The sequence below is a fragment of the Somniosus microcephalus genome, chromosome 8 (genome assembly GCF_052327205.1).
Source record: "Somniosus microcephalus isolate GS21.2 chromosome 8, FLI_Smic_1.0, whole genome shotgun sequence".
Taxonomy (NCBI): Eukaryota; Metazoa; Chordata; class Chondrichthyes; order Squaliformes; family Somniosidae; genus Somniosus; species Somniosus microcephalus.
Genome location: NC_140994.1, coordinates 259,977,974 through 260,050,062, shown reverse-complemented (window position 1 = coordinate 260,050,062; position 72,089 = coordinate 259,977,974). Strand labels below are relative to the sequence as shown.

Sequence of the window (72,089 nt, the reverse complement as noted above, 5' to 3'; positions counted from 1 at the left end):
GTGAGCCATAGAATCATGAGGCGTTCGTTTATTCCACAAGGGGAGACTCTGAGATGTTCAACTAGCTCATTTTTTATGGTGAAGCCTACCCCACAGAGTCTGCGTTCTTCTTCAGGTTTGCCTTTCAAGAAGAATGCATAACCACCACCTTGCTCCTTGAGCTGGCCTTCCCCTGCCTGTCGGCTCTTGCTTAGGGCGGCGATGTCTATTTCGAAACGTCTGAGCTCCTGGACAACGATAGCAGTACAGCATTATGGTCTGTCGCTGTTGGTGTTGTCCATGAGGGTCCTGACTTTCCAGGACCTGAACTTCATTTTAAAGGGCGGAAGATGCATGTGCATGAGTTCTTTTAACATGGGGTGGCCGTTGCACACCAGCTACCACACGGGCTTGACAGAGCAAGTTCCTGGTCCAATGGCAAGGGGTTTCAAAACGATTGGAGACCCGGCTCTGCTAAATTGGCCTCAACCCCTATTCTGCTAAGAATAAAGGTAAGAATTCACACAACACCAGGTTATAGTCCAACAGCTTTATTTGAAATCACAAGCTTTCGGAGTGCTGCTCCTTCATCAGGTGAAGTGGAGAGACGCATACAGGCACAGCTTATATAGTCAGAAAATGCTGCCAGATGATTGCAGGTAATCTTTCTAACTGCCCTTTATCACACCTCAGCAATCAAATGTGTGAATGGTGTCCAAAAAGGACAGTCTGGAAAACATTACATCAAAGAACAATGAGTTGGGGTCACAAGGGGTCAAATGTTGCAGATGCTGGGGTCTGTATGAAAAACAAAAAACAAACAAAAACTATTTTTGTTGCTGGAAATCACAGCAGGTACGGCCGCATCTGTGTAGAGAGAACAAACCAAGGACAACTCAAGTCTGGATGACTCTACGTCAGGTGGGGTTACATGTAGCATGACATGAACCCAAGAACCCGGTAGAGGCCGTCCTCATGAGTGCGGAACTTGGCTATCAGTTTCTGCTCGATGATTTTGCGTTGTCGTGTGTCTCGAAGGCCGCCTTGGAGAATGCTTACCTGAAGATCGGAGGCTGAATGTCATTGACTGCTGAAGTGTTCCCCGACTGGGAGGGAGCACTCCTGCCTGGCGATTGTTGTGCCGTGAACGATGGTCTCTTTGAGGTTAGGCGGCTGTTTGAAGGCGAGTAGTGGAGGTGTGGGGATGGCCTCAGCGAGGTGTTTGTCATCATCGATGACATGTTGAAGGCTGCGAAGAACATGGCGTAGTTTCTCTGCTCCGGGGAAGTACTGGATGATGAAAGGTACTCGGTTGGTTGTGTCCCGTGTTTGTCTTCTGAGGAGGTCTATGCGATTTTTCGCTGTGGCCCATCGGAACTGCCGATCGACGAGTCGAGTGTCATATCCCATTCTTACGAGGGTGTCTTTCAGTGTCTGTAGGTGTCCATCGCATTCCTCCTCGTCTGAGCAGATCCTGTGTATTCGCAGTGCTTCTCCATAGGGGATGGATTCTTTAACGTGGTTAGGGTGGAAGCTGGAGAAGTGGAGCATCGTGAGGTTGTCCGTGAGCTTGCGGTAGAGTGAAGTGCTGAGTCAGGATGCTGTGTGACTTGTGGGGGGGGGGGAACTTGGAGGTGGTGATGTTCCCATGCGCCTGCTGTCCTTGTCCTTCTAGGTGGAAGAGGTCGTGGATTTGGGAGGTGCCGCTGAAGATGCCTTGGCGTGTTGCTGCAGTGCATCTTGTAGATGGTACACACTGCAGCCACGGTATGCCGGTGGTGGAGTGAGTGAAAGTTTAAGGTGGTGGATGGGGTGTCAATCAAGTGAGCTGCTTTGTCCTGGATGCTGTCGAGCTTCTTGAGTGTTGTTGGAGCTGCACTCATCCAGGCAAGTGGAGAGTATTCCATCACTCTCCTTACTTGTGCCTTGTAGATGGTGGAAAGGCTTTGGGGAGTCAGGAGGTGAGACACTCGCCACAGAATACCTAGCCTCTGACCTGCTCTTGTTGCCACTGTATTTATGTGGCTCATCCAGTTAAGTTTCTGGTTAATGGTGACCCCCAGGATGTTGATAGTGAGGGATTCGGCGATGGTAATGCTATTGAATGTCAAGGGGAGGTGGTTAGACTCTCGCTTGTTGGACATAGTCATTGCTTGGCACTTCTGTGGCGCTAATGTTACCTGCCAATTATCAGCCCAAGCCTGAACATCGTCCAGGTCTTGTTGCGTGTGGGCATGGACTGCTTCATTACCTGTGGAGTTGCGAATGGTGCTGAACACTGTGCAGTCATCAGTGAACATTCCCATTTCTGACCTTATGTTGGAGGGACGGTCATTGACGAAGCAGCTGAAGATGGTTGGGCCTAGGACACTGCCCTGAGGAACACCTGCTGCGATATCCTGGGGCTGTGTTGATTGGCCTTCAACCCCCACAACCATTGTTGGGAAGATGCCAGTGTTGGCCCTGTACTGGAGCAGCTTTGCTAGAGGTGTGGCTAGTTCTGGAGCACATGTCTTAATATGACAGCCGGGATGTTGTCGGGGCCCAGAGTCTTTGCTGTATCCAATGTGCTCAGCTTTATCTTGATATCACGTAGAATGAATCGAATTTGCTAAATACTGGCTACTGTGATGGTGGAGACCTCAGGAGAAGGCTGAGATGGATCATCCATTCGGCACATCTGACTGAAGATGTTTGCAAATAATGGCCCAGAAATTAGGGTCGGGGGCTTGCCGCTGGTGCAAGCCCCCGATGTGCACTTACCTAGCGCGCCGGCCGTTGTGCTCTCAGCGCGCGTGGAATTCCGTTCTCTTGAGGAGCACTCCCGGGCTGCGTCTGACATCACGCCACTGAAGAGTGCAGCCAGCGCGAAGCGTCCAGCGCTGGGACATGCCCTGTGAGGTCGCATTAGCATAGGACACACCCCCAATCTTTCTGACAAGCTCCAAAGCCTTTTGTACATGCAGAAGCAGCATGGTAAGTAGGTTCTTTGTATTTTTATGAATCTTTTGGTAACTTTTATAAACTTTTAAATACTTTTACAGGAATTGGAAGAATTTTAAATAGTTTTAAAGAGATTTGAAGCAATTTAAAGAGTTTTAAAAGCCCTGAAAGCATTTTTTTCATTCATTTCATTTAATTAGCAAAGTGAAATGGCTGGAATGAGCACAATTAACGTCATTAAAAGAACTCAGAATTTCACTGACGATGACCTCAGCAATCTCCTGAAGGAGGTGGAGGCGAAGCGCCTGCACATCATTGGAAATGAGAAGTGTGTTGAGTCTGCGGCCGCAGAGGGCATTGGGGAAGGGGTTGCTGATGCAGTGGGAGCAGCAAGTGAGGTGGTGGAGGAGCAGGAGCAACTTGTGCTATGTCAGCTAGTGCAAGAGGAGTGTATGGACCCTGCGTTGCTGCACAGTACCTCACCAGCTCCTGACCCCTCTGGCTTTGTGCAAGGCACTGATGACTGTAGCCCCACAGACAGACACCAGCTTGATACTGCAGCGCAGGTGGAAGGAGCAGAAAGACATTTACTAGAACAGCACTTACAAGCTGAGGTGCAACAGATTGAAGGTTTCAGTCAATTGATGAGTTCTCTTACTGAGAATGATGTTGACTCGAGAGCCTCTATCAAGCAGTGAATCGATAATCTTGGCATTACAATTAATCAGATAGCATTGCAGTTGGTGGCGCTTAATGAGAATATCGTTGCACTATTTAATTCGCATGAACCACATTCTGCTGCCATTACTTTGACTCCTGCAGAAGCGCCCTTACCTGCTCACAGTGCAGAAACAGTGTGGGCCCAGGAGCCAGCTGTTCCGCCAGTCATGATGCAAGCAAACGTTGACTTGCAGCAGCAGCAACCCTGTCATGAGGCAATTGCTGAAGGGCAAGAGACGGCACACAGGGGCCTTTCAAGTGGCAGCAGAGGGCTCCAGTCACGGGGAGGGAAAAGGCGCAGGAAACGTTAGAACATAAGAACATAAGAAATAGGAGCAGGAGTAGGCCAATCGGCCCCTCGAGCCTGCTCCGCCATTCAATAAGATCATGGCTGATCTGATCCTAACCGCCAATCCACTATCACAGAACCATCTCTTGAATCTAACAGAATTAGACACACGAAATAGGAGCAGGATCAGGCTACATGGCCCCTGGGCCCGCTCCGCTACCCACAGGGCCATGACCGATCCGAACCTAGACTCATGTCCAAATTCCTGCCCGCTCCCCGTAACCCTTAATTCCCTTTACTTCTAGGAAACTGTCTATTTCTGTTTTAAATTTATGTAATGATGTAGCTTTTACAGCTTTTTGGGGCAGCATATTCCATGGACCTACCACCCTCTGAGTGAAGTAGTTCCTCCTCATCTCAGTTTTGAAAGAGCAGCCCCTTATTCTAAGACTATGCCCCCTAGTTCTAGTTTCACCCATCATCGGGAACATCTTCCCCGCATCCACCCGATCCAACCCCGTCAGAATCTTATATGTTTCAATAAGATCGCCTCTCATTCTTCTGAACTCCAATGAGTCGAGTCCCAATCTACTCAACCTCTCCTCATATGTCCATCCCCTCATCCCCGGGATTAACCGAGTGAACCTTCTTTGTGCTGACTCGAGAGCAAGTATGTCCTTTCTTAAGTATGGACACCAAAACTGTACGCAGTGTTCCAGGTGCGGTCTCACCAATACCTTGTACAACTGAAGCAATACCTCCCTATTTTTATATTCTATCCCCCTAGCAATGAAAGCCAACATTCCATTGGTCTTCTTAACCACTTGCTGCACCTGCATACTAACCTTTTGAGTTTCGTGCACCAGGACCCCCAGATCCCGTTGTACTTCAGTACTTTCCAGTTTCTTGCCATTAAGATAATAACTTGCTCTACGATTTTTCCTGCCAAAGTGCATAACCTCACACTTTCCAGTATTGTATTCCATTAGGGTGCCACCTTTTGCGCAATGCACCTCCTTGGAACATCAGTCACAGATGCGAGGGGGCAAATCGTTCAATTGTTTAATTTTTCATTTAATTTACATGTTAAATGTTGTCTTTGCTTTTTTCATTGAAATGTATATTTGTGACTGAAAGTATATGTAACCTTTTCGTTTAAAAATTACAGCCTGTAGTCACTTTGAAAAAAAATTCAACTTTTATTTTAGCAAAAATATTTTTACTACAACTGTTTGAAAATTTGAAAGTAGCTAGTTTCCATCTTGAATGTCTTTATTGCATTAAGAAACCAAAAAAAGTTACTTTAACCTGTTTACAAAGATTTTCCAAACTATTTATGTTTGCGAATGCCTGTAAAGTTGAAAATAGGTAGTTAACATCTTGAATGTCTTAATTGCATTAAGAAACCAAAAAAAGTTACTTTAAACTGTTTACAAATTTTTTCCTGAACTATTCATGTTCGAAAAGTAGAAAATAGCTAGTTAACATTTAAAAGTTATAAACTATCTACATCAAAACTGAACCTGAAAACTCTTTGATGCTGCAATAAAAATTCACTGTTTCACTTTAAACTGTGTCTGCTCCTTTCTTTGCCTTGCGGGGGGAGGGGTAGGTACAAGGCGACACTACCTCGTGAAGGAGTTGGCTACTAGCAGTTCCCAAGCAGCCTTACATTCGACAGCACTTGCCTCCTCCCCATGAGGCCTGGCCACAGGCACATTGGCATCGCATTCATCCTCCATTTCTAAGAAATCACACAACACCAGGTTATAGTCCAACAGCTTTATTTGAAATCACAAGCTTTCGGAGCACTGCTCCATCGTCAGGTGAAGTGGAGAGATGCATAAAAACACAGCTTATATATTCAGAGAATAAAGTCAGATGTTTACAGGTAATCTTTCTAACTGCCATTTATCACACCTCGGCAGAGAGATAATCACAGCAATCAAAGGTGTAAATAGTGTCCAAACAGGTCAGTCAGGAAAACATTACATCAAAGAGCAATGAGGTGGGGTCACAAGGGGTCAAATGTTGCAGATGCTGGGGTCTGTATGAAAAACAAGAAAACAGACAAAAAACATTTTTTTTGCTGGAAATCACAGCAGGTCCGGCCGCATCTGTGTGGAGAGAACAAGCCAATGACAACTCGAGTCTGGATGACCCTACGTCAGGTGCGGTTACATGTAGCGTGACATGAACCCAAGATCCCGTTTCAGGCCATCCTCATGGGTGCGGAACTTGGCTATCAGTTTCTGCTCGATGATTTTGCATTGTCGTGTGACTCGAAGGCTGCCTTGGAGAATGCTTACCCGAAGATCAGAGGCTGAATGTCCTTGACTGCTGAAGTGTTCCCCAACTGGGAGGGAACACTCCTGCCCGGCGATTGTTGTGCAGTGTCCGTTCATCCATTGTCGCAGTGTCTGCATGGTCTTGCCGATGTACCATGCTCCGGGGCATTCTTTCCTGCAACGTATGAGGTAGACAATGTTGGCCGACTCACATGAGTATGTACCATGTACCTGGTGGGTGGTGTCCTCACGTGTGATGATGGTATCTGTGTTGATGATCTGGCATGTCTTGCAGAGGTTGCTGTGGCAGGGTTGTGTGGTGTCGTGGTCGCTGTTCTCCTGAAAGCTGGGTAATTTGCTGCTAACGATGGTCTGTTTGAGGTTAGGCAGCTGTTTGAAGGCGAGTAGTGGAGGTGTGGGGATGGCCTTAGCGAGGTGTTCGTCGTCATCGATGACATGTTGAAGGCTGCGAAGAACATGGTGTAGTTTCTCCGCTCCGGGGAAGTACTGGACGACGAAGGGTACTCTGTTGTTTGTGTCCCATGTTTGTCTTCTGAGGAGGTCTATGCGATTTTTCGTTGTGGCCCGTCGGAACTGTCGATCGATGAGTCGAGTGTCACATCCCATTCTTACGAGGGCATCTTTCAGCATCTGAGCAGACAAGGAGGAATGCGATGGAAACTACAGAAGCTGAAAGACGCCCTCATAAGAACGGGATATGACGCTCGACTCGCCGATCGACAGTTCTGACGTTCCACAGCAAAAGGTCGCATAGACCTCCTCAGAAGACAAACACGGGACCCCAGCAGCAGAGTACCCTTCATCGTCCAGTACTTCCCCGCACCGGAGAAACTACGCCATGTTCTTCGCAGCCTTGAACATGTCATTGATGACGAACACCTCACTAAGGCCATCCCCACGCCTCCACTGCTTGCCTTCAAACAGCCGCCTAACCTCAAACAGACCATCGTTCGCAGCAAATTACCCAGCTTTCAGGAGAACAGCACCACGACACCACACAACCCTGCCACAGCAACCTCTGCAAGACATGCCAGATCATCAACACAGATACCGTCATCACACATGAGGACACCACCCACCAGGCACATGGTACTTACTCATGTTGCTCGGCCAACGTTGTCTACCTCATACGTTGCAGGAAAGGATGCCCCGGAGCATGGTACATCGGCGAGACCATGCAGACACTGCGACAACGGATGAACGGACACCGCACAACAATCGCCAGGCAGGAGTGTTCCCTCCCAGTCGGGGAACACTTCAGCAGTCAAGGACATTCAGCCTCCGATCTTCTGGTAAGCATTCTCCAAGGCGGCCTTCGAGACACACGACAATGCAAAATCATCGAGCAGAAACTGATAGCTAAGTTCCACACCCATGAGGACGGCCTGAACTGGGATCTTGGGTTCATGTCAAGCTACATGTAACCGCACCTGACGTAGGGTCATCCAGACTCGAGTCGTCATTGGCTTGTTCTCTCCACACAGCTGCGGCTGGACCTGCTGTGATTTCCAGCAAAAAAAATGTTTTTTGTCTGTTTTTTTGTTTTTCATACAGACCCCAGCATCTGCAACATTTGACCCCTTGTGACCCCACCTCATTGCTCTTTGATGTAATGTTTTCCTGACTGACCTGTTCGGACACCATTTACACCTTTGATTGCTGTGATTATCTCTCTGCCGAGGTGTGATAAATGGCAGTTAGAAAGATTACCTGTAAACATCTGACATTATTCTCTGACTATATAAGCTGTGTTTTTATGCAACTCTCCACTTCACCTGACGAAGGAGCAGCGCTCCGAAAGCTTGTGATTTCAAATAAAGCTGTTGGACTATAACCTGGTGTTGTGTGATTTCTTACATTTGTCCACCCCAGTCCAACACCAGCATCTCCACACCATCCTCCATTTAAGCAGGGAGCTCTTCTGCAGTGTTAAGGGTCAGTCCTTCCTGCACGGCAAAGCTATGCAAAGCACAACAGGCCATCACAATCCTTGCCACTTTCTGGTGAGAATACTGCAAGGTCCCCCCTGACCTATCCAGGCACCGGAAGCATGATTTCAGAACTCCAATTGTCCTCTCCACCACTTGATGTGTGGACACGTGTGCCTGGTTGTATCTCTCCTGAGCCTCATTATTGGCCTTGCGGTAGGGAGTCATCAGCCATGGTCTTAGCGGGTAGCCCTTGTCGCCCAATATCCATGAGGATCCTTGAGGCAATTTGCTGAGGGCATCATATAAGTTAGAGTTACGGAGGACGAAGGAGTCATGATTACTTCGCTGGTGCGCTGCATTCACATTTAGGATCCTGAGGTGCGCATCACATACTATCATTACAGTCAATGAATGATACCCCTTCCTGTTGATGTATGTCACAGCTGCATCCAGTGGTGCCTTCAATGCAATATGGGTTCCGTCGACGGCCCAATCACTTTGGGGAATCCAGCAATGCAATGAAATGCAAGGGCCATCTCCTTTTGATGTCGAGTGGACAAGTCATACTTAATAAACACTGAAAGCCTACGGAAAATGGCATCTGTTACCTGGTGAATGCAGACCCTCGCAGCATCCTTGGAGATGTTGCTTATGTCACTGGTGCCTGCTTGAAATGACCCACTTGCAAAGAAGTTCACTGCTGTGGTTACCTTCATGTTCACTGACAAGGCAGTGCGGGTCTTCTAGCATGGTAGAAGGTCCTCCTGCAACATGTCACATAGTCGGCCGATTGCCTCTTTACTAAAGTGCAGCCTCTTCACACACAACTCCTCCGACAGCATCTCAAATGATCGCCTCTCCCTGTATACTCTCTGGGGTGGGTAGTAGTTCCTTCTGATCAGGAGACGGTTATGGTTCCTCACTGTTCTATGTTGTTCCCTGGCGTTTCGAATTCTTTGAAGCGAAATCACACAGAGCATGAGGGCAACATTTCTAGAGGGCATGTTTCTCGCTCACAGGCCTCCTCTTTACACAGACGTCCCTGTAAGGAAAAAATGGAAAGAGTTGTTAAAGTAATTTTAATAAAGTGAGTGGCTAGAAAATCACCTCCGGCTATGGCAGGAAACATGTGTTATCGGCTTGGGAACACGTCATACCCGCCTGATGAAGATCACAGCCTGAGATGATTTTCCAATAACTAACATTTTCTGAAAGTCATAATTACATACATGCATTCATACACACACTGAAAAGAATATATACACACATACATACACATACTTAAAGGAATATATACAGATATACATAAAAACATACTTACTTAAAAGAATATATATTACTGATGAAAATTTTCTTTCTTAAACATTTTGTAAATGTTTAATTATTCATTTTTAAAGTCATTTTCACATTTAATAAGAAAATCAAATTCAATTAGGCCTTGCACACAGCAAGAGTTGCTCCTTAAGCTACATTACTCAAAACCCGTTTTTAAAAAAAAAATTAAGTTGGAAACTTACCTCAGACTTTCTTAAAATAACTTTGCTCCCTTTCACAACCAAAAATGTGCCGTTCAGAAGCCCCACTGCTGAAAGAGTTCTTCCTCCTGAGCGTTAAGGAACGTCTGGGGTGCTTTACTCCTGCTTTTCAAATGTGTAAATGCTGGGGACTTACCCTCACTGCACCAATTCAGAAAAATGCCGAAGTTCAATGCGCACGCGCTGCCTCATATGTTGCACACACTCTACCTCTGAACCCCTGCTTTCAGGGGAACGGAAGTGCCGGTTTCCCGCGCATGCGCTGTGCATGCAGAAAACCAGCACTTCCATCAGGCCCACGCGTGAGTACCCCATGTGTACTCACCCGTGGAGACCCGAATTTCTGGGCCAATGGCTTTTGCACGTGTGTGCTGGACACCGCCATTATTGAGGATGGGCCTATTCATGGAGCCTCCTCCTCCCATTTGTTGTTTGATTGCCCACCACCATTCACGACTGGAGGTGGCAGGACTGCAGAACTTTGATCTGGTCCATTGATTGTGGGATCGCTTAGCTCTGTCTGTAGCATGCTGCTTCCTCTGTTTAGTATGCATGTTGTGGCTTCACAAATTGGCACCTCATTTTAATGTGTGCCTGGTATTGCTCCTGGAATGCTTTCTGACACTCCTCATTGAACCAGGGTTGGTCCCCTGGGTGAATGGTAATGGGACAGTGAGCTGGACCATGAGGTTACAGATTGTGTTTACAGCACCATTTACCTTTCCACTAACTTCAGTGCTGATCGAATTTCAGAACTCGGTCTATTATTATGTATAACCGCCCTACAGACATATATATATATTTTGCCAGCTTGGTGATAATTTCGCAACATGTACTATGGTCCTTGGAAGTAATCGAAATGCAGTTGGATCCAATATAATCTCCCTGGCTCTAAGGTTCGGATTCAGTTTCTCCAACAAGATGGATGAACGGACTATTACGAACTTCTCGTAAGTTTAAAATACACTGCAGAGTTTTCTTAAAATAATGGACAGAGTTCCAAAATTCTGCAGACAAAGCACCAGTAAAAATCGCAGAAATAATTTTTATATAAAATGGAATTTGAATTATTTGGTTAGCACCCCTGATGCTATCTTCTGGATGGCCTAAACGCCCCATTTGTTCAGAATATTATGTACAATCACTGTTTCCTAATATGTAATTTCATGTAAAAGAAATTGAAGGAAATGAACATGTTATGTAAAATCATGATTAAAATAACAGAACTATTCGTAAAAGCCAATATGAATTAAAATGATCCTCTCAGAACATGCATTGAAACTATTTTTTATGCAAATACGGTAACTAAGAAATATTGCTATATTTATTCAGACTTTGTACTGCGCTGCCCAACAGTAGAATAGTTGATCACCTGTGTTAGGATGATCCTCATCCTAATCTCTAGATTGCATCAGGTGTACCACAAGTAATACTGAGCATCAACAAATCGGACGATACGTGTACGGCTATCAGAATCAGAATAAGGATTTAATTCATCGGCGACTATTGATGTTATTGCGAGGAGCCTCAGGATTTCTGCTAGTACATTATACCGATTTTACAAATAATACGGCAAAACAGAAGTAGTATTTCACATGTGCTTTTGAGGTGATTTTAAATTGCGCACTCCTAAACATCCTATTGGTAATATGGCAAATGATTTCGAAACAGTCCAGCTTTAAGAACAATTGCTGCAGTTATTGGTTGAGGCTCTTCGTGTCGCTGTCTACCAATAAGCAGCTGAGACGCTGCCAGAGATCTACCCCTCCCCTTCAGGAAAACACAGACCAGAAGCGAAGAGACAGACGGTGCCTGCGTTTATGCTGTGCGGTCATGTTCAGCAAAGCTGCTCAGGTCGAGTCTTTGCATTCCTCGATTACACGTTAGTATATATGAATATATATTCGAATACTTTTGTGGCATAACGGACACGGTAATCTAATCGATAGGACGAATTTTTAAAATATTACAACAAAATCCAGCCGAGAACAATGGCGAATACAATCAGCAGCGGGGCGTCTTTTATTTTCCTGCTTTGTGTGTCGGACTTGGTTTCGGGACAAATTCGCTACTCGGTTCCCGAGGAGCTGGAGCACGGGGCTTTTGTTGGGAATATCGCTGAGGATTTGAGACTAAATATTTGGGAATTATCGGCTCGCAAGTTTCGGCTGGTATCTGGAGAAAAGAAGCAATACATGGAGGTAAATCTGGAAAATGGGATTTTATTTGTTAATGAAAGAATCGACAGAGAACAGCTTTGTAGACAAAGCTCTACCTGTTCCCTTTCTTTTGAAATAGAGCTCGATAATCCTTTGGAAATACATCGTATCGCAGTGGAGATACTAGATGTAAATGATAATTCGCCCAGCTTTCAGAAGACTGAATTTTCCCTGCAAATCAGTGAGTTAATTGCACCAGGGGCGCGCTTCCCTCTCGAGAGCGCGCACGATCGGGACGTGGGCACAAACACAATCAGCACTTACCAGATCAGCCCAAATGAGCACTTCGGTATTAAAGTGCAGACAAGATCTGATGGGAGTAAAATTGCGCAGCTGTTATTAGAGAAATCCTTGGACCGTGAACAAGAGCCAATGTTTACTCTTGTACTGACGGCCATTGACGGTGGGATTCCCCAGAGGTCTGGCACAGCTCGGATTATCATTACTGTAGTGGACGGGAATGATAACCCACCTGTATTCGCTCATGAAATCTATAGGGCGACTGCAGCAGAAAACGCCCCTAAAGATACCATGGTGGTGAAAATAAACGCTGCTGATTTGGATGAAGGTACGAACGCTGAACTAACATATTCTTTCACCAATCACGTTTCCCAAAATATTCGCGAGTTGTTCAAATTGGACCCGAAAACTGGAGAGATTAGTGTTCAAGGAGGACTGAATTTTGAGCAATCAAATATTTATGAACTTGATGTACAAGCTGTGGACAACGGTTCACCTGGTTTGACAGGACACACAAACGTTATCGTCGGTTTAACTGATGTGAATGATAATGCCCCTGAGGTAGAGGTGACGTCGGCATCCAGCACTGTCCCCGAAAATGCGCAGCCTGGAACTGTGATTGCAACAATCAGTGTAACCGACTTAGATTCGGGGGAAAATGGGGATGTTCAATGCCAAGTTCTCGTAGATGTTCCGTTTGGACTTCAAAAGTCTATGAGGAACAAATATAAGTTGGTTACTAATGATATTTTGGATCGTGAAACAAACGCATTCTACAACATCTCTATTTCGGCCTGGGACGGCGGGTCGCCCCCTCTTTCAACACGAAAAACCATCCTAGTTTCTGTTTCTGATATAAATGACAACGCACCGAGATTCACACAATCCTTATATAATGTGTATCTGATGGAGAACAACACGCCAGGTGCTTCTATATTTGCTGTGAGCGCTTTAGATTCTGACATGGACCAGAATGGTGACGTCGTCTATTCTATTCTAGATAATCAGATATATGAGGGACGTGGGTCTGGATATGTTACGATTAACTCCAAAAATGGGAACATCTACGCGCTGCGCTCCTTTGACTATGAGCAACAGAAACATTTCCGGATCAAAGTTCAATCTCAGGATGCTGGATCGCCCCCACTGAGCAGTACTGCCACCGTGAATGTTATTATTTTGGACCAAAATGACAATGCACCGGTTATTGTTTCACCTTTAATGTGGAACAGTTCAGCATCAGTGGAGATTGCTCCCCAGTCAGTTTATCCAGGATACTTGGTCACCAAGGTAATCGCGACTGATGCCGATTCCGGTCAGAACGCACGGCTTTCCTACCAGTTGTTGGAGGCCACTGATCCCAGTCTGTTTACTGTGGGGCTTCTCTCTGGAGAAATCAGAGTAACTCGACGTTTAATGGACCAAGACATCACCACAGAAAGACTGGTTCTCTGTGTCAAGGACAATGGACAGCCGAGCCTCTCCAGTACAGCCACAATATCCTTTTCAATCTTATCCAATTTTTCTGAACAGTCTTCTGTGCGAACTGACGAACCCAGACAGTCGGAATATTTTTTTCATCTCAGTCGTTACTTAATCATCATTTTAGGATCAACTACCTTTCTGTTTCTTGTAATCATCATTTTTCTCGTCATCCTGAAGTATAAACAAGGCAGAAATGTTGCTGAAGACTACAGCTCTACAGTTTGTTGTTACAGACGGAGGAATTCGAGTAATGTGTTTAATCAGAGACCTGCACCAAACCAACCTTTAAATTATACCGGAAGTGCTCAGAATGAAGGTTATCGTTATACTGTATGTTTATCTCCAGAATCATCCAAAAGTGATTTTCTTTTCCTAAAGCCCTGCCATCCTACCTTGCCTTTCAATGACTTGAGTGTCCTGGGCACTAACGGAAGGAAATAATTTAGAAGCCATTTTTATGGTTGGAATGGCAGATAATTCAGTTTGTTGAAGAGCAAATGGGAAAGTTTTATTTATTTGGCTCAATCCTCATATTGGTAGCTGAATGTTTGATAGGACAAATTGCTTAATGAGCCTACAAGTCAATGATGTGAATAAACCTGCCGCTATTCTGACAGTCTTGTGTAGTATACACTGTATTAATATAAGCGGGAAGTCTGGCTTTCACTTGTTTCAATCTCTATTTTGATGAAATGCACATCAATGTTTTCCACTGTGATTCATCCTTCCGTTGCTGTGGTGGTTTATTATCGTATGTGTATTAAATTGGTTGGTATCACAAGGCATTATTACAATGGCTGGGGACATTCACCGGTGACTGTAAAAATGGCGATTCGCAGATGTAAAGCCTTTCTTTCAGATGGCATGCCGAAATAGAATCTTTGGTTTTATCAGTGCATGCAGTAGGAACATTGAAGCTTTTCAATAAATACTTCCATCTGAAAATGTTTATACTTTCCAAAATAAATTATATAGCAATTAATTTAAATATTAAATAAGTGGATAATATCGCAGCTTTGCTCCAGACTTGATATGAAACGTTATTTTCTTGAATATGTAATCTATTCATTTTTTATTATGTTATGTATCTAGGCGCGCAAAATCTGACGCTAAGTAAGTGCATGTCTGCTGTTACTGCAGGTGCTGCAGTGATAGGATTATCCAAAGGGAAGACTATCACACATCCTTGTTACAGCCGGTATCACGCACTGTATCTGCAACTTCAGAGTGAAAATGATTGCCTCATGCTTCCTACAAATTGCTCAAAATGTTTTTCTAAATAAATATAAATCTGCAATTTTTCTCCACTGACTATAATTTCTAATGGTCTATATACAGATTTAGACCAAATAAATAAAATCACAAAAATAACACATTTTACAATCAGATGATTCAAGTTGCTAACTGAATTGTTTTTTTTTATTGGCCTGAATTTCGCTCTCGGCAGCGAAGGAATGACTTTCGCGGTTCAAGTCTCGGACATTTGTCCAGAGACATTTTGCGAGCTTGTCAGCGAGATTTCCACTAACCAGGTGAATGTTTCAGTGCTGCGGTCTCTACAGGGAATCTGTGGCATCTGTGAACCAGGCAAGCAACTGCGAGGCTCTTCAACCAATCAGATTGAAGTATCCTCACTGAGACACACAAACAGTCAATCCAAAATAAAGATCAGTAGACATAAATTACATTTAAATTACGTGCAGGAAGCGTAATAAGAGTTGGGAAATACAAATGGGATTAAGATAAAAGAGACAGAGAAAAAAGTAAAAAAATATAACGTTTAGTTTTTTAACATCTGTAACATTAATTTTCTTCTGCAACTTCAGAGTGAAAACGATAGCCTCATGCTTCCTACAAATTGCTCAAAAGGTTTTTATCAATATTTATCAATCTGCAATATTTCACTTACTCCTAAATGTATGTGCCCTAACCTTTTCAGCCATCTTTATTGCGGAACAATGGGTAAGTACCCTAAGGTGCCATTATCGAGTCACAGTGATGACTCCAACAGCGCACTCTGGAGGAGCAGAGTATCTCTGACAGCAACTTCTCTTTTTCTGCGTTTAACTGGGCATGTGTGGACGTCAGAAGTTGTTGCCAGAATTACCCTGTAATAACGGCAAGCTATGATAGCCTTGCCGTTATTGCTAGAGCAAAACGAGGTCATTACCTCACATTGCTGTTTGGGGGAATTTTTGTGTGCAAATTGGCTGCCATGTTTCATAACTTAGAACAGTGACTACACTTCAAAAGTGACTGCACTTCAAAGCACTTAATTGGCTGTAAAGCACTTTGGGACGTCCTGAGGTTGTGAAAGGTGCTATATAAATGCAAGTCTTTTTTTCCTTTCAGAATTTTTAATTCAAGGCCGTACCTCGGCTAAAAGCCTGGGTTTAGAACTGTTATTTTTGTATGTAGATGTGACTCTGTGTGCTGAACTTGGACTGTGCTGTCTGAGCATGTGTAGTGTGACTAATTTCTGAGGATGCATCAGTACCGCTCAGTCCTGTATACTGAGGGAATACCCTGGCAGTTTCCATACAAGCTTTTTCATTTTTAGATTGGACATTTAACAAAAAGGCGCTGTGTGTGTGCGTGCGACAGAGAGGGGGAGAGTTAGACACAGAAATACATGTCCAGGAAGCAATCATCAAACACCAAATTCATAATGTACAGAGGTCCCTTAGAATGATATAAAGCAATGCCGCAAGACTGGGGAATTACCAGCCCACGCCCAAGCATACACTGAAGTTGCCTCCTTTACTGCTGACAAACGTCAGGAAACTACCACTGAGCGAATATCACGTTTTACCAAAAGTTGTATTCATATGGCCACATACTCCAGCAGAGGCATTCAATAATGACTGCAAGTTGCACAGCCGCGCCTCTAGGAGAACTACATAAGCTCCAGAAGTTGTGGATCCAGAAACCTATGCCGAAAAAATGAATAATACACCCTGAGGTAAAGTTGATTTTCCCTGGGCAAAACAACTGGACGTCCACTAGCAAATTACAAGTATTTATCAAACAAGTAGTATTGTAATAGGCTCTTCTACAGACTCGCACTGGTCTCTCATCCACATTCGTCTTGCTACTTTGCAGACAGCTTGGAAAGAACACCAAATTAATAGCGTAAAGGCACCCTCAATCGCAAACATCTTTTAGAAACTTCTTGCCAACTACAAGTTCAAGAAAACACTTGGAAACAAAAATATACTTTTAAGTGTTTGAATCTCTCCGGTCAAGTTTCCACCCGCTTTAGAACCAAAACGACTCTAATCAACGTCACAAATGATTTTTGTTGTGATTGTGACCGTGGTGCCTTATCTCTGCTGGTCCGCCACCTCCTCACTAAAGCCTTTTACATGCTCGACCAGAATATGATATCCCAACAACTTTTCTGTGTTGTCATACTCAGTGTGACTTCCCTCGCTTGATTCCACTCTTACCTATCCTATGATATCACGAGCATCTGCAAAAGTGGCTTAACTTCCTGTCCCCGCTTTGCTACATCTTAATGATACCCCCTATATTCAAGTCTAAATCATTGATATATACCACAAAAATCAGGGGACCCAGTACTGAGCCCTGCGCAACCCCACTGGAAACAGCCTTCCAGTCACAAAAACACCAATCAACCATTACTCTCTGCTTCCTGCCTCCGAGCCAGTTTTGAATCCAATTTGACACTTTGCCCTGGATCCCATAGGCTTTTAACTTCGTGACCAGTCTGCCATGTGGAAGCTTATCAAAAGCCTTGCTGCAGTCCATATACACTACATCAAACGCACTACCCTCATCTGCCCTCCTTGTTACCTCCTCAAAAAATTCAATCAAGTTCGTCAGACATGACCTTCTCTTGACAAATCCGTGCTGACTATCCTTGATTAATCCGTGTCTTTCTAAATGAAAATTTATCCTGTCCTTCTGAATTCTTTCTAATAATTTCCCCACCACCGAGGTTAGGCTGACTGGCCTGTAATTAATTGATCTATCTTTTGCTCTCTTTTTAATCATGGGTACTAAATTGGCCATCCTCCAGTCCTCCGGCACCACACCTGAAGCCAGAGAGGATTGGAAAATGGTGGTTAGGGCTTCTGCTATTTCCATTTTGCTTTCCTTAACAGCCTGTAATAGCTATGATATCGTAGTCCCAAATATCTACCTGTACCCTCATCCCATCTGCCTTGTTCGCTATTCTCCTTGCATTGAAGTATATACCATTTCGTACAGGCAACCCTCCTTGTTGACAATATCTAGCCCTTGATTCCTCTGTCCTTCCAAATTACTTTCTACGTTTATGTTTTGCAATTCCAGTTTTTCTTCCCTCCCTTCTTAGTCTATTCTTAGGTTCACATCGCCCTGCCAAGCTAATTTGAACTCCCCCCAACAGCAGTAGCAACCCCCCCCACCGCCCCCGCGAGTACATTGGTCCCAGCTCTGTTGAGATGCAACCCGTCCGTCTTGTAAAGGTCCCACCTCCACCAGAAATGGTCCCAATGGCTCAAGGATCGAAAGCCCGCCATCCTGCACCATCCTTAAGCCACGCATTCATATGCTCTATCCTCCTATTTTTGGACTAACTAGCACATGGCACCGGGAGTAATCCGGAGATTACTACCTTTGATGTCCTATTTTTTAATCTGACTCGTAGCTCCCTAAACTCTGCCTGCAGGACCTCATCCCTCTTTCTACCTATGCCATTGGTACCGATATGGACCACGACACCTGGCTGCTCACCCTCTCCCCCCAGAATGCTCTGCAGCCGTTCAGTGACATCCTTGATCCTGGTACCAGGGAGGCAACATACCATCCTGGAGTCATGTCTGCGGCCATAGAAACGCCTGTCTGCTCCCTTCACTATTGAATCATCTACCGCTATTGCTCTTCCAGCATTTTTCCTTCCCCCCCTGTGCATCGAAGCCATCCGTGGTGCCGAGGACTTGGCTATACTGCGCTCCTCAGAGGGACCATTGCCCCCACCATTACTCAGAATAGAACACTGGTTGGAGAGCAAGATGCCCTCCGGTGCCTCCTGCACTGCCTGCCTGGTATTCTTCTGTCTGCTGGTCACCCACTTGCTCTCTGTCCGCTCTCTCTTAGGCTGTGGCGTGACCACCTCACTAAACATGCTATCCACATAGTTCTCAGCCCTGCGGATGCACCACATTGGCTCAAGTCACTGCTCAAGCTCCGTAAGCCATCGCTCGAGTCATTGGAGCTGCTGACACTCACTGCACACTTACTGTAGTCATCCATGCAACGCGAAGCATCCATGACTTTCCACATGCCACAGGATGTGCACTCCGCTAGACTGAGCTGCCCTGCCATTCCTGTCATCCCTTTATCTAACAGACTGTTTAAAAAACTAAGTACTAACCTTAATTTAAAGACAAAGAACTAACTTAATAGAATAAGCTTTAAATTAAAAAACAAAATTACCCACTTCTCACCAATCAGCTGCTTCCCTTGGGCTTACGTCACTTTTAATCTCTGCCGTCACTTTCGAATGTTGCCTGTTTCGGTCTGCTCTTGCTGCTGCTCCCAATAGCTCGGTATGGGCCTCGAGCCTCCTGCTTTATTTCCTCGCTCCTCCTTCACCTGCTCCCTCACAGGTTGGTCCGCTCTCACTGCTGCTCACAATAGCTTGGTCTGGGCCGTGAGCCTCACGCTTTATTTCCTCGCTTCTCCTTCGCCTGCTCCCTCATAGGTCGGTCAGCTCTCGCTGCTGCTCCCATAGCTCATCTAAAACTTTGCTGCCCATCACCTATTCCAAGTCCAGCTCACCATGAAGCCGTTCTAGGTGGTCTGCTTCGTCCCCTGGCCCACGATGCCACAAATTTCATATTCTGATCCTTATGTTCAAATTTCTTCATGGTCCTCTTATGGGCAATTTCTGCAACCTCCTTCGAGAAAACAAAAATATAAATGGAAAAGTCAGCACGGATTTCAAAAGGGAAAGTGTTGCTTGACCAACCTCATTGAAATTTTTGAAGAGGTAACTGAGAGTGTGGACAAAGGTAATCCAGTAGATGTAATTTATCTAGATTTTCTAAAGGCCTTCGTTAATGGAGAGAGTGAGAGTTCTGAGCTACTAAAGCAGCGGGAGCCCAGGAGAGAGCAAGAGTTCGGAGCTACTAAAGCAGCGGGAGCCCAGGAGAGAGCAAGAGTTCGGAGCTGTGGTGTATGTGCCTTTAAGAGCCACCTGTGTACTGTAATGCCGGTAATGGCCACTCGGGCTATATAAGCCTGTATAGTGTCTTGTACAGTTAGTTCACCTCCAGACTTTGTTCAGTAAACACCTGTGAAACCAACTCCTGCATTCCGTGTCTCCATTAACACATGGATACAACAGTGGTGACGAATTGGAAACGGACTTACCTGCAATTCGGCAGCACCTCAAGGAGATCGATTCCTCAGACGAAAGTCGAAGAAAAACAAGAAAGAAAAAAAAAACTGTGGTTTCACCAGCTAGTCGAGCTGGTGGCAGGTACTGCAATAATCCTTCCTGGGCGGTGGTCTGGGGCTCCATCGGCTGGCTCTGCAGTGGGGCCGAGCAGTGAAGGCGGAGGCAAACAGAGACAGAGGGTGGAGCACTCGGGAGATGGCCGGCGCTGCAAAGCAGGTCGGCGTTCGGACCAAGCAGAGGGAGGGCAAAGTCCCAGAGAGTCCGGCGGGAACGAGCCTCCACCTATTAAAAATACCTATGTAAATAAAAACCGCGGAGAACGGCGTTGTCAGCAGCGGCAGCGGCGGGAAAGCGCGGGAGGTGCCATTTTTTTCTGCGGGGAAGAAAGGAAAGCGCGGGAGGCGCCATTTTTTTTTCAGGATGCCTAAGACTGGCAATATTACTGCTTTCGATAGCGATATAGAGGATTGGACCACATATGTGGAAAGAGTGGACGTATATTGCACAGCAAATGAAATAGAGGATGATAAAAAGACATCAGTACTTCTAAATCTAATGGGCGCAAGGACATATGGGCTGTTACGAAACTTAATCACTCCAGCCAAACCGAAGGACAAGAATTTTAAGGAGATTGTTGATACCCTACAGGAGCACTTAAACCCAACACCGCTGCTGATAGCGGAACGATTCAAATTCTTCAGGAGGAATCAGCACAAGAATGAAAGTAACGCTGATTACCTCACCGAATTAAGGAAGCTGTCAAAGCACCGCCAATTCGGGGCAGGACTGGCAGATTCTCTTCGAGACAAATTCGTCTGCGGTCTCCTAAGTGAAGGAACACAGAAAAGGCTACTTTCTGAGAAAGATTTGACACTGGACAAGGCTTTCAGTGTGGCTGTATCATATGAAGCAGCCGCAAGAGGAGCTGCAGAGATACAGCAAAAGCCACAGGGCCTCGGCACCCATGAAATGACACAGGGGTTTGAGAGATGTTATCGCTGCGGCAGATCCACCCATGACCAGAGGGACTGCTGGTTCAAGGACAAAGCATGCAGGCAATGCGGAAAGATTGGACACATTGCACGTGTATGCCGATCTGGAAACAAAAAATCCACGGACAGGAAAAAAATCAATAAGGAAAAGTACAGAAAGGTACAAATGATGACGGACAGTAGCTCCGAAGACCAGAAAAGCGATAGCGACTCCGGAAACAAGAGACTAAGCTGTCTCAAATTACATAATGTAATTGCCAAAGAAGATTACCAGATCATTTGGGTTACCCTCATGATAGCGGGGTCCCCAGTTAAAATGGAGTTAGATACAAGATCAGCTCTGACCGTCATAAGTCGATGGGATTATGAGCGGCTATTTCTGCAAATACCTTTGAAAGACACATCCATTATCTTGAAAACATACATGGAGCAGAAAGTATACCCCAAAGGGAAAATAAGGGTGCCTGTTGTACACAACGGCAAGCAAATACAGAAGTTGTATTTATACGTTCTGCAAGATGGTGGTCCACCGCTGTTGGGACGTGAATGGATCAGGAAGATACGTTTAGACTGGCACTCCATTCAGGCACTGACAGTGACCAGTAAGAAAAAAAATGATGATGACGTCATACCTGAATGATTAAAAGACATCTTGGCCAACGCCAAGGAAATGTTTCAACAGGAACTAGGAACCTTGAAAGGCGTCACCGCCTCAATAAAAGTGGAAGATGTGGCAATTCCCAAGTTTTTTAAGGCAAGGCCGGTGCCATACGCAATTCATTCAGCAGTCAAGGCAGAGCTGGAGAATTTGGAAAAGGGAGGCGTATTATCCAAGATAGATTGGAGCGAATGGGCAACACCCATCGTCCCGGTCATGAAGAAAATGTTGAATAATGATAAATCTGAAGAACAGAGAAAAATTTGCATCTGTGGGGACTTCAAGGTGACTGTAAACCCGGTCCTTCACACGGTACAGTATCCTCTTCCGAGGATAGAAGATATTTTCGCCTCACTATCCGGAGGGAAACGTTTCACCAAAATTGACTTGGCACAGGCATATCTACAGATGGAGGTTGAAGAGGCCTCTAAAAAGTATCTCACGATAAATACACACAAAGGCCTGTACCAGTACAATCGACTGGTTTTCGGAGTAGCATCAGCTCCAGCTATCTGGCAAAGAGCTATGGAGCAAGTCCTCCAAGGGATTCCGGGGACTCAATGCTACCTAGACGACATCCTTGTAACAGGAGAAAACGACAACGAGCACCTTGCCAATTTGGAGCATGTGCTCACTAGGCTGAGAGAACGGGGCCTACGAGCAAATCGCCCCAAGTGCGAATTTTTCCAGAAACAAATATCATATTGTGGCCACATAATTAACGAGGAAGGGTTGCATAAGTCACCTGAAAAAATTGAAGCGGTCATAAAAGCCCCAGCCCCTGAAAATGTCTCACAATTAAGGTCGTTCCTGGGATTGATAAATTACTATCATAAATTTTTACCGAACTTGTCAACTCTTCTGCACCCTCTTAACAAACTGCTACAAACGGGAGTAATTTGGAAATGGAGCGAAGACTGTAAACGTGCCTTCCATAAATGCAAAGGCTTGATCACGTCCAAGGAAGTTTTGGCTCATTATAACCCATCACTGTCAATCAGACTGGCGTGCGATGCATCCCCTTACGGCGTAGGAGCGGTATTATTGCATAGATTCCCTTATGGCTCAGAGCGGCCGATAGCTTTTGTGTCACGCTCATTGAACTCAGCTGAGCGTGACTATGCCCAGATCGACAGGGAAGCACTCAGCCTGGTATGGGGAGTGAAGAAATTCAACCATTACTTACACAGACAAAAATTTACCTTGTTGACTGACCATCAACCCCTCGTCTCCATATTCAACCCTAAAAAGGGTGTTCCCCTTATGACAGCGCAAAGGCTACAGAGGTGGTCCCTTTTCCTAGGGGCACACCAATATGACATAGAATACAAAGGATCAAAACAGCATGGGAATGCTGATGGTTTATCGCACCTAACATTGCCAACGGTAGAAGAGGCACCTACAGTGGACCCAGTGGAGATGTTCCACTCAACCAGAGTGGAATGTCTACCAGTAACAAATTCTGCCATTGAAAAGGAAACAAGAAATGACCCGACTCTCTCACGAGTCTACGATTTAACGGTGAAGGGATGGCCAGCACATGGTGAACCACTGTTGCCAGCATTCTCGCAAAGAAGAGAACAGCTGTCAGTGTGCCGAGGAACCTTGATGTGTGGATCCAGAGTGGTGATTCCACCCAAACTCCAGGATAAAGTGCTAAAAGAGCTTCACGAGGGGCATCTGGGTGGAGTGAAAATGAAGAACCTAGCCAGAGCGTTTGTGTCGTGGCCAGGTATCGATGGAGACATCGAAGAAATGACCAAGAGCTGCCTAGGATGCCAGAAGGTCCAAAACGCCCCACCACAAGCCCCTCTACATCCATGGGAGTGGCCCTCATCTCCATGGCAAAGGGTACACATCGACTTTGCTGGTCCATTTATGGACTCAATGTTCTTAATCGCGATTGATGCACACTCCAAGTGGCTGGAGGCAATAAAGATGTCCTCCACCACCACGGAAAAAACCATCACAGTAATAAGGACCATATTTGCCAGGAATGGGCTGCCTGAACAGATCTGTTCTGATAATGGACCACAATTTGTGTCCGAAGAATTCAGGAAGTTCTTAAAAAACAATGGGGTTAAGCACTACACGTCCGCCCCATACCATCCCGCCACCAATGGATTGGCTGAAAGGTTTGTCCAGACCTTCAAGAAGGCCATAAAGGCCATGGGTAATGAAGACATAAATCTACAGCATAAGGTAGATAACTTCTTGTTTGCATACAGGAATGCAACACATGTGGTTACAAACCAAACTCCCGCCATGATGTTCTTCAATAGAAGCCTAAGATGCCGGCTGGATTTGATCAAGCCCAACATCAGAAGGGACGTGGAGAACTGGCAATTTCAAGGCATGAATGAAAGGCCAACTAGAACCTTTCAGATAGGTCAACAAGTTTTGGCCCGGGACTACCGTACCGAGAAATGGCAGCCTGGAACTATTTGCACACGACTAGGACCGCTGATATATACCGTGGACATTGGAGAAAGCATAATAATGCGCCATGCTGACCAGATCATAGAGTCATCCAAAAAGGGACAACCTACACCACAACTCTATACGGCTAATGATGAAGCAGAGATACCCACAGTATCTACCTCCTTTCTGGTGATACTGGAACCAGATGAACTCGACACTGGCATTCAAGCCGAATCGACCTTGCCAAAAGAACCCACTACACCACCAAAAACTACTACACCACCGAGGCGTTATCCAGACCGAGTCAGGAAGCCTCCAGAGAGACTGACTTATAATTGCTTAACTGCAGCAAATGTGTAGATTATTGTTCTTGTAACATGTTAATTAATGATCACTTAAAATGTTATGTACTGGTTGTCTAAAAGGGAAGGAATTGTGGTGTATGTGCCTTTAAGAGCCCCCTGTGTACTGTAATGCCGGTAATGGCCACTCAGGCTATATAAGCCTGTATAGTGTCTTGTACAGTTAGTTCACCTCCAGACTTTGTTCAGTAAACAACTGTGAAACCAACTCCTGCATTCCATGTCTCCATTAACACACGGATACAACAGGAGCTACTAAAACAGTGGGAGCCCAGAAGAGCGAGAGTTCGGAGCTACAAAAACAGCGGGAGTGCAGGAGAGCGTGCAAGTTCAGAACTAATAAAACATCAGGAGCTGAAGAGAGAGTGAGAGTTCGGAGCTACTAAAACAGCGGAAGCCCAGGAGAGAGCGAGAGTTCAGAGCTACAAAAACAGTGGGAGCCCAGTAGAGTGAGTGTTGGAGCGGCTACTAGGACCGGTGAGTGTAAAGAAGTTAAATGTAATCGAAGTGTGATGTCACCAGAAAGCAGATAAGTGATTGGTTGGTGAGTATTTCTATATTTCTTGCTCTTTTTCCAAACCTGGGCATTTAAGTTTAAGTGCCTTGATGTAGAATAAAAGATATACGTGTTCCAAATTTTAAAACTAATTAATTAATTAATTGAGATGGGAGACCAGGCAATGTGTAGTTGTTGCATGTGGGAGCTGGTGGGCACCATTGAGGTCCAAGGCGACCACATCTGCAGCAAATGTTGGCTGCTCGAGGAACTTTGGCTCAGATTTGATGAGCTGGAGTCCGAGTCCGAGATTCAGACACTGCGACACATTAGGGAGGGGAAGCGTTACCTGGACACCAAGGGGGAGAAATTCGGTATTGCCCCGTTTGGGTCGCTAGTATTGGCGGTGCGCAAAGATTAGTGCCAGGCGCAAGTTCTCGCCACCTCAAGCGATATTGGGTTGCATCGTCCCTGGAGGTGATTGCGGTGCTAACTCAGGCGCTGCGCGATATTCTTAAGGCGCTAACCCAGCGGTGCAATGCAATTTCTCCACAGGCGGGTGCAGCGCAGGTGCCGTCAATTATCGAATCCACCCAGACATGCTGGCGCCAGCCAGCTCTTAAATGGTTGGATCGATTCTCATCTGCAGCCACACTCTGTGCCTTGTAGGCCCCAAAAGCGGTGGTAACCTACCTGTGGTGGCCAAAACTTTACCCACATGGAGAGGGCCAGGGTGAGAGCTCAGTGCTTCAGCAAGGGGGCATTGGATGCTGTGGTTGATGCGGTGGAGCGCCGGTGATCTGTGCTGTACCCGGAGAATGGCAGGAGGCCTCAACAAGCTGAATACCGCAGAGCTTGGAGGGAGGTTTCCCAAAGAGTCAGCTCCAGCAGCATGGTTCCGAGGACTCCTGTGCAATGCAGGAAGAAGTTCAACGACCTCACTCGGGTCATCAGGGTGAGTGCCTTTTTCATAATCCTCTTCATCCCTCCATCTGCACCTCACTTTATGGCCAGAGGGTCTGCAAAGCCCCAGTGGCCAGCTGTCATCCCGAATCCATGGCCCTTTCTGGAAACACACACGCACATTCAGCACAGTGCATAATGTAAGGGCTATTCGTCCATGGGAGGCATGTGATACCAGACCAGGGCAGCATAATGTCAGGGCTATTCTACCAGGGGAGCCATGTGATACCAGATCGGGCCAGCATAATGTCAGGGCTATCCAACCATGGGAGGCATGTGATACCAGATCAGGGCAGCATGTTTCATCACACCCCATCCTTTCTCTTGCAGGCCAAGCTGGCGAGTAAGCGCAGGCAGCAGCTTCGGACCGGAGGAGGCCGGCCTCACCCGCAGACCCTTACAGACCTAGAGGAGCGAGTCCACCAGATCGTCGCAAGCCGGATGACTTGCCCCGTCTCCTCTGGAGATGCCGACCCCATTGTGGACAGCGATGGTAAGGCCATGACCTTTTTGATGTCTCTCATTCCAGTTGTTCCCCACACCAGCATGCTTTTTCACTCTCGACCCAATTCAGAGCATTGCAGCACTCATGCATCCCTTGCTGCCACCCTGTCCTTTCGCTGAAGCCACACTTGAACCTCCCTCCTTTCAGATGCTGCATCAACAGCTCGGGAGGCAGGCCCTCAAGCTGCCACTGTGACTGACTCCGGAGGTGACGAGGAGTAGGAAACCAGAACATCCGCTCAACCCTCAGGCGAGCCAGCCCATCTCCAGACTGCGGAGACTCCTTCCCTGGAGGGGAGCGCGGGGGGGGGGGAATGCTCTGAGGAGGACCCAGCTCCAGGAACCAGCGGCCTGCAGCAACACGAGGGGGTAGGGAAGCTCGGGGGCTGTCTCCTCAGAGGGTGAGTTGGGCCGCGAGTCCTGCTGCACAGAACGCAGAGGAGGAGCATGCCCTCGCTGAAATGAGCACCCAGGCTGGGCTGAGGCACACTGAGCTCATGGCAGCAGTGGGAAGGATGCCCGAATCCATTGAAACACTGGCAAGGAGTGTCCAAGACTTCAGCGCAGCACAGGCAGTGAGTGTGCAGGACTTCAGCGCAGCACTGGCAAGGAGTGTGCAGGACTTCAGCGAAGCCCTGGCAAGGATTGTCCAGGGCTTCAGCAAAGCAATGGTACCTGCCACGCAAGTGCTGAGTGCTGCCATGCAGTCACTCGCTGGTCTCATGCAGACGCAGATTGAGGCCACGCGAGCACTGACTGCTGCAACCCTCGCTGGATCCGGCAGGAATCCCCGGGGCCCTTGCAGCACCACAGCAGGCCAGCAATCTGTGGACCAGCCGATTGCTGTGCATGCTGCAGTGCTGGCCCGTCAGAGTGCCAGTGTCTCAGCCAACCAGGGAGCTGCTTTCCGCTCTCAGGATGACAGCATTCCTGATGCCACCACTGGCACTTCTCCACTGCAGCTGCCACCACCTGTAGGACAGACTGGTTCCGCTCATGCAGAGTTGGAGCAGTCAGCAGCCGGGTCCTCCATGCCCAGAGCTCATCCAGGCCATCCCTCAGGGGCATCTGCGGTTTCGGACAGTCAGCAGGCCATTCACCATCCTTGCTGCAGCCACTGGGGTCCCATTACGGAGGAGCTGCAGGGCGGAAAGGGGCCAATGCTGAAAGGGAAGCAGATCACCATCGAGGGGGAAAAGTAGAAGGTGCTGCTGATTCCTGTTATTTGTTTCATTCAAGGCCAAGGATGCTGGTCAGAATGTTAGTTACGTTTTGGACAGTCTCCCGGGTGTGAGAGTCCCTTATGTTTTGGACAGTCTCCCGGGTGTGAGAGCCACTTATGTGGCAGTCTGTATGTTTTGCTTTTTGTTGCCATTGCTTTGTCAGGCGGGAAGGAAGCACATTTTGTAAAATAAACAACTTTCTTTATTCACAATGGCCATGTCTGTTCTTTGGACAAATTTTGCCCTTGACCGGCTTGGGGTAGCAGAATGGTTCCATTCATGTTCTTGGAATGGCAGCAAGCATTCCCTGAGAGGGGCCTAGAAGCGACTTGCTATAAGCCTCTGACGGACGGCCCTTGCAGTTTGTTCCTCCCTCCCGTCTTGGTGCTGCTGCTCCTCCTCCTCCTCCTCCTCCTCCTCTGCTGGTGCTTCAATGTCTGGTGGCATTGGCTGGGTCCTGAGGATTGCCAGGTTATGCAGCATGCAGCACACAACCACGAAGTGGGAGGCTCGCTCAGGTGAGTACTGAAGGGCTCCTCCGGAATGGTCCAGACAGCGGAACCATTGCTTCAGCACGCTGATTGTGTGCTTCACAATGTTCCTGGTTGCTTGATGGCTCTCATTGTATCGTTCTTCAGCAGGGGTGCTGGGCGAACGGACCGGGGTCATCAGGCAGGGGCACAGAGGATAGCCCTTGTCACCAAGAAGCCAGCCTCCTGTGTGAGCTGGGGCCTCAAAAAGGTCTGCCACAGAAGTCTGGTGCAGGATGAAGGCGTCGTGGCTGCTGCCTGGAAACTGGGCATTCACAGTGAGTATCAGCTGTTGGTGGTCACAGACCAGCTGCACATTCAAAGAATGGAATGCCTTTCGTTTGTGGAAATCCTTTGCATTCTCTAGAGGCACCCGCAAAGCCACATGCATGCAGTCAATGGTGCCCTGCACCATGGGGAAACACGCTATCATAGTGAAGCCCTCTGCGTGCTCTCACTGCTTGTCCAGGGTCATTGGGAAGGGGATGTACTGGCCTCTCCTTCTAAAGAGGGCATTAGTCACATGACGGATGCAGCAATGCACCGTGAACTGTGAGATGTTGGCAATGTCTCCAGTAGCGGCCTGAAAGGAGCCGCTTGCATAGAAGTTTAGAGCCACAGTGATCTTCACAACCACTGACAGAGATGTCCTGCACCTTAGTTAAGGCTGCAGATCTGGCTGAAGCAGGTGGCAGAGCTCAGTGACCACCTCCTTACTGAAGCGCAGCCTTCAGAAACACTGCTCCTCCGACATGTTGATGTATGAAAACTGCTGGCGGAGAACCCTGGCAGCGTAAGGTCTTGTGGGGTGACGTCTGTAGGCCCTCCTCCATCTGGCCATGCCTGCCACTCTATCCCTGCATCTCTGTGCCCTGTCAATATGATTGAGAAGCATGAAGTTACCATCCACTGCAGCCCCCATAGTAAGAGCGCACTGAAAGTTATGCAGTTTCAGAAGCTCACCAACTGCAAAGTGATGTTCAGCAGGCTAAAATTCCTCTGCCAGCGCTGGCTCACTGCAGAAATGGCTCTCCGTTTGTCTCTGAGGAACTCTCTCTCTCTCTCCAAGAAGTTGTGGTCCAAAAATGGCTACCAAGAATAATCCAGAACAGTCCCCTTTAAAGAGCGCCCCCCGAGCCTGACAGTGACTGGGAAATGTTTCAGGTAACCTGTCCTTGTTAGCGCCAGGCAGAGCGGAGGGGGGTGCCACTGAATTTCCAGTCCGGGGTGCACCAAAGGCATTGCACACTGAAATGACGTCATGATCTTCGTGCGCCGGTGAGCAGGCGCTAAGGTTTAGTGCCAGCACAAAATATCCGCTCAATATGGGAAGAGGCACAGGGTTTGCTGTGCCCGGCCACTAGTTGGTTAGCGCCCCACTTCTCGGCCTCCTTAGCCACTAATGGATGGTGCAGCCAACCGAATTTTTCCCCCCATGTTCCAGGAGGCAGTCACACCCACTAGAGTAATTACTTCCAATTTGGCCCATGGTCAGGGACAGGAGGGTGTGACAACAAGCAAGGCAGGTATTGGGATCTGGAGGTAGTGTTGGAGGAGCCTCAGCCCTTGGCCTTGTCTAACAGGTACGAGATTCTTGCTCCCTGTGTGAACAAGGGCAGTGACTGCAGGGAGGATGAGCAATCTGACCACAGCAGCATAGAACAGGGAGCCATTCAAGTGGGGGGAGTAAAAGAAATATTGTAGTAATAGGGGACAGTATAGTTAGGGGGATAGACTCTGTTATCTGCAGCCGAGAGCGTAAGTCCCGAAGGCTGTGTTGCCTGCCCAGTGCCAGGGTTAAGAACATCTCCTCTGGGCTGGAGAGAAACTTGGTGTGGGAGGGGGAGGATCCAGTTGTCATGGTCTACGTAGAAAGAGGTTCTGCTGAGAGAGAATAAACAGCTAGAGTCTAAATTAAAAAGCAGAACTTCAAATGTAATAATCTGTGGATTACTACCGGAGCCATGAGCGAATTTGCCTAGGGTAAATAAGATCAGAGAAATGAACGAGTGGTTCAAAGACTGGTGTGGGAGGAATGGGCTTTGATTCGTGAGGCACTGGCACCAGTAATGGGATAAAAGGGAGCTGCTCCATTTGGACCGGCTTCACTTGAACCATGCTAGGGCTAGCGTCCTGGCGAATTGAATAACTAGGGTTGTAAACTAAATAGTGTGGGGGGTGGGGGGGCGTGGGGGTAGTATCCAGATGAGTGGGATTTAAAAAGTAAATGAGAAATGAGAAAGCAATAGAGCAGGATAGAGATGGGGAAATAATAAGCAGAGTGTGACAGGAAGGGACAGAATGTTTATAAATAAGTGTGCAACAGAATATGGGCCAAAACAAGGAGGAAATTTAAATAGACAATGTTAAAATCTCTATATCTGAATGCACACAGCATTCATAACAGAATAGATGAGTTGACGGCACAAATAGATACAAATGGGTATGATCTGATCACCATTACAGATATGTTGTTGCAAGGTGATCAGGGCTGGGAACTGAATATTCCAGGGTATTCGCCAATTCAGAAGGATAGACAGAAAGGAAAGGGAAGTGGGGTAGCTTTGTTGGTAAAGGATGGGATCAGTGCAGTGGTGAGAAGTGATATTGGCTCAGAAGATCAAGATGTAGAATCGGTTTGGGTGGAGATACAAAATAATAAAGGGAAAATGTCTCGGGTGGGCGTAGTCTACAGGCCCCCAAACAATAGCAATACTGTTGGACAGAGTATAAATGAACAAATAATGGAGGCCTGTAAAATAGGTGCGATAATAAGCATGGGTGGTTTTAATCTCCATATTGATTGGACAAATCAAATTGGCCATGGTCGCCTTGAGGAGGAGTTCACAGAGTGCATCAGGGATGGTTTCCGAGAACTGTATGTAGTGGAACCAACCAGGGAGCAGGTTATCTTGGATCTGATACTGTGTAATGAGACAGAATTAATGAATGATCTCATAGTAAAGGTTCCTCTAGGAAAGAATGATCATAGCATGGTTGGACTTCAAATTCAGTTGGAGGGTAAGTATGTTTTACCTCAAACAAGTGTCCTGATCTCAAACTAAGGCAATTTTTTAAAAATTCATTGATGGGATGTGGGCGTCGCTGGCAGGCTAGGCCTGCATTTAGTGCCCATTCCTAATTGCCCTTGAGAAGATGGTGGTGAGTCGCATTCTTGAACCGCTGCAGTCCATATGGTGTAGGTGCACCAACAATGCTGTTAGGAAGGGAGTTCCAGTATTTTGCCCCAGCGACAGTGAAGGAACGGCGATACAGGTCCAAGTCAGGATGGTGTGTGGCTTGGAGGGGAACTTGTAGGTGGTGATGTTCCCATGCGTCTGCTGCCCTTGTCCTTCTAAGTGGTAGAGGTCGCGGATTTGGAAGGTGCTGTTGAAGGAGCTTTGGTGAGTTGCTGCAGTGCAACTTGTAGATGGTACACACTGCAGCCACAGTGCGCCGGTGGCGGAGGGAGTGAATGTTGAAGGTGGATGGAGTGCCAATCAAGCGGGCTGCTTTATCCTGAATGGTGTCGAGCTTCTTGAGTGTTGTTGGAGCTGCACTCATCCAGGCAAGTGGAGAGTATTCCATCACACTCCTGACTTGTGCCTTGTAGATGGTGGAAAGGCTTTGAGGAGTCAGGAGGTGAGACACTCGCCGCAGAATTCCCAGCCTCTGGCCTGCTCTTGTAGCCACAGTATTTATGTGGCTGGCCCAGTTCAGTTTCTGATCAATGGTAACCCCCAGGATGTTGATAGTGGGGGATTCAGTGATGGTAATGCCATTGAATGTCAATGGGAGATGGTTAGAGTCTCGCTTGTTGGAGATGGTCATTGCCTGGCACTTGTGTGGTGCGAATGTTACTTGCCACTTGCAAGCCCAAGTCTGAATGTTGTCCAGGTCTTGCTGCATATGGACACGGACTGCGTCAGTATCTGACGAGTTTCGAATGGTGCTGAACAGTGTGCAATCATCAGCGAACATCCCCACTTCTGACCTTATGATGGAGGGAAGGTCATTGATGAAACAACTGAAGATGGTTGGGCCTAGGACACTGCCCTGAGGATCTCCTGCAGTGATGTCATGTGATTGAGATGAATGACCTCCAACAACCACAGCCAACTTCGTTTGTGCTAGGTATGATTCCAACCAATGGAGAGTTTTCCCCTTGATTCCCATTAACTTCAGTTTTGCTAGGGCTCCTTGATGCCACACTCGATCAAATGCTGCCTTGATGTCAAGGGCAGTCACTCTCACCTCACTTCTTGAGTTCAGCTCTTTTGTCCATGTTTGGACCAAGGCTGTAATGAGGTCAGGAGCTGAGTGGCCCTGGCGGAACCCAAACTGGGCATCAGTTAGCAGGTTATTGCTGAGTAAGTGCCGCTTGATAGCACTGTCGATGACACCGTCCATCACTTTGCTGATGATTGAGAGTAGACTGATGGGACGGTAATTGGCTGGGTCGGATTAGTCCTGCTTTTTGTAGACAGGACATACTTGGGCAATTTTCCACATTGCCGGGTAGATGCCAGTGTTGTAGCTGTACTGGAACAGCTTGGCTAGGGGCGCAGAACCAATTCTGGAGCACAAGTCTTCAGAACTATTGCCGGAATGTTGTCAGGGCCCATAGCCTTTGCAGTATCCAGTGTCTTCAGCCATTTCTTGACATCACGTGGAGTGAATTGAATGGGGTGAAGACTGGCATCTGTGATGCTGGGGCCCTCAGGAGGAGGCCGAGATGGATCATCCACTCGGCACTTCTGGCTGAAGATAGTTGCAAATGCTTCAGCCTTGTCTTTTTCACTCACGTGCTGGGCTCCACCATCATTGAGGATGGGGATATTTTGGAGCCTCCTCCTCCTGTTAACTGTTTAATTGTCCACCACCACTAACGACTGGATGTGGCAGGGCTGCAGAGCTTTGATTTGATCCGATGGTTGTGAGATCGCTTAGCTCTGTCTATCGCATGTTGCTTCTGTTGTTTGGCATGCAAGTAGTCCTGTGTTGTAGCCTTACATTACTGTGGCATGAGGGCAGAACTGGCTAAAGTGTACTGGAAAAATAAATTACAGTGTAAGACAGTTGAAATGCAGTGGCGGACATTTAAGGTGATATATCATAACTCTGAACAAAAATATATTCCAGTGAGAAAGACACATTTTAAGAGAAGGGAGCACCAACCGTGGCTAACTAAGGAAGTAAAGGATGGTATCAAATTGCAAACGAAGGCATACAATATTGCCAAGATTGGTAGGAGACCAGAGGATTGGGAAATTTTTAAAAACCAGCAAAGGATGACTAAAAAAAATAATTAAGAGAGAGAACATGAATTATGAGAGTAAACTGGCAATAAACATTAAATCAGATAGTAAGAGCTTCTGCAGGTATATAAAAAGGAAGCGGCTAGATAAATTAAACGTTGGTCCCCTAGAGGATGAGACTGGGAAATTAATAATGGGGAACGGGGAAATGGCAGGGACACTGAACAAATATTTTGTATCTGTCTTCACAGTAGAAGACACTGGCAACATCCAAATAATGGATAATCAAGGGGCCACAGGGAGGTGGGAACTAAAGACAATCACTATCACTAAGGATTAGTATTTGGTAAATTAATGGGACTAAATAATGACAAGTCCCCTGGACCAGATGGCTTGCATCCCGGGGTCTTAAAAGAAGTAGCAGAGTTAGTGGATGCATTGGTTGCAAAATACCAAAATTCCCTGGACTCTGGAGAGGTCCCAGCGGATTGGACAACCGCAAATGTAACCGCCCTATTTAAGAAAGGAGGGAGGCAGAATACAGGAAAATATAGACCAGTTAGCCTAACATCTGTCGTTGGGAAAATGCTGGAGTCCTCCATTAAGGAGGCAGTAGCAGGGCATTTGGAAAATCATAATGCAGTGAAGCAGAATCAGCATGGCTTTATGAAAGGGAAATCATGTATAACAAGCTTGCTGGAGTTCTTTGAGCAGGACAAAGGTGAACCAGTGGGTGTGGTGTATTTAGATTTCCAGAAGGCATTCGATAAGGTGCCACGTAAAAGAGCTCATGGAATTGGGGGTAATATATTAGCATGGATAGAGAATTGGCTAACTAACGGAAAGCAGATAGTCGGGATAAATGGTTCATTTTCCAGTTGGCAAACGGTATCTAATGGGGTGCCATAGGGATCGGTGCTGGGGCCTCAGCTATTTCCAATCTACATTAATGACTTGGATGAAGGGACTGAATGTAATGTAGCCAAGTTTGCAATGGATAGAACGATGGGTGGGTAAGCAAGTTGTGCAGAGGACTCAAAGAATACGCAAAGGGATATAGACAGGCTAAGTGAGTGGGCATACATTTGGCAGATGGAGTATAATGTGGAAAAGTGCGAGGTTATACACTTTGGCAGGAAAAATAAAGAAGAAAATTAATATTTAAATGGAGAGAAATTACAAAATGCTACAGTTCAGAGGGACCTGGGGGGCTTGTGCACGAAACACCGAAGGTTAGCATGCAGGTACAGCAATTAATCAAAAAGGCAAATGAAACGTTGGCCTTTATTTCAAAGGGGTTTGAGTTTTAAAGCTGGGAAGTCCTGGTACAACTGTACAGTGTATTGATGAGACCACACCTTGAGGCCTGCGTACAGTTTTGGTCTCCTTATTTAAGGAGGGATACACTTGCATTGGTGGCAGTTCAGAGACGATTCACTAGGTTAATTCAAGAGATGAGGGGGTTGACTTATGAGGAAAGGTTGAGCAGGTTGGGCCTATACTCGTTGGAATGTCAATAACAGGAAGGCAGATTATTATCTGAATTGCAATAGATTGGGAGAAGGGGAAGTGCAACGAGACCTGGGTGTCCTTGTGCACCAGTTGCTGAAGGTAAGCATGCAGGTGCAGCAGGCGGTTAAGAAGGCAAATGGTATGTTGGCCTTCGTAGCAAGGGGGTTCCAGTACAGGAACAAGGATGTCTTGCTACAGTTGTACAGGGCCTTGGTGAGACCACACCTTGAGTATTGTGTGCAGTTTTGGTCGCCTTATCTGAGGAACGATGTTCTTGCCATGGAGGGAGTGCAGCGAAGATTCACCAGGCTGATACCTGGGATGGCAGGAATGAGGTATGAGGAGAGATTGGGTCGATTGGGCTTATACTCGCTGGAGTTTAGAAGAAAGAGAGGGGATGTCATTGAAACTTATAAAATTCTAACAGAACTAGACAGACTAGATGCAGGTAGGATGTTCCTGATGGCGGGGGAGTGCAGAACCAGGGGCCACAGTCTAAGGATAAGGGGTAAACCATTTAGGACTGAGATGAGGAGCAATTTCTTCACCCAGAGAATGGTGAACCTGTGGAATTCTCTACCACAGAAGGCAGTAGCGGCCAATTCATTCAATATATTCAAGACAGAGTTAGATATATTTCTTAAGGCTAAAGGGATCAAGGGATATGGGGAGAAAGCAGGGACAGGGTACTGAATTTGGATGATCAGCCATGATCTCATTGAATGGTGGAGCAGGCTCGAGGGGCCGAATGGCCTACTCCTGCTCCTATCTTCTATGTAGCTATGAATTTAGAAGAAATTGAGAGGTGATCTTATTGAAACATATAAGACACTGAGGGGGCATGACAAGGTAGATGCAGAGAGGATGTTTCCCCTCGTGGGGAATCCTAGAACACGGGGGCACAGTTTCAGAATAAAGGGTCGCACTTTTAGTACTGATATGAGGAGGAATTTCTTCTCTCAGATGGTCGTAAATCTGTGGAATTCTCTGCCCCAGAGAGCTGTGAAGGCTGGGCCATTAAATACACTTAAGCTGGAGATAGACAAATGTTTGCAAGATAAGGGAGTGAAGGGTTATGTGGAGCGGGCGGCGAAGTGGCTTTGAGCCCAAGATCAGCCATGATCTTACTTAATGGCGGAGCAGGCTCGAGGGGCCAAGTGGCCTATTCCTGCTCCTATTTCTTACGTTCTTATGTACCACATAATAAACTAATTCACAAGGACAGAGAATGTGGAGTCAGGGGACAAGTAGCAGGACAGATAGCTAGCTGAATTGAAGGCAGGATGCAGACAGTAGGGGTAAATGGTAACTATTCATAGTTGCAGAATATGGGTAGTGGTATTCCACAAGGATCAGTGCTGGGACCATTGTTGTTCACAATTTATATTAACGATTTAGACTTTGGAATCATAAACGCCATTTCTAAATGTTCGGGTGACACCCAATTTGGGGTGGCGGGGGGGGGCGGAGTGGGGGTGGTTAATAAATACTGAGGAGGACTGCATCAATTTAGAGGAGGGCATTAACAAACTTGCAGAATGGGCATATAATTGGCAAATGCATTTCAACACAGATAAATGTGAGGTATTACATGTTGGTAGGACGAATAAGGAGGTCACTTATTATTTGGAGTTTCTGAGTCTGGGTGTGGTAGAGAAGCAAAGGGATCTCGGAGTACAAATACACAAATCACTAAAGGTAGCAACACAGGTTAGCAAAGGCATAAAAAGGCAAACCAAGCACTAGGGTTTATTTGTAGAGGGATATAATTGAAAAATAGTGCAGTTATACTAACCTTGTATTGAACCTTGGTTAGATCACACTTGGGGTATTGCGAACAATTCTAGTTGCCAAGTTATAAAAAGGATATAGAGGTAATGGAGAGGGTGCAGAGAAGATTCACAAGGATGATACCAGAAATGCGTGGGTATACGTATCAGAAAAAAATGAACAGGCTGGGTCTCTTTTCCCTTCAAAAAAGAAGACTGAGGGGTGACCTAATAGAGGTCTTTAAAATTATGAATTGTTACGAAGGAGTAGATACAGGGATTATGTTTCCACTTGTGGGGAAGAGCAAAACTAAAGGCCATCAAGATAAGATAGTCACCAAGAAATCCAATAGGGAATTCAGAAGTAATTTGTTACCCAAAGAGTGGTCAGAATGTGGAACTCGCTACCACAGAAAGTAAATGAAGCGAATAGTATAGATTCATTCAAGGCGAGGGTAGACATTCCTATGAGGGAGCATGGAATTTATGTTTATGCTGTTAGAGTTAGACGAGGAACGAGGGGAGGAGGCTCGAGTGGAGCTTAAACACCGGCATGGACTGGTTGGGCCGAATGGCCTGTTGATGTGTCCTTTGTCCTATGTAATCCTATGTAATTTACACCTACAATCCCCGTCTGCTCTCCTACGATTCTGGCCTCTATTACCGACCACTTCCTTCGTTTCGTGCCCTCCCCCCACCCAACACAGACAGACCACCACCACCATTGGCACTGTGCAATGGCAGGAAGTTTGCTTACCTATGATAGGATGCTGCTGAACGTAATTTATAGAATGCTGCAGGTAAACTCTAAGTGCTACTGGGTAATAATAGGATGTCAGGGGTTACATGTATGACTATCAGGATGACAACATCATGAGGAGTCATCGGTGACTATTAGTGACTTGGAAGATGATGCGAGGAACTGTAGTATTTCGGCTGCATATAGTCTTTTATAAAAATTTAAAAGATATAACTCTAAAAAACATTTTTTTTAACTAATAGCTTCTTGGATATGTTTAATTGCACACTCAAAAATATTAATAATTTCGGAACAGTCTAGCTTTAAGAACAGTTAGATTAGTTATTGGTTGATGCTCTTCGTATCGCTGTCTATCAATAAGGAACTGAGTTGCTGCCAGAGATTTACCCATTCCTCCACCAGTGAAACAGAGAACAGAAGTGAAGAGACAGACGGTCTCTGCGTTTATGTTGTGCCGCCATGTTCAGAAAAATTGCCCAGGTTCCAGATTAGTATTTAGAAATATATTCGACAAGTTAACATGAATTATATTACTTTCTTTGAAATTTTATGATAAATTCCAGTCCAGAGCAATGGCGACTGCAGTGATGCGCGAGTCGTCTTTCATTTTCCTGCTCTGTGTCGGACCTGGTTTCGGTAGAAATTCGCTACTCGATTCCCGAGGAGCTGGAGCACGGGGTCTTTGTTGGGAATCTGGTTGAAGATTTAATGCTAACTGTTTGGGAACTATCGGCTCGCAAGCTCCGGCTGGTCTCTAATGAAAGGAAGCAAGACATGGAGGTAATCTGGAGAATGGAATTAAATTTGTTAATGAAAGAATCGACAGAGAACAGATTTGTAGAAAAAGCTCTAGCTATTCTCTTTCTTTTCAAATAGCGCGGGATAATCCGTTGGAAATACATCACGTTGCAGTGCAAATATTGGATGTCAATGATAATTTACCTCGTTTTTCAAAGGATGAAACCTCCCTGCAGATCAGTGAGTTAATAGCGCCAGGGCGCGCTTTCCTGTCGAGAGCGCGCTCGCACCGGACAAAGGCACAAACACAATCAGCACTTACCAGATCAGTCCAAAGGAGCAATTAGGCATTAAAGTGCAGACAAGATCTGATGGGAGTAAAGGTGCGGAGCTGTTATTAGAGAAGTCCTTGGACCGTGAACAACAGTCAATGTTTACTCTTGTACTGACGGCCATTGACGGTGGGATTCCCCACAGATCTGGCACAGCTCGGATTACCGTTAAAGGAGTGGACGGGAATAATAACGCACCTGTATTCGATCATACAATCTACAGGGCGGCTGTAGCAGAAAACGCGCCTAAAGCTACCTTGGTGATGAACATCTTCGCTGCTGATTTAGATGAAGGCACTCACGCTGAACTACCATATTCGTTCACAAATCATGTTTCGCAGAGGATTCGGGAGCTGTTCAAATTGAACCCGGAAACTGGGGAGATTAAAATTCATGGTTGTACTGGATTTTGAAGAATCAAGTGTTTATGAACTTGATGTACAAGCTGTGGACAATGCTCCACCTGTTATGGCAGGACACACCAAAGTTATGGTCGGACTAATTGATGTGAATGATAACGTACCCGAGGTAGAGCTGACATAAGAACATACGAAATAGGAGCAGAAATAGGCCACTTGGCCCCTCGAGCCTGCTCCGCCATTCAATAAGATCATGGCTGATCTAGGTCTCAAAGCCACTTCCAAGGCCGCTCCCCATAACCCTTAACTCCCTTATCTTGCAAAAATTTGTCTCTCTCCACTTTAAATGTATGTAATGACCCAGCCTCCACAGCTCTCTGGGGCAGAGAATTCCACAAATTTACGACCCTCTGAGAGAAGAAGTTTCTCCTCATCTCAGCTCTAAAAGGGCGATCCTTTATTCTCAGACTGTGCCCCCGAGTTCTAGATTTCCCCATGAGGGGAAACATCCTCTCTGCATCTACCCTGTCGAGCCCCCTCAGTATTTCATATGTTTCGGTATACAGCACGAACGCTGAGGATGCAGTACCCGCGACGCTAATAGCGGTCATCCTTTTCACAGATTGGGGGGGGGGGGGGCGGGAGGGGGGAATGGGCAAGTACTGTGTCAAGTTCCTGTGGATGTTCCATTTAAACTTAAGAAGTTTTTGAGCAATAATTATAAATTGGTAATACGCGATATTGTTGATCGCGAAATGGCCCCAGTGTACAACATATCTATTTCAGCTTGGGACGGAGTAAACCCATCTTGATTTCCGCTTCTGGTATAAATGACAACGCACCACGGTTTATAGCATCCTCCTATAAAGTGTATCTAATGGAGAACAATACTCCTGGCTCTTCTATATTTACTGTTACCGCGTTGGATTCTAATTTCATCCAGAATGGGGTAGTCATCTATTTTATTCTGGACAAACAGATGGACGAGGGACCGGCGTCTGCTTACGTCACGATTAACTCCATAAATGGCAACATTTACGCGCTGCGCTCCTTTGAACACGGAAAACGGAAGAATTTAATGATCAAAGTTCAAGATCAGGATACTGGACCTCCTCCACTGAGCAGCACTGCCATCCTGATTGTTATTATCTTGGACCAAAATGACAAAACTCCGGTTATTGTTTCACCTTTATTGTGGAACAGTTCAGCATCAGTGGAGATTGTGCCCCAGTCAGTATATCCAAGATACTTGGTCACCAAGGTAATCTCGACTGATGCCGATTCTGGTCAGTACGCACAGCTTTCCTACCAACTGTTGGAGGCCACTGATCCCAGTCTGTTTACTGTGGGGCTTCTCTCTGGAGAAATCAGAGCAAGTCGACGATTTAGAGACCAAGACATCATCACTGAAATACTGGTCCTTAGCGTGAATGACAATAGACAGCAGAGCCTCTCCATCACGGCCACAATCTACTTTGCAATCGCGTCCAATGTTAGAGAAAAATCTTCTGAACGAACCTACGAACCCAGACAGTCGGAGTATTTTTCGGAGTTAAATCTGTATTTAATCATCATTTTAGGGTCAACTTCCTTTCTGTTTCTTGTAACCATAATTTTTCTGTTGGTCCTGAAATATAAACAAGAGAGAAATAGTGCTGAAGACTGCAGCTCTACAGTTTGTTGTTACTAGCGGAGCAATTCGAATAATGTTTTTAATCAGAGACCTGCACTAAACCAACCTTTAAATTATAGCGGGCCTGGTCAGGCTGAAGGCTATGGTTACACTGTGCGTTTATCTCCAGAATCATCCAAGAGTGATTTTCTGTTTCTCAAGCCCTGTCATTCTACCTTGACTTTCATTGAAGTGAATGGCGGGGGCATCAACGCGTTATTAAATTAACACCCCCTCGAGGAATATCACACAAAATCCACAGATAATATATAGCAATTGAATCGAATTTGTTGAAGTTAAATAATTGCGCAGGCTTGCTTCTGACGTTATGCAATACACCAAGTTGTTGGTGAAGTAATCTATTTTTGATTGCATTGGGTACTCGGGACCCGCTAACAGCTCACTTAAATATTTGCAGTATCTGTTACTCTATAGGGGATGCCGTGATAGTTATTCTCAATACTAAAGGTGTCATACTTTCCTGTCACGCACGCTAGCTGTTGTTTTATAATGAGTGTATACGACCTTGAACTGTGCAATCCTGCCACCGGCTTCTCCTCTTAGGCAGTCCCTCGGAACCAAGGATGACTTGCTTCCGCACTAAAAATGCGTTCTCAGGTGACTGATGAGTCCAATGCGGCACCTGCAGCGTTGATGATACCTCTCCTTTGCTTTGAGGTGCCTGCTGTACATGGTTCGGCATCGGCAGCGGGTGGAGGCGGAGCTGAGCGGCAGAGCGACTACAAGAGGCCCCAGAGGCTCAGGCAGGCCCCAGTGCGGCATCAGCAGCGGGTGGAGGCGGAGCTGAGCGGCAGAGCGACTACAAGAGGCCCCAGAGGCTCAGGTAGGCCCCAGTGCGGCATCGGCAGTGGGTGGAGGCGGAGCTGAGCGGCAGAGCGACTACAAGAAGCCCCAGAGGCTCAGGTAGGCCCCAGTGCGGCATCGGCAGCGGGTGGAGGCGGAGCTGAGCGGCAGAGCGACTACAAGAGGCCCCAGAGGCTCAGGTAGGCCCCAGTGCGGCATCGGCAGCGGGTGGAGGCGGAGCTGAGCGGCAGAGTGACGACAAGAGGCCCCAGAGGCTCAGGTAGGCCCCAGTGCAGCATCGGCAGCGGGTGGAGGCGGAGCTGAGCGGCAGAGCGACTACAAGAGGCCCCAGAGGCTCAGGTAGGCCCCAGTGCGGCATCGGCAGCGGGTGGAGGCGGAGCTGAGCGGCAGAGCGACTACAAGAGGCCCCAGAGGCTCAGGTAGGCCTCACCAATCTCCAATCTCAGGGAAGGAGAGAGTTAAAAAGTATTCAAGGTTGACGTCACCACAAAGCGGGTAAGTGATTGGTTGGTAAGTATTTCTCCCTTTTTAAGCTTAAATCTCCTTGGTTTATAGTTTCTAAGGTGTGATATTCACCATCTAGAATCGAGGCAGAGGGTATTTAAGAATAATATTAATAAATTTAATTAATTACATAGAATGGGAGATCAGGCGATGTGTTGCTACTGCAATATGTGGGAGCTGGTGGACACCATTGATGCTCACGGTGATCACATTTGCAGTAAGTGTTGGCTGCTCGAGGAATTCCGGCTCCGTGTTGAAGAGCTGGAGTCTGAGCTTCAAACACTGAGACACATCAGGGAGGGGGAGAGTTACCTGGACTCTGTGTATCAGGAGGTAGTCACACCAATTAGATTAATTAATTCAGATGTAGTCCGTGGCCAGGGTCAGGATGGTGTGACTAGAAGTGAGGCAGGTACGGGGATCCAGGAGGTAGTGTTGGAGGAGCCGCAGCCCTTGCACTTGTCCAACAGGTTCGAGGCTCTTACTCCCTGTGAGGATGGGAACAGGGACTGTGGGGAGGATGAGTAACCTGGCCACAGCACCGTGGAGCGGGGGGCCATTCAAGTGGGGGGGAGTTAAAAGAAATGTTGTAGTGGTAGGGGATAGTATCGTTAGGGGGATAGATAGAGTTCTCTGCAGCCGAGAGCGAGAGTCCCGAAGGCTGTGTTGCCTGCCCGGTGCCAGGGTTAAGGACATCTCCTCTGGATTGGAGAGAAACTTGGAGTGGGAGGGGGAGGATCCAGTTGTCGTGGTCCATGTTGGTACCAACGACATAGATAGGACAAGGAAGGAGGTTCTGCTGAAGGAGTTTGAGCAGCTAGGGGCCAAATTAAAAAGCAGAACCACAAGGTGGATTATTACCTGAGCCAGGAGGGAATTTGGCTAGGACAAATAAAATTAGAGAGTTAAATGCGTGGCTCAAAGACTGGTGTGGGAGAAATGGGTTTTGCTTCCTGGGACACTGGCACCAGTACTGGGGCAGGAGGGAGCTGCTCCGTTGGGACGGGCTTCACTTGGCCAGTGCTGGGACTAGAATCCTGGCGGATCATATAACTAGGGCTGTAGAGAGGGCTTTAAACTAACTAGTGGGGGGGAGGTTCCTAGAGAGCAAATAATATAAATGACAACAGAGAAGGTCATAGACTTAGGTAGCAGTGGGGAAATTAAAAACCAGAGCATGTCAGGAAGGGGCAGAAGGTATGGAGTAAAAGGTAAAGTAATAAAAAGGGCAAAAGCAGGAAATAAGTGTCACAAAACATCTTTGAAAGTTCTCTATCTGAATGCATGTAGCATTCGTAACAAAATAGATGAGTTAATGGCACAAATAACAACATATGGGTATGATCTTGTGGCCATTCCAGAAACATGGCTGCAGGGTGACAATGCCTGGGAATTAAACATACCAGGTTATTTAACGATCAGGAAGGACAGGCAGGAAGGAAGGGGAGGTGGGGTGGCTATGTTAATAAAGGAAGGAATCACTCTAATACAGATAAATGATATTGGGTCAAAAGATCAGGACAATGAAACAGTTTGGGTGGAGGTAAGGATTAATAAGGGGAAAAAAACACTAGTGGGCGTAGTCTATAGGCCTCCGAACTGTGGCAACTCTGTTGGATGGAGTATCAATCAGGAAATAGTTGAGGCTTGTAATAAGGGAACATCTATAATTATGGGGGATTTTAACTATCATATTAATTGGACAAATCAAATTGGGCAGGGCTGCCTTGAGGATGAGTTCATTGAGTGTATTAGGGATGGGTTTCTTGAGCAGTATGTAACTGAACCTACCAGGGGGCAGGCAACCTTAGATCTGGTCCTGTGTAACGAGACAGGATTAATTAAAAATGTCCTAGTAAAGGATCCCCTTGGAATGAGTGACCATAACATGGTTGAATTCCATATTCAATTAGAGGGTGAGAAGGTTGGATCTCAAACAAGCGTGCTAAGTTTGAATAAAGGAGACTATGAAGGTATGAGAGCGGAATTGAGTAGAGTGGATTGGGAAAATAGATTAAAGGGTAAGACGATACATGATCAGTGGTGTACATTTAAGGAGTTATTTTACAACTTCCAAAAAATATATATTCCACTGAGAAGAAAAGGGTGTAAAAGAAAAGACAGCCATCCATGGCTAAGTAAAGAAATTAAGGATAGTATTCGACTAAAAACAAGGGCATATAAGGTAGCCAAATCTAGTGGGAGGATAGAGGATTGGGAAAACTTTAAAAGACAGCAAAAAATAACAAAAAGATTGATTGAGAAAGGGAAGATAGATTATGAAAGTAAATTAGCAAAAATATAAAAACAGATAGTAAGAGTTTTTATAGTTATATAAAAAGAAAAAGGGTGGCTAAAGTAAATGTTGGTCCCTTAGAGGATGAGACTGGGAAATTAATTGTGGGAAATATGGAGATGGCAAAAACACTGAATGAATATTTTACATCAGTCTTTACAGTAGAAGACACTAAGAATATCCCAACACTGGACAAACAGGGGGCTAAAGGGGGGGAGGAGCTAAACACGATCAAAATCACTAAGGAAGTGGTACTTGGTAAAATAATGGGACTCAAGGCAGATAAATCACCTGGACCTGATGGCTTACATCCTAGGGTCTTGAGGGAAGTGGCGGTAGGGATTGTGGATGCATTGGTAATAATTTTCCAAAACTCCCTGGACTCGGCAATGGTCCCGGCAGACTGGAAAACTGCTAATGTAACACCCTTATTTAAAAAGGGCAGTAGACAGAAGGCTGGAAACTATAGACCGGTTAGCCTAACATCTGTGGTAGGTAAAATTTAGGAGTCCATTATTAAGGAGACAGTAACAGGACATTTGGATAATCATAATTTAATAGGACAAAGTCAGCATGGTTTTATGAAGGGGAAGTCATGTTTGACAAATTTGCTGGAGTTCTTTGAGGAAGTAACATATAGGGTGGATAAAGGGGAACCAGTGGACGAAGTGTATTTAGACTTCCAAAAGGCATTTGGCAAGGTGCCACACAAAAGATTATTGCTTAAGATAAAAAATCACGGGATTGGGGTAATATTCTGGCATGGATAGAGGATTAGCTATCTAACAGAAGGCAGAGAGTTGGGATAAATGGTTCATTCTCAGACTGGCAATCAGTAACTAGTGGTGTTCCGCAGGGGTCAGTGCTGGGTCCCCAACTCTTTTCAATCTATATTAACGATTTGGAGGAGGGGACCAAGTGTAACATATCAAAGTTTGCAGATGATACTAAGATGGGGGGGAAAGTAGTGAGTGAGGAGGACATAAAAAACTTTCAAGGGGGCATAGACAGGCTAAGTAAGTGGGCAGAGATTTGGCAGATGGAATACAATACTGGAAAGTGTGAGGTTATGCACTTTGGCAGGAAAAACCGTAGAGCAGGTTATTATCTTAATGGCGAGAAACTTGAAAGTACTGAAGTACAAAGGGACCTGGGGGTCCTGGTGCACGAAACTCAAAAGGTTAGTATGCAGGTGCAGCAAGTGATTAAGAAGGTCAATGGAATGTTGGCTTTCATTGCTAGGGGGATAGAATATAAAAATAGGGAGGTAATTCTTCAGTTGTACAAGGTATTGGTGAGACCGCACCTGGAATACTGCGTACAGTTTTGGTGTCCATACTTAAGAAAGGACATACTTGCTCTCGAGTCAGTGCAAAGAAGGTTCACTCGGTTAATCCTGGGGATGAGGGGATGGACATATGAGGAGAGGTTGAGTAGATTGGGACTCTACTCATTGGAGTTCAGAAGAATGAGAGGCGATCTTATTGAAACATATAAGATTGTGAAGGGGTTGGATTGGGTGGATGCAGGGAAGATGTTCCCGATGATGGGTGAAACTAGAACTAGGGGGCATAGTCTTAGAATAAGGGGCTGCTCTTTCAAAACTGAGATGAGGAGGAACTACTTCACTCAGAGGGTGGTAGGCCCATGGAATATGCTGCCCCAAAAAACTGTAGAAGCTACATCATTACATAAATTTAAAACAGAAATAGACAGTTTCCTAGAAGTAAAGGGAATTAAGGGTTATGGGGAGCGGGCAGGAATTTGGACATGAGTCTAGGTTCGGATCGGTCATGGCCCTGTGGGTAGCTGAGCGGGCCCAGGGGCCATGTAGCCTGATCCTGCTCCTATTTCGTGTGTCTAATTCTGTTAGATGCAGGAGATGGTTCTGAGATAGTGGATTGGCAGTTAGGATCAGATCAGCCATGATCTTATTGAATGGCGGAGCAGGCTCGAGGGGCCGATTGGCCTACTCCTGCTCCTATTTCTTATGTTCTTATGTTCTTATGTTCATGTTTCTGAAGCATACAGGAGGGCGGGTATCACTACTGCTCTGTAGACCATAATTTTGGTGCCGTGTTTGAGGTCCTGGTCTTCAAACATTCTCTTCCTCAGGCGACCGAATGCTGCCTTGGCACACTGAAGGTGGTGTTGGACTTTGTAATCGACGTCTGCCCTTGTTGACAGTAGGCTCCCGAGGTATGCAAAGTGGTCCTCCTTGTCCAAGGCCTCGTCATGGATCTTGATAATCGGGAGGCAGTACTGTGTGGCAGGGGCAGGTTGGTTGATGACCTTTGTCTTATAGATGTTTAGTGTAAGGCCCATTCTGTTGTATGCTTCTGTGAAGGTGTTGACGATGGTTTGGAGTGCGACCTCTGAATGTGTGCAGATGCAAGCTTCATCTGCATACTGTAATTTGATGACAGAGGATGGGACAACCTTGGATCTGGAGTGGAGGTGACGGACATTGAACAGTTTTCTGTTTGTTCTGTAGATTAGCTCCATTGCAGCAAGGAAGATCAAGAAGTGCTTTGGTGCGATTACACAGCCTTGGTTGACCCCAGTCTGTATGTGAACTGGGTCTGTGGTGCGGATCATGTCATCGTGAAGCAGGCGGAGGATTGTGATAAATTTTTGAGGGCAGCCGAATTTGAAGAGGACTCTCCATAATCCCTCACAGTTGATGGCATCAAAGGCCTTTGTGAGGTCAAAGAAGGCCATGTGCAGAGAATGGTGCTGTTCCCTGCATTTCTCTTGTAGTTGACAATGTGGTGAAGTTCATGTCGATTGCGCCCCTAGTGGGGGGAATCAGCATTGTGACTCTGGGAAGAGCTCCTCAGCCACTGGGAGAAGGCAATTGAAGAGAATTCTTGTGATGGCTGTCCCTGTGGCAGACAGCAGGGAGACTCCTCTGTAGTTACCGCAATCGGACTTGCAACCTTTCTTGAAGATGTTCACGATTATGGCATCTCTGAGATCCCCTGGCATGCTCTCGCTCTTCCAAATAAGAGAAGTGAGTTAATGAGTTAATATATTCGCGCCAATAATGCTTCTCCGCCATGTTTTAGCACCTCAATGGGGATTTCATCTGCTCCTGAGGCCTTGTTGTTCTTCAGTTGTTTAATGGTCCTTTCAGCCTCATGCCGGGCTGGGGGTGTGCTGAGGTGCTGGTGGGTAGCATGCTGCAGGATGGAGTTGAGGACACTCCCGTTGAAGACAGAGTCTCAGTTGGGGAGATCTTTCAAGTGCTCCTTCCAGCAGGCACTGACTGCATCTCTGTCCTTGATGAGTACATCTCCATTCTTGGGCTGCAGTCGGGTAGGACCTTGGGTGCTTGAACCGTAGGTGGTCTTGACTGCGCTAAAGAATCCTCATATGTCGTGGTTGTTGGCTAGCTGCTGAATCTCCTGTGCTTTCTCAACCCACCATCATTTCTTTAGATCGCAAGTTTTTTCTTGGACCTCAGGCTTCATGCATCTGTAGAGCTGCTGTCTTGCTCCTGAGTTCTGTTGCTGTTTCGAGATTTGGAATTCCTTGCGCTTGCAGCTTATTAACTTCTGGATCTCCTGGTTGTTATTGTCGAACCAGTCTTGGTGTTTCCTGGTCGAGTGACCGAGCATCTCTTCACAGGTGCTGATTATGGAGGCATTGAGTGCAGACCAGGCGCTGTGGACACTCTGTGTCTCTGAGTCACTGGGAGTCATCAAGTTGGTTGTGAGGCGCAGGCTGGATAAGGCTTTCTTAGCAGTGTCTTTGAGTGCTCCAGTGTTGATTTTCCTGCGGCATTGCTTCTGTTGCCGCTACTGTTTTGGGGCTACGTTAACGGAGATGACAGAGCAGATTTGTCAATGATCTGTCCAGCAGTCGTCAGCTCCTGTCATGGCGTGGGTGATGCAGATGTCCTTGTGGTCCCTCACTCGGATGATGACGTAGTCCAGCAGATGCCAGTGTTTGGGGTGGGGGTGTTGCCATGATACTTTGCACTTGTCTCCCTGATGGAACAAGGTGTTTGTTATGACAAGGCCATGTTCTAAACATTTCGTCATGTGGAGAGTACCGTTGGTGTTGGCTTTCCCTACCCCCTCTCTGCCGATCACACCTCCCCACAGGTCTGTGTCCTTTCCAACTCTGGCATTGAAGTCACCAAGGAGGATCAGCTTGTCGCCCGTTGGAACTCGGGACAGGGATTGTTTGAGGCTGGTGTAGAATTCCCCTTTGGTCTCCTGTGTGGCTTCCAGTGTTGGGGCGTATGCACTGATGACCGTGGTGCACTGGTTCTGTGCTAGTGTGAGCCGTAGAGTCATGAGGCGTGCATTTATTCCACCACGGGCTTCTCTGAGATGTTCAACTAGCTCATTTTTGTGGCAAAGCCTACCCCACAGAAGTGGCATTCTTCTTCAGGTTTGCCTTACAAGAAGGAAGTTTAACCAGCGCCTTGCTCCTTCAGCAGGCCTGTCAGGCCTCGCTTAGGGCGGCAATGTCTATTTCGAAACGCCTGAGCTCCTGGACAACAATAGCAGTACAGCAGTACAACAGTCTGTTGCTGTTGCGGTTGTCCATGAACGTCCTGACTTTCCAGGTCCTGAACGTCGTTTTAAAGGGCGGAAGATGGATTTGTTGAGTTCTTTTAACGTGGGGTAGCCGTTGCACACCAGCTACCACACAGGCTTGACATAGCAAGGTCTTGGTCCAATGGCAAGGGGTTCCAAGATGATTGGAGCCCAGGCTCTGCTAAATTGGCCTCAACCCCTATTCTACTAAGAATAAACAGGTGAAGTTTATCTTCGGTGGAGGCACAAAATGGGCGGCAGAGTCTCGGTGGTAAATTAATCAGCAGCCTTTTATTTCCTTTGGTCCTGGGATGTGTGTATTGGTGGCAAGGCCAGCATTTATTGCCCATCACTAATGGCCCTTGAGGAGGTAGTGGTGAGCCACCTTCTTGAACCGCTGCAGTCCATGTGGTGAATGTACTCCCACAGTGCTGTTAGGGATCGATTTACAGGATTATGACCCAGCGACGATGAATGAACTGCAAAATATTTACAGTGAGGAAGATGTGTAAATTCGAGTGGAACTTGCAGTTGATTGTGTTCCCATGCATCTGCTGTCCTTGTCCTTCTAGGTGGAAGAGGTCGCGGGTTTTGGAGCTGTTGTCGAAGAATCGTTGGTGAGTTGCTATAATGCATTTTGTAGATGGTACACACTGCAGCCACTGTGTGCTGGTGGTGGAGGAGTGAATGTTTAAGGTGGTGAATGGCGTGCCAAACAAGTGGGCTGTTTTATCCTGGAAGGTGTTGATCATCTTGAGTGTTCTTGGAGCTGCAATCACCCAGGCAAGTGGACAGTAGTCCATCACAATCCTGACTTGTGCTTTGTAGATGGTAGAAAGGCTTTGGGGAGTCAGGAGGTGAGACACTCGACACAGAATGCCAAGCCTCTGACCTGCTCATAGCCACAATATTTATATGGCTGGTCCAGTTCAGTTTCTGGTCAATGTTATCCCCCAGGATGTTGATGGTGGGGAATTTGACGATGGTGATGCTGTTTAATGTCAAGAGGTGGCGGTTCGACTCTCTCTTATTGGAGATTGTCATTGCCTAGCACTTGTGTGTCGTGAATGTTACTTGCCACTTATCAACCCAAGCCTGAATGTCGACCAGGTCTTGCTGAATGTGGGCATGGACTGCTTCATTATAAAGGAGTTGTGAATGGAATTGAACAATGTGTAATCATCAGCGAACATCCCGACTTCTGATGGAGGGAAGGTCATTGATGAAGCAGCTGAAGGTGGTTGGGCCTAGGACACTCCCTTGAGGAACTCCTGCAGCGATGTGCTGGGGCTGAGATGATTGGCCTCAATCAACCACAACCAACATTTTTTTTGCTAGGTATGCCTCAAGCCAGTGGAGAGTTTTCCCCCTGATTCTCATTGACTTCTATTTTACTAGGGCTTCTTGATGCCGCACTCCAACAAATGCTGACTTGATGTCAAGTGCAGTCACTCTCACCTCGCCTTTGTAATTCAACTATTTTATCTATATTTGAATCAAGGCTGTACTGAGGTCTGGAGCTGAGTGGTGCCGGCGGAACCCAAACTGAGCATCAGTGAGGAGGTTATTCGTGAGTATTTACTGCTTGAAGGCACTGTCGACGAAGCCTTCCATCACTTTGCTAATGATTGAGAATAGACTGATGGGGCAGTAATTGGCTGGGTTATATTTGTGCTGCTTTTTGTGAACAGGTCATACCTAGACAATTTTCCACATTGTTGGGTAGATGCCAGTTTGGCGCTGTACTGGAACAGCTTTGCTAAAGATGTGGCTAGTTCTGGAGCACAAGTCTTCAGCATGACAGTCCCGATGTTGTCGGGGCCCAGAGCCTTTGCTGTATCCAATGTGCTCAGCCTTATCTTGATATCACGTAGAATGAATCGAATTTGCTAAATACTGGCTACTCTGATGGTGGAGTTCTCAGGAGGAGGCCGAGGTGGATCATCTACTTGGCACATCTGGCTGAAGATGGTGGCAATGCTTCAGCCTTGGCTTTTGCACTCATGTTCTGGACTTCGCCATTATTGAGGATGGGCACATTCATGGAGCCTCCTCCTCCCGTTATTTGTTTAATTGCCAACCACCATTTCACGACTGGATGTGGCAGGACTGCAGAGCTTTCATCTGATCTATTGATTGTGGGATCGCTTAGCTCAGTCTGTAGCATGCTGCTTCCTCTGCTTAGTATGCATGTAGTCCTGTTTTGTGGCTTCACCAGGTTGGCACCTCATTTTTATGTACGCCTGGTGCTGTTCACGGACTGCTCTTCTACACTCCTCATTGAACCAGGGTTGGTCCCCTGGGTGAATGGTAATGGTAGAGTGAGGGATATGCTGGGCCATGAGGTTACAGATTGTGGTTACAGCCCCATTTACCTTTCCATTGACTTCAGTGCTGATCGAATTTCAGAACTATTATTAGGTATTATTATGTATAAACGCCCTACAGACATATATATTTATATATATATATATATTATATATATATATATACTATTTTGCCGGATTGGTGATAATTTGGCAACATGTACTATGGTCCTTGGAAGTAATCGAAATGCAGTTGTAGCCAATAAATGCTCCCTGGCTGTAAGGTTCGGACTCAGTCTCTCCGACAAGATGGAGGAACGGACTATTCCGAACTTCTCATAAGTTTAAAAAGCACTGTACAGTTTTCTTAGAAAAGTGGACAGAGTTCCAAAATTCAACAGACAAAGCACCAGTACAATTCGCAGAAATTACTTTTAAATCATGAAGTTTGAATTATTTGGTCAGCGGCCCTAAAGCTATCTTCCGGATGGCTAACCACTCCCTATGAACCTTTGATTCTGTAACTGTGACCGTGGTGCATATTGTTAAGCATTCAATTACCAATAAAAAGACTTGAACATGTAAGATTGACCAAAGACAACCATTTTTATTTGTTCTAAATCCTTAAGTTATGACTGTAAAGGGGCAATGTTCATGTCGTTATGTAACGGTGAATAGAGGCTAAGTTAAATAGCTGTAACAATCGAACTTTGGAGCTCACTAAAAGTTCTCTTAATTTGGCTTGACGTGCATTGATCCATTTTAAAGTATCTCCTACAGCCTCTCGTATCATTGGAGGATGTAGCACCGAGCGTAGTACAGCTTACTCTGCAGTGTCCTCCACCATCATTCACTATAATTCTAAATGATAGGATAATGTTCCCATGTAATGTTTACTATGGCTCAGAATCAAATTTTGCCTCAACGATACCTCGACAATAACAGGGATTTGGGACTTCAGTTATGTAGAGAGTCTAGGGAAGCTGGGATGGTTCTCCTTAGAATAGAGAAGGTTAAACGGAGATTTAATAGAGGTATTCAACATTATGAAGGATTTTGATAAGAGTAAATAAGGAGAAAGTGTTGAAAGTGTTTCCGATGGCAGGAGGATCGGTAACCAGAGGATACAGATTTATGATCATTAGCAAACGAACCAGGGGGAGATGAGATTTGTTTTAACGCAGTACATTGTTATGATCTGGAATGCTATGCCTGAATGGGCGGTGGCAGCCAATTCAACAGTAACTTTCAAAAGGGAATTGGTTATACACTTAAAAAGGAAAAACATTCCAGCACTATGAGAAACAAGTCGGGAAGTGGAATTTATTGAATAGTTCTTTCAAAGATCCGGCACAAGCACGATGGGAAAATGGCCTCCTTCTGTGTTGTAAGATTCTTTAAATAAACAGGACATTTTCGCCCACACTTTCGGTTACAACATCGTATCATTCAAGGTAATCATTGCAAAACACAATGGGTAAGTGAATCAGCTGTTTTTTTTACGACAATCCAACAGCTTCATGGTCACTTCTACTGATGGCAGCTTTTTATTTCCAGCTTTTTAAAACTGAATTCAAATTCTCAAGCTGCCGTGGTGGGATTCAACTCGTGTTCTTTGGAAATAATGAAAATACAAATGGAGCCAAACTCGCTCCCTGGCTTTAATTGTTGGACTGAATCTATCCTACAAGATGTAGGTTCTTACTATTATGAACTTTCATCCTGAACATGAATCAGCGAAGTCAACTTGCCTTTGTTATCTCCAGATTTGATTAATCGAACGCACTCCTGGCCGGCCTCCCATCTTTCACCCCCCATAAACGTAAACTGATGCAAAACTCTGCTCGCACCCTCCCATTTACTCATCATCCCTGTGCGCGCTGATCTACATTGGCTCTTGGTTGAGCTGCTTCATGATTTAAAAATTCTTATCCTTGTTTTCAAATCATTCCGTGGCCTCACCCCTCCCTATCTCTGTAACCTCCTCCAGCCCTACAACCCTCCGAGGTACGTGAGCTCCTGCAATTTTGGCCTCTTGCGCATCCCGGATTTAGTTGCTCCACAATTGGGGGCCGTGACTTCAGCCGACTTGGCCCTAAGCGTCTAAACCTATCTGCTTCTCTGCCTCTCTGCCTCATTATTAAGACGCTCTTAAAAACCTACGTCTTTGACCAAGCATTTGGTCCTTTGTCCTATTATCTCCTTATGTGGCTCGATGTAAAATATTGTTTGATAAACCTCCTGTGCAGCACCTTGGGACCTTTTACTAGGTTAAATGCGCTATATAAATGCAAGCTGTTGTTATAAAGGAGGATTTCTAAAATTAATGGCGAATGCGATGCTAACCTGTTCTTATCTGACCGGAAGAATACTATACTGTCAATGGAACCAGCATGTTACCGAGTTATGTGACGTTGATCCAATTGACTGAAAGAATGTCATTTTTATCTAATGTTTACTGCATTTGTTTAGAATATAAAGTACAATCACTGTTTCCTAATACTTAATTTCATGTAAAAACAATTTTGAAGGAAATGAACATATGCAAAATCATTATTAAAATAACAGAACTATTCGTTAAAACAATATGAACTAAAATTGTATTCTCAGAACATATATTGAAACTATTTTTTATGCAAATACGCTAATTACTTAGAAATATTGCCATATTTATTCAGACTTTGCACTGCGCTGCCCAACAGTAGAATGGTTGATCACCTGTGTCAGGAGGGTCCTTCCTCTAATCTATAGATTGGATCAGGTGTACCAGAAGTAAAACTGAGCATCAATAAATCGGACAAAACATGCACGGCAATCAGAATCATAATAAGGATTTAATTCATCGGCGACTATTGATGAAGTGGTAGATGTTACTGCCTCAGGATTTCTGCTAGTATATTATACCGATTTTACAAATGATACTGCAAAACAGAAGTAGTATTTCACATGTGCTTTTGAGGTGATTTTAAATTGCGCACTCCTAAACATCCTGTTGGTAATATGACAAATGATTTCGATATAGTCTCGCTTTAAGAAAAGTTGCTGCAGTTATTGGTTGAGGCTCTTCGTGTCGCTGTCTACCAATAAGCAGCTGAGACGCTGCCAGGGATCTACCCCTCCCCTTCAGGAAAACACAGAACAGAAGCCAAGAGACAGACGGTGCCTGCGTTTATGCTGCGCGGCCATGTTCAGCAAAGCTGCTTAGGTCGGCTCTTTGCATCCCTCGGTTACACGTTATTATATGAATATATATGTGAATACTTTTGTGGCATAAGGGACACTGTAACCTAATCGATTGGACGATTTTTTGAAATTTTACAACAAAATCCAGCCGAGGACAATGGCGAATACAATCAGCAGCGGGGCGTCTTTCATTTTCCTGCTTTGTGTGTCGGACCTGGTTTCGGGACAGATTCGCTACTCGATTCCGGAGGAGCTGGAGCACGGGGCTTTTGTTGGGAATATCGCTGAGGATTTGAGACTAAATGTTTGGGAATTATCGGCTCGCAAGTTTCGGCTGATATCTGGTGAAAAGAAGCAATACATGGAGGTAAATCTGGACAATGGGATTTTATTTGTGAATGAAAGAATCGACAGGGAACAGCTTTGTAGACAAAGCTCTACCTGTTCCCTTTCTTTTCAAATAGAGCTCGACAATCCTTTGGAAATACATCGTATCGCAGTGGAGATACTAGATGTAAATGATAATTCGCCCAGCTTTCAAAAGAGTGAATTCTCCCTGCAAATCAATGAATTAATTGCACCAGGGGCGCGCTTCCCTCTCCAGAGCGCGCACGATCGGGATGTGGGGGCAAACACAATTAGCACTTACCAGATCAGCTCAAACGAACACTTCGGTATTAACGTCCACACAAGATCTGATGGGAGTAAAAGTGCGGAGCTGTTATTAGAGAAGTCCTTGGACCGTGAACAAGAGCCAATGTTTACTCTTGTACTGACGGCCATTGATGGTGGGATTCCCCAGAGGTCTGGCACAGCTCGGATAATCATTACTGGAGTGGACGGGAATGATAACGCACCTGTATTCGATCATGAAATCTATAGGGCGACTGTAGCAGAAAACGCCCCTGAAGGTACCATGGTGGTGAAAATCAACGCTGCTGATTTGGATGAAGGTACGAACGCTGAACTAACATATTCTTTCACCAATCACGTTTCCGAAAATATTCGCGAGTTGTTCAAATTGGACCCGAAAACTGGAGAGATTAGAGTTCAAGGTGGACTGAATTTTGAGCAATCAAATATTTATGAACTTGATGTACAAGCTGTGGACAACGGTTCACCCGGTTTGACAGGACATGCAAAAGTTATCGTCGGTTTAACTGATGTGAATGATAATGCCCCTGAGGTAGAGGTGACGTCGGCATCCAGCACTGTCCCCGAAAATGCGCAGCCTGGAACTGTGATTGCAACAATCAGTATAACCGACTTGGATTCGGGGGAAAATGGGGATGTTCACTGCCAGGTTCTCGTGGATGTTCCGTTTGAACTTCAAAAGTCTTTCAGGAATAAATATAAGTTGGTTACCAATGGCATTTTGGATCGTGAAACAAACGCATTCTACAACATCTCTATTTCGGCCTGGGACGGCGGGTCGCCCCCTCTTTCAACACGAAAAACCATCTTAATTTCTGTTTCTGATATAAATGACAACGCACCGAGATTCACACAATCCTTATACAACGTGTATCTGATGGAGAACAACACCCCAGGTGCTTCTATATTTGTTGTGAGCGCTTTAGATTCTGATATGGACCAGAATGGTGACGTCGTCTATTCTATTCTAGATAATCAGATATCTGAGGGACGTGGGTCTGGATATATTACGATTAACTCGCAAAATGGGAACATCTACGCGCTGCGCTCCTTTGACTATGAGCAACTTAAACATTTCCGGATCAAAGTTCAAGCCCAGGATGCTGGATCTCCCCCACTGAGCAGCACTGCCACCGTGAATGTTATTATTTTGGACCAAAATGACAATGCACCGGTTATTGTTTCACCTTTAATGTGGAACAGTTCAGCATCAGTGGAGATTGAGCCCCAGTCAGTGTATCCAGGATACTTGGTCACCAAGGTAATAGCAACTGATGCCGATTCCGGTCAGAACGCACGGCTTTCCTACCAGCTGTTGGAGGCCGCTGATCCCAGTCTGTTTACTGTGGGGCTTCTCTCTGGAGAAATCAGAGCAACTCGACGTTTAATGGACCAAGACATCGCCACAGAAAGACTGGTCCTCTGTGTCAAGGACAATGGACATCCGAGCCTCCCCAGTACAGCCACAATCTCCTTTTCAATCTTATCCAATTTTTCTGAACAGTCTTCTGTACGAACTGACGAACCCAGACAGTCGGAATATTTTTTTCATCTCAATGGTTACTTAATCATCATTTTAGGATCAACTACCTTTCTGTTTCTTGTAATCATCATTTTTCTCGTCATCCTGAAGTATACACAAGACAGAGATGTTGCTGAAGACTACAGTTCTACAGTTTGTTGTTACAGACGGAGGAATTCGAGTAATGTGTTTAATCAGAGACCTGCACCAAACCAACCTTTAAATTATACCGGAAGTGCTCAGAATGAAGGTTATCGTTATACTGTATGTTTATCTCCAGAATCATCCAAAAGTGATTTTCTTTTCCTAAAGCCCTGCCATCCTACCTTGCCTTTCAATGATTTGAGTTTCCTGGACAACAACGGAAGAAAATAATTTAGAAGCCGTTTTTATGGTTGGAATGGCTGATTATTCACTTTGTTGAAGAGCAAATGAACAAGTGCTATTTATTTGGCTGAATCCTTATAGTGGTATTTGATGATTGATAGGACAAATTGCTTACTCCTGTTCCTATGAGCCTACAGATCCATGATGTAAATATATCTGCCGCTATTCTGACAGCCTTGTGTAGTATATATTATATTAATATTCTCATGAAGTCTGGCTTTTACTTGTTTCAATCTCTGTTTTAATGAAATGCACATCAATGTTTTCCACTGCTATTCATCTTTCTGCTGCTGTGGTGGCTTTTTTTATCGCATGTATATTAAATTAGTTGCTATCACAAGGCATAATTGCAATGCCTGGGGGCATTCACCGGTGACTGTAAAACGGAGGTTTCATTGATGTAAAGCCTTTCCTTCAGATGGCATGCCGAAATAGAATCTTTCGCTTTATCAGTGCTTGCAGTAGGAACATTGACGCTTTTCAATATATACCTCCGTCTGAAAATGTTCATACTTTCCAAAATAAATTATATAGCAATCAAAATTAAATAATTAAAAATTAAATAATATCTCAGCTTTGCTCCAGATTTGATACGAAACAATTATTTCTTGCACGTGTAACCTGTTCATTTTATATTATGTTGGGCAATCAGGTGCGCAAAATCTGATTATATTAAGTGCAGTGTCTGCTATTACTGCAAATGCTGCTGAGATAGGATTGTCCAATGTGAAGAGTATCATACATCCTTGTTACAGCCTGTGTTGCGCACTGTAGCTGCAACGTCAGCGTGAAAACGGTAGCCTCATGCATCCTATAAATTGCTCAAAATGGTTTTCTAAATATTTGTAAATCTGCTATTTTTCTCCAGTGACTAAAATTTATGCCAAATAAATAAAATCACAAAATTACACATTTTACAATCATATTATTCAAGTTGCTAACTGAATTGTTTTTTTTTATTGGCCCGAGTTTTGCTCTTGGCAGCGAAGGAACGACTTTCGCGGTTCACCTCTCCTACATTTGACCAGAGACTTGCAGCGGGCTTGTCCCCGAGATTTCCACAATCAGTTGACTGTTTCAGTGCTGCGCCCTCTACAGGGAATCTGTGGCATCTGTGAACCAGCCAATCAACAGCGAGGCTCTTCAACCAATCAGGTTCAAGTATCCTGACTGAGACACACAAACAGCCAATCAGAAATAAAAATCAGGAGACATAAATCAGATCTACATTATGTACATGGAGCGTAATAATGATTGGAAAATACAGATGGGATTAAGCTAATAGAGACAGAGAGAAAAAGTAAAAACATATATTAATGTTTAATTTTTAACATCTATAACATTAATTTACTTCTGAGGAAATGAGACTCCCACAGATAAAATTAAATTTTCATGGCCAGAGAGGTTGTTCAGCAGTTCTTATCACTTATTACACCATTAAACACTCACTTGCTACTAAATGTATGTGCCCTAGCCTTTTCAGCCGTCTTCAGTGCAGAACATTGGGTAAGTACCCTAAGTTCATGCCATTGCCGTGATTTTAGTGCCGAGCAGCAGTGATGACTCCAACAGCACACCCTCTGGAGGAGCAGATGATCTCTTACAGCAAATTTTAGATTTCTGCGTTTAGCTGCGCATGTGTGGACGTCAGAAGTTGCTGCCAGATTTACTCTGTAATAACGGCATGCATTGATAACCTTGCCGTTATTATTACAGTAAAACAAGGTCATTACCTCGCATTGCTGTTTGTTGGAATGTGTGTGCGAAAATTGGCTGCCATGTTTCCTAAATTAGAACGGTGACTGCACTTCAAATGTGGCTACACGTCAAAGCACTTAATTGGCTATAAACCACTTCGGGATGTCCTGAGTTTGTGAAAGGTGCTATATAAATGCAACGGATCATACCTCGGCTAAAAGCATGGGTTTAGAACTGTTATTTTTGTATGTAGATGTGACTCTGTGTGCTGAACTTGGACTGTGCTGTCTGAGCATGTGTAGTGTGACTAATTTCCGAGGATGCATCAGTACCGCTCAGTCGTGTATACTGACAGAATATCCTAGCAGTTTCCGCGTAAACTTTTTTCATTTTTAGATTGGACATTTAAAAAAGACGCTGTGTGTTTGTGAGAGAGAGAGCTTGGACCTGTGGGAGAGCAGCAGCGCGACCGGCGGCACTTAAAACCGGCGGATTCAGCAGAGGCGAGGTCAGAGAGCTTGGACCTGTGGGAGAGCAGCAGCGCGACCGGCGGCACTTAAAACCGGCGGATTCAGCAGAGGCGAGGTCAGAGAGCTTGGACCTGTGGGAGAGCAGCAGCGCGACCGGCGGCACTTAAAACCGGCGGATTCAGCAAAGGCGAGGTCAGAGAGCTTGGACCTGTGGGAGAGCAGCAGCGCGACCGGCGGCACTTAAAGACGGAGGATTCAGCAGAGGCGAGGTCAGAGAGCTTGGACCTGTGGGAGAGCAGCAGCGCGACCGGCGGCACTTAAAAACGGAGGATTCAGCAGAGACCAAATCAACAGCAGAGGAGAGAGGTAAAAAGTAATCAGAGTGTGACGTCACCAGGGAGCAGGTAAGTGATTGGTTGGTGAGCATTTCTCTTTTTTAAACTTTAACTCTGTAGTTTATAGTTACTAGGGTCTTTTCTGGTGTAGCAGGGACTGTTGGTAGACTATACAAGCGCCTTACAGATATTTTTAATTGGTGAAAGCAAATTAATTTAAATTAATTAAAGGGAAGGTCATGCCAGGCGAGCCCAGCCCCGTGATATACTCCTCTTGCTCTATGTGGGAATTCAGGGACCCCGGTGCCCCTGATGACCACGTGTGCCAGAGATGCATCCATCTGCAGCTACTAGCAGACCGCATTGAGGCGCTGGAGCTGCGGGTGGATGGGTTGTTGAGCATTCACGATGCTGAGAGGGTCGTGGATAGCACGTTTAGTGAGTTGGTCACACCGCAGGGAAGGGCTGCACAGGAAGACAGGAAATGGGTGACCACCAGGCGGAGCAATAGAAGCAGGCAGGTAGTGCAGGAGACCCCTGTGACCATTCCCCTCTCAAACAAGTATACCGCTTTGGATACTGTTGAGGGGGATGACTCACCAGGGGAAGGCAGCAGCAGCCAACTTCCTGGCACTGGGAGACAGAGATGCACTTCCTCACAGCCTGTGGAAAATATCAGGACATCAGGGAGAATTTCGACCAAAAATTCTCACAAATATGCCCTGAATTCAGAAATCTGAATGACAACCAAAAACTCCCATTCCTACTGGGAGAGGAGAGAAGCTGTGTAACACTGGCGGCACACTATGTTACAGCTTGCCATGAACAGAGGGAGAACCAGTAAAATAAGAAATGAATATATATAAACAATGCGAATGTATATTTATACACTCAGGGATATACCTGTTTATACACTGTATGAATAGAACTGCGTTTATGTGCTCAACCATAAATGTATTTTGACGCTTTGGCAACATAAGATGTAACTTATCATGCCAATAAAGCGATTTGAATTGTGAATTGTGAATTGTGGGTGCTCCTGCTGCCCAGGAAGGGGGGAAAAAGAGTGGGAGAGCAATAGTGGTAGGGGATTCTATAGTAAGGGGAACAGATAGGCGTTTCTGTGGCCATAGACGTGAATCCAGGATGGTTTGTTGCCTCCCTGGTGCCAGGGTCAAGGATATCACTGAGCGGCTGCAGGGCATTCTGGAGGGGGAGGGTGTACAGCCAGAGGTCATGGTCCACATTGGTACCAACGACATAGGTAAAAAGAGGGATGAGGTCCTGCAGCAAGAATTTAGGGAGCTAGGTGAAGGATTAAAGAGCAGGACCTCAAAGGTTGTAATCTCTGGATTACTCCCGGTGCCACGTGCTAGTGGGTATAGGAATAGGAAGATAGAACAGATGAATGCGTGGCTAAAGGGATGGTGCAGGGGGGAGGGCTTTAGTTTCCTGGATCACTGGGTCTGCTTCTGGGAAAGGTGGGACTTGTACAAGTCGGATGGTTTACACCTGAACCAGAGGGGAACCAATATCCTTGCGGGGAGCTTTGCTAGCACTGCTGGGGGGGGTTTAAACTAACTTGGCAGGGGGATGGGGTACAGAGTGGCGCTATAGTAGGGGGTGATTTACAGCCAAATACAGAGGAAAAAACAAGTCGGCTGGGAAGGCAGAGCAAATATGTGAAGGCAAAAGGGAATATGGCAGGGCTGGAAGGCATTTATTTTAATGCAAGGAGTCTTGCAAATAAGGTGGATGAACTGAAGTTGTTGTTGAACACATGGGAGTACGATATTGTTGCTATCACGGAGACATGGTTGAGGGAGGGTCAGGACTGGCAGCTCAATATTCCGGGTAATAGAATCTTCAGGCGAGACAGAGGGGGGTGTAAAAGGGGAGGGGGTGTTGCAATATTAATTAAGGAGTCAATTACTGCTGTAAGGAGGGATGATATATTAGCGGGTTCCTCTAATGAGGCCATATGGGTAGAACTTAAAAACAAAAAGGGGGCAAGCACTTTGCTGGGAGTGTACTATAGGCCCCCAAACAGTCAGGGGGAGATAGAGGAACAGATATGTAGGCAAATCTCAGAGAAGTGTGAAAATAATAGGGTAATAATAGTGGGGGATTTCAACTTCCCCAATATAAATTGGGATAGTCAGAGTGTGAAAGGCTTAGAGGGTGCAGAATTCTTAAATTGCATCCAGGAGAGCTTTTTGAGCCAACATGTAGAAAGTCCTACACGAGAGGGGGCGGTACTGGACCTAATTCTGGGGAATGTAGCCGGGCAAGTGGTGGAAGTATCAGGAGAGCATTTTGGCGACAGTGACCATAATTCGGTGAGATTTAAGTGGTCATGGAAAAAGACAAAGACGGCCCGGAAATAAGGGTTCTAAATTGGGGGAAGGCCGATTTTAATATGATAAGGCAGGATCTGGCCAAAGTGGACTGGGAGCAGCTACTTATAGGAAAATCCACATCAAAACAGTGGGAGACTTTCAGAAGGGAAATAGAGAGAGTACAACGCCAACATGTTCCTGTAAAGGTCAAGGGTGGGACCAACAAGCAAAGGGAACCTTGGATGACAAGGGATATACAAAAATGCATTAGGAAAAAAAGGGGGGCTTTTGGCAGTTACAAAAGACTAAAGACGGAAGAAGCCCTAGAGGAGTATAAAAAGTGCAGGGGCATACTTAAAAAAGAAATTAGGAGGGCGAGGAGGGGCCATGAAATAACACTGGCGAGCAAAATAAAGGAAAATCCTAAGATGTTTTATAAGTATATTAAGGGCAAGAGGATAACCAGGGAAAGGGTAGGGCCCATTAGGGACCAAAGTGGCAATCTGTGTGTAGAGCCAGATGAGATAGGCGGGGTTTTAAATGAATTTTTTGCATCTGTGTTCACTATGGAGAAAGACGATGCAGACATAGAAATCGGGCAAGGGGACTGTGACATACTTGAACATATTAGCATCGAGAGGGAGGAGGTGCTAGCGGTTTTAGCAGGCCAAAAAGTGGATAAATCCCCAGGCCCGGACGAGATGTATCCCAGGCTGCTGTGGGAGGCAAAGGAGGAGATTGCAGGGGCTCTGACACAAATTTTCAGAACCTCTCTGGCCACAGGGGATGTACCAGAGGACTGGAGAACAGCTAATGTAGTACCATTATACAAGAAGGGTAGCAGGGATAAACCAGGGAATTACAGGCCAGTGAGCCTAACATCTGTGGTACGGAAATTATTGGAAAAAATTCTGAGGGACAAAATTAGTCTCCACTTGGAGAGGCAAGGATTAATCGGGGATAGTCAGCATGGCTTTGTCAAGGGTAAATCATGTCTGACAAATCTGATTGAATTTTTCGAGGGGGTGACTAGGGGGGTGGATGAGGGAAATGCTGTGGATGTGGTTTACATGGACTTCAGTAAAGCTTTTGACAAAGTCCCGCATAGGAGACTGGTCAAGAAGGTAAGAGCCCATGGGATCCAGGGTGCCTTGGCGCGTTGGATCCTAAACTGGCTGAGTGGCAGGAGGCAGAGGGTGATGGTCGAAGGTTGCTTTTGTGACTGGAAGCCTGTGTCCAGTGGGGTACCTCAGGGATCGGTGCTGGGTCCCTTGTTGTTTGTGATCTACATAAATGATTTGGATGAGAATGTAAAAGGTATGATCAGTAAGTTCGCAGATGACACGAAAATTGGTGGGGTGGTAAATTGCGAGGAGGAAAGCCTCAGGCTACAGGACGATATAAATGGGTTGGTCAGATGGGCGGAAAAGTGGCAAATGGAATTTAACCCTGAAAAGTGCGAGGTGATGCATTTTGGACGGACAAATAAGGCAAGGGAATACACAATGAGTGGTAGGACCCTAGGAAGTACAGAGGGTCAGAGGGACCTTGGTGTACATGTACATAGATCCCTGAAGGCAGCGGAACAGGTAGATAAGGTGTTTAAAAAGGCATATGGGATACTTGCCTTCATTAGCCGAGGGATAGAATATAAGAGCAGGGAGGTTATGATGGAGCTGTACAAAACGCTGGTGAGGCCACAGCTGGAGTACTGTGTGCAGTTCTGGTCACCTCACTATAGGAAGGATGTGATTGCTTTGGAGAGGCTGCAGAGAAGATTCACCAGGATGTTACCTGGGATGGAGCGCCTCAGCTATGAAGAAAGACTAAACAGGCTGGGGTTGTTTTCCTTGGAGCAAAGAAGGCTGAGGGGGGACCTGATTGAGGTGTACAAAATGATGAGGGGCATAGATAGGGTAGACAAAGAGGAACTTTTCCCCTTCGTAGGGGGGTCAATAACAAGGGGGCATAGATTCAGGGTAAGGGGCAGGAGATTTAGAGGGGAGTTGGGGAGGAACTTTTTCACCCAGAGGGTGGTTGGAATGTGGAACTCAATGCCTAAAAGGGTGGTAGAGGCAGGAACCCTCACAACATTCAAGAAGCATTTGGATGAGCACTTGAAATGCCATTGCATACAAGGCTATGGACCAAATGCTGGAAAATGGGATTAGACTGGACAGGGATGGATGGGCGGCGCAGACACAATGGGCCGAAGGGCCTCTTTCTGTGCTGTAAAACTCTATGACTCTATGAGAGAGAGGGGATGGGAGAGATTGAGACAGAAGTACAAATCCAGGAAGTAATTAGCAAAAACCAAATTGATAATGTACAGAGGTCCCTTAGAATGATATAAAGCAATGCCGCAAGACTGGGGAATTAACACCCCACACCCATGCATACCCTAAAGTTCCCTCCTATAATGCTGACAAATGTCAGGAAACCAGCACTGAGCATATATCACGCTTTACCGATAGTTGTATTCAGATATGCCACATACTCCATCTGAAGGATTCAATCATGACCATAAGTTGCACAGCCGTGCCTTTAGGTAGAACTAGATAACCCCAGAAGTTGTGGATTCACATACCTCTACTGAAAAAAAATCTCTAATACACTCTAAGGTAAATTTGCTTTTCCCTGACTTTCACTGGGCAAAACAACTGGATATTCACTAGTAAGCTGCAAATATTTATCAAACAAGTAGTTTCCCCAGTCTCACACTCGTCTGTCATCCACATTCATATTGCTACTTTGCAGACAGCTTGGCAAGAACATCGAATTAATAGTGTAAAGATACCCTCAGTCGCAAACATCTTTCAGAAACTTCTTGCCAATTAAAAGTTCAAGAAAACACTTGGAAACAAAAATTGTTTTGTGTTTGAATCTGTAAGATCTTGATGATCTCTGAGTTCTTGGACAAGACTCCAATAGGCAGCAGCCAGTATGTTTGAGCGCTAGATCAAGATTTATTAAGCATACAGCGTAATATGCTTAATATTAGGTGATAGTTTTAACGAGTAGCTCACAGCCCTTGGTCCCTGGAACCTCTCGGACACAGATGATGTCATCTTCAGCCTGTTCCTTTGTTCTCACAGTACGTCTGTGTGAAGTTGTTCTTTGAGTATCGAGAGTTAGAAGAGTAACTAAAGGCTTTTATTAACAACAGAATGGAGGTCTGCCTCGCGTGGTCGACCGGTCCAGGATACAAAGGGCTGGGGAGCAGTCACCTTTATACTAGGACCTGTGGGAGGAGTCAGCCGAGGCATGTCCAGGCATGTACACAGTGGAATACAAACAGGACAAACAGGAATACAAACAGTGGTTTACCACATTCACCCCTTGTTTAAAATTGAGTCCGGCGGGGTGAAGTGTATTAAAAGTTACTGTATTGGAGTCTCTCCGGAGGCCTTGTCTGCCGCTGTGATCGGCGTGGCGACGGCAGGGGTAGTGAAGCTTCCGGCGTCGAGTCCAGCGTAGGCTGTGGCACAGGCGTGTCGTCCTCGTAGATGTCGAGCGGGTCGCGGGGCCCAGGCCTGCCGTCTGCTGGGGCTGGATATCGGATCGTGGGGGGGGGGTGGTAGTGGGTAGTGGGTTACTGCGGCCCCCGAGGGTGCAAGGTCTCTTATGGAGACTGTGTCCTCCCGCCCGTCCGGGTATGCGATGTAAGCATACTGGGGGTTGGCGTGGAGGAGGTCGACCCTCTCGACCAGGGGGTCCGTTTTATGGGTCCTCACGTGTCTTCTCAGTAGGACCGGCCCTGGGGACGTCAGCCATGGTGGTAGCGATGTCCCCGATGTGGACTTCCTTGGGAAGACAAACATTTTCTCATGAGGGGTGGCGTTAGTGGCAGTGCAGAGCAGTGACCGAATAGAGTGGAGCGCATCGGGGAGCACATCCTGCCAGCGGGAGGTTGGAAGGCCCTTAGACTTTAAGGCTAGCAGGACGGCCTTCCAAACTGTCGCATTTTCTCTTTCCACCTGTCCGTTCCCCCGGGGGTTGTAACTGGTGGTCCTGCTTGTGGCAATACCCCTAGTTAGCAGGTACTGACGGAGTTTGTCGCTTGTCGCTATGGATATAGCTGGGGAAGCCGAACAGGGTGAAAAGGTTGTTCAGGCATTTAATGACCGTGGCACTGGTCATGTCCGGGCAGGGGAAGGCGAACGGGAAACGGGAGTACTCATCAATAATATTGAGGAAGTACACATTGCGGTCGGAGGAGGGGAGAGGCCCTTTAAAATCAACGCTCAGGCGCTCGAAGGGGCGAGTGGCTTTTATCAGGTGGGCCCTGTCTGGTCTATAAAAGTGCGGTTTGCACTCAGCGCAGACTTGGCAGTTCCTGGTCATGGTCCTGACCTCCTCAATAGAGTAAGGCAGGTTGCGGGCCTTGATGAGGTGGAAGAACCTGGTGACCCCCGGGTGGCAGAGGTCATTGTGGAGGGCCTGCAGTCTACCGATCTGCACGCTGGCGCAGGTGCCACGCGATAGCGCATCCGGTGGTTCATTTAGCTTCCCAGGCCGGTACAAGATCTCATAGTTGTAGGTGGAAAGTTCGATTCTCCACCTCAAGATCTTGTCATTTTTGATTTTGCCCCTCTGCTTGTTGTTAAACATAAAAGCAACTGAACGCTGGTCAGTGAGCAGGGTAAATCGTTTTCCGGCCAGGTAGTGCCTCCAATGACGCACAGCCTCCACAATCGCCTGGGCCTCCTTCTCAACAGCGGAGTGTCTGGTCTCCGGGCCTTGGAGCGTTCGTGAAAAGAAGGCCACGGGTCTCCCCGCCTGATTGAGGGTAGCGGCCAGGGCAAAGTCGGACGCGTCGCTTTCCACCTGGAAGGGGATGGATTCGTCCACTGCGTGCATGGTGGCTTTGGCAATGTCCTCCTTGATACGGTGGAAGGCTAAGCGGGCCTCTGCCGTCAAGGGAAAAGAGGTGGACTTGATCAGCGGACGGGCCTTGTCCGCATAGTAGGGGACCCACTGGGCGTAATAGGAGAAAAACCCTAGGCACCTCTTCAGGGCCTTGAGGCAGTGGGGCAGTGGAAGTTCCATAAGGGGACGCATCCGGTCGGGGTCGGGGCCGATGACTCCGTGTTCCACAACACAGCCAAGGATGGTGAGGCGGTTTGTGCGGAATATGCACTTCTCCTTTTTATATGTCAGGTTTAGGAGTTGGGCGGTGCGGAGGAATTTTTCGAGGTTTGCGTCATGGTCCTGCAAGTCACGGCCGCAGATGGTCACATTGTCCAGATATGGGAAAGTGGCCTGTAACGCATTTTGATCTACCATCCGGTCCATCTCCCTTTGGAAGACGGAGACCCCGTTGGTGACGCCAAAGGGAACCCTAAGGAAGTGATAGAGGCGGCCGTTTGCCTCAAAGGCAGTGTACTGGCGGTCCTCAGGGCGAATGGGGAGCTGGTGGTACGCTGATTTCAGGTCAATGGTCGAGAAGACGCGGTACTGCGCGATCTGGTTGACCATATCAGCTTTACGGGGGAGTGGGTAGGCGTCCAGCAGGGTGTAGCGATTTATTGTCTGGCTGTAGTCGATGACCAGGCACTGCTTCTCGCCGGTCTTAACGACCACAACCTGGGCTCGCCAGGGGCTGGTGCTGCTCTCAATAATCCCTTCTTTCAGGAGCCGCTCCACTTCGGTTTTAATTAAAACCCTGTCCCCGGCACTGTATCGCCTGCTCTTTGTGGCGATGGGCTTACAGTCGGGGGTGAGGTTAGCAAACAGTGGTGGGGGGGTGACTCTGAGTGTGGAGAGGTTGCACCTGGTGCGTGGCGGGCAATTTGCAAGCTGCTGGCTGCCGACTGTGAGTGGGGGTAGGGGTCCACCATACGCCATCGTAACACTTTTAAGGTGGCACTGAAAATCTAACCCCAGCAGGACGGCAGCGCAGAGGTCAGGCAGGACCAGAAGTTTAAAATGATCGTACACGGTCCCATCTACTACGAGTGTCACCACGCAGTAGCCGCCGATGTCCGCCGACTGGGACTCGGAGGCCATAGAAATCCGCTGTTGCGCAGGCAGGACTGGGAGAGAGCAACGCCGCACTGTGTCAGGGTGGATGAAGCTCTCCGTGCTCCCAGAGTCAAAAAGGCAGATTGTATCATGACCATTTACCTTAATGTCCATTGTGGAACTGGCCAGTTGGTGCGGTCTCGCTTGGTCCAGTGTAACGGATGCCAGCGTAGGGGTCGGTGTGTCGCTGCGGGTATCAGATGAGGCGGTGTCGGGGGCCTGCTGCGTCCCGGCTGTCGTCCAAGATGGCGGCGTCCATGGTCCCCATGTGGCTGGAGGCGTCCAAAATGGCTGCTGTACCGGTGATTCGCACATGGCCGGGGAGGTCCAAGATGGCGGCCCGCATGGCCCACACGCGGCGCTGCTGGGGTTCGGGGTGGCTTTGGCCCTGCAGACGCTAGCGTAGTGTCCCTTCTTCCTGCAGCCCGAGCAGATCGCGTTTTTCGCCGGGCAGCGCGCTCTGGGGTGTTTTGCCTGGCCACAGAAGTAGCATTTCTGGCCTTGGAGCACTGCTGTCTGGCCTTGGGACACTGCTGCGGTAGTTGGGCCGTTGTTGGGGTGTGGCTGGGGTGACACGGCACTATGAGGCGGTCCTACCGTGTCCCAGGCTGTCATTCCCCGCGGCGTCCACGGTGCAGAGGAGTAGGCATCCATGCCCTGGTAGGCTGCATCCAACGATAGTGCGAGTTCAGAGGCCTTGTTGAGGTCGAGGTTACTCTGCTCCAAAAGTCGCTGTCGGGTGTAATTGGATCTGTGGCCCGCTACAAAAGCGTCCTGGATAAGTTCCTCTGTGTACACAGCGGCCTTTACATCCTTACAACCACAGGCCCGGCCAAGCACAGACAGTGCCTGAAGGTATTCCACGGTCGATTCCCCAGGTTGTTGTTTACGACTCCCCAGGAGGTGCCTGGTGTACACTTCATTCACTGGGCGCGTGTACTGGTCCTTGAGGAGCTTGATAGCGTCCGCGTACGAGGTCGCGTCTTAGATGACCGAGTACACTCGGTGGTTCACTTTGGAGGTCAGGACATCCAGTTTGTCCTCGTCCGATTTGATTGCTTCGGAGGCGGTCAGGAATTTTTTGAAACACTTAAGCCAGTGAGTAAACTTGGTGGATGAGTCCACCTCCCGATGATTTAAGTCCAGGCATGCTGGTGTGAGGATCTTCTCCATTATAAAAATGTTGTTAATAAAATTGATGCGCTATCAATTACTCATAAAAGACTGAGAGTTAGAAGAGTAACTAAAGGCTTTTATTAACAACAGAATGGAGGTCTGCCTCGCGTGGTCGACCGGTCCAGGATACAAAGGGCTGGGGAGCAGTCACCTTTATACTAGGACCTGTGGGAGGAGTCAGCCGAGGCATGTCCAGGCATGTACACAGTGGAATACAAACAGGACAAACAGGAATACAAACAGTGGTTTACCACACCTCTCCTTATCAAAAGTTGGTTTGGCCAGTGTCCACATATGGTCTTTAACAAAATCACCTATTTTTAATTGGTTCTAATGGTCAAAATATCATTGTCACTCAGACTAAGGTAGCATCCCGCCTTTCCAGTATTTTTCCACCAACTTTACCATGTTCAGTGTTATCTTGTTTATAGTTTTTCACCCCATTTGAATTTAGTTTATCTCTTTTATTTCTAGCTTCCCTGGTACAAGGCCTTTATACCAAGGGCCCATGTCAGCGCTGTTTCACTGGTCTTGAGGTATCCAAACTATCTCACTTTAATCTACCAGATAAATACTTTATCTCCATGATCTCTCTCATTTTATGTCCGTATATTAATTATTTTTTAAATATCGTTGCAATTAGTTTTGTTAAGCGAATTCTAAGTGATATACAGCATTATAATATATTATTTAATGATTTAACCTTCACTCGCGGTCTGTGGCTGTTTGTTATCAAAACTTAGTCTAAACTGCTTTTGACTGCCTACAGCTACATTTTGAACAAGTCTTAGCTTTTTCGTTACCCAGCATTAATTATGTGTAATATTATTTGGTCAATGGCTACACTTGAAGTTATACATATATGATTCTCATCTACTAAATATCTCTAAATATCAGCTTTTTGTACCAATCTCCCCGGTAAAGTTTCCACTACCTTGAGAACAAAAACGACCGAACCAAAGTCACACGTGATTTTTGTTGTGATTGTGACCGGGGCGCCTTATCTCTGCTTGTCCTCCACCTCCTCACTGAAGGCTTGCACATGCTAGAACAGAATATGTTCTCGCAACATCTTTGCTGTGTTGGCATACTCAGTGAGACATCCATCGCTTGAATCCATTCTTACCTATCCTATGATATCGCGGGCATCTGCAACACTGTCTTAACTCCCTGTCCCCGCTTTGCTACATCTTTTGGTCCATTTCACCTCTACTCTATCTCAACGACATTATGCTCTTTGGGACATCATCCACAGAGTTGGGGTCAACTTCCAAATATTACGTTGCTGACAACCAGTCTATCTTCCCACCACCAATCTCGATCACTCCACTGGCTCTATGTTGCTGGATTGCTTGACGGACCTCAGTCTTGGATGAGTTCTAATTTTCTCTAATTAAACATTGGGAAAACAAAAGGCATTGATTGATGGCCGCTGCTACAAACTCGGTACCGTTGCAATTAATTCCCTCAGCCTCCTTGGCCATTGTATCAGGCTGAATCAGTCTGTTCAAAACCTCAGGATCCTATTCTACCCCGAGTTGAGCGTCAAATACCATGTCCTCTCCTTCACAAAGACTTTCTGCTTCCACATGCATAACTTCATCCAATACTGCCCCTACCTTATCCCATCTGTTGTTGAAAGCCTCATCTCCGGGTTCAAGTATTCCAATGCTCTTCCCCCAATCTCCACATTTTTCAGCTAATCTAAAACTTTGCTGCCTATATCCTATTGCAAGTCCAGCTCACCATGAAGTCGTTTTAAGCGATCTGCATTGTCTCCTGGCCTACGCTGCCACAAAAGTCATATTCTCATCCTTATGTTTAAATTTCTTCATGGCCTTCCTCTGCACAATTTCTACAACCTCCTTCTAGAAACCAAAAACAATAGTCAGCACGGATTGCAAAAGGGAAAGCCTTGCTTGACTAACCTCATTGAATTTTTTAACAGGTAACAGAGAGAGTAGATAAGGGTAATACAGTAGCTGTAAGTTATCTAGATTTTCAAAAGGCCTTGGATAAGGTAATCATCATAGACCAATGAACAACGTCAGGGAATGCAGAGTCAGGGCACAAGTAGCAGAATGGATAGGTAGCTGGCTTCAAGACAGGAAGCACAGAGTAGGGGTAAATGCTAGTTATTCACAGTGGCAGAAGCTAGGTAGCGGTGTTCCACAAGGATCAGAGCTTGCACCATTGTAGTTCACAATTTATATTAACGATTTTGACTTTGGAATCAAAAATACAATTTCTAAATTTGTGGATGACACCAAATTGGGGTGGGGGCGGCGGTAGTGTGGTGTGTTGGCACAACTGCAACAAATTACAGGAGGACTTTAATAAACATGCAGAATGGGCATATAATAGGCAATCAATTTCAACAGAGATAATTGTGAGGTACTACATGTTGGTAGGAAGCATAAGGAGGTCACTTATTATTTGGAGTGTGCGAGTCTGGGTGGAGCAGAGAAGCAAAGGGATCTCGGAGTACAAATACACAAATCACTAAAAGTAGCAACACAGGTTAGCAAAGCAAACCAAAACCTAGGATTTATTTTTAGAGGGATAGAATTGAAAAGTAGTGAAGTTATGCTAAACTTGTATCGAACCTTGGTGAGACCACACTTGGAGTACTGCAAACAATTCTGATCACCATATTATAAAAAGGATACAGAGGCACTGGAGTGGGTGCAGAGAAGATTTACAAGGATGATACCAGAAACGCGAGGGTACACATATCAGAAAAGAATGAACTGGATGGGTCTCTCTTTTGAATAAAGAAGGCTGAGGGGTGACCTAATAGAAGTTTTTAATGTTATGAAGTGATTTGATAGAGTAAATACAGAGAGAGTGTTTCCACTTGTGGGGAAGAGCATAACTGCAGGCCATCAATATGAGAGAGCCACGAAGAAATCAAATAGGGAATTCAGAAGTAACTTCTTTACCTAACGAGTGGTGAGAGTGTGGAACTCGCTACGGTTGAAGCGAATAGTATGGATGCATTTTAAGGGAGCCTAGACAAGCATATGAAGGAGAAGGGAATAGAGAGTTATGCTGATAGAGTTAGATGAGGAAAGAGGGGAGGAGGCTCGGGTGGCGCATAAACGCATGGACTGGTTGGGCCGAATAGCCTATTTCTGTGTCGTATATCCTATGTAATCCTATGTAATTCACACCTGCAATCCCCGTCCCAGAACCTGCGCTCCCACGATTCT

The 72,089-nt window shown here is 46.3% G+C and overlaps 2 protein-coding genes across 2 annotated transcripts; both read left to right on the top strand.

Moving 5' to 3' along the window:
* Nucleotides 1-11,697: 11,697 nt before the first annotated feature.
* Nucleotides 11,698-14,923, top strand: LOC147114324 (protocadherin-10-like). Its single transcript, XM_085995984.1, has one exon. The coding sequence runs from the start codon at nt 11,698-11,700 to the stop codon at nt 14,089-14,091; it is 2,394 nt and encodes a 797-aa protein (XP_085852110.1). The 3' UTR covers nt 14,092-14,923.
* Nucleotides 14,924-54,348: 39,425 nt separating this feature from the next.
* On the top strand, nt 54,349-56,955 carry LOC147114323 (protocadherin alpha-C2-like). Its single transcript, XM_085994073.1, has one exon. The coding sequence runs from the start codon at nt 54,430-54,432 to the stop codon at nt 56,821-56,823; it is 2,394 nt and encodes a 797-aa protein (XP_085850199.1). The 5' UTR covers nt 54,349-54,429; the 3' UTR covers nt 56,824-56,955.
* The last annotated feature ends 15,134 nt before the right edge of the window (nt 56,956-72,089 follow it).

Bases quoted from the DNA above. Each gene is read 5' to 3' on its own strand.
- LOC147114324 (XM_085995984.1), top strand. From the start codon at position 11,698: ATGGCGAATACAATCAGCAGCGGGGCGTCTTTTATTTTCCTGCTTTGT.
- LOC147114323 (XM_085994073.1), top strand. From the start codon at position 54,430: ATGGCGAATACAATCAGCAGCGGGGCGTCTTTCATTTTCCTGCTTTGT.